At 38.1% G+C, this 72,089-nt stretch overlaps 2 protein-coding genes across 5 annotated transcripts in view; one reads left to right on the top strand and one right to left on the bottom strand.

Annotated features, from left to right (window-relative positions):
* Nucleotides 1-42,090: 42,090 nt before the first annotated feature.
* LOC121304196 (dual specificity protein phosphatase 4-like) lies at nucleotides 42,091-47,344 on the top strand. Its single transcript, XM_041235168.1, is given in 5 exon segments — nucleotides 42,091-42,589; nucleotides 44,208-44,322; nucleotides 44,324-44,342; nucleotides 45,478-45,697; nucleotides 46,235-47,344. Coding segments are annotated over 5 exon segments (1,101 nt in total). The 5' UTR covers nucleotides 42,091-42,213; the 3' UTR covers nucleotides 46,606-47,344.
* An 8,762-nt stretch (nucleotides 47,345-56,106) lies between these two features.
* Nucleotides 56,107-72,089, bottom strand: part of LOC121304164 (poly [ADP-ribose] polymerase tankyrase-1) — a 111,350-nt gene continuing 95,367 nt past the window's right edge. For all 4 annotated transcript variants that reach the window (XM_041235136.1, XM_041235151.1, XM_041235143.1 and 1 more), the window contains 11 exons: nucleotides 70,440-70,549; nucleotides 68,646-68,834; nucleotides 68,113-68,350; nucleotides 67,249-67,331; nucleotides 65,196-65,316; nucleotides 64,339-64,436; nucleotides 61,762-61,836; nucleotides 59,366-59,471; nucleotides 57,484-57,670; nucleotides 56,682-56,838; nucleotides 56,107-56,562 (listed from right to left, as the gene is read on the bottom strand). In XM_041235136.1, the coding sequence (XP_041091070.1) occupies nucleotides 56,476-56,562; nucleotides 56,682-56,838; nucleotides 57,484-57,670; nucleotides 59,366-59,471; nucleotides 61,762-61,836; nucleotides 64,339-64,436; nucleotides 65,196-65,316; nucleotides 67,249-67,331; nucleotides 68,113-68,350; nucleotides 68,646-68,834; nucleotides 70,440-70,549 (1,451 nt within the window). In that variant the 3' untranslated portion in view covers nucleotides 56,107-56,475. The remainder of the gene's footprint in view (nucleotides 56,563-56,681; nucleotides 56,839-57,483; nucleotides 57,671-59,365; nucleotides 59,472-61,761; nucleotides 61,837-64,338; nucleotides 64,437-65,195; nucleotides 65,317-67,248; nucleotides 67,332-68,112; nucleotides 68,351-68,645; nucleotides 68,835-70,439; nucleotides 70,550-72,089) is intronic.

Genomic DNA, 72,089 nt, shown 5'->3' with positions numbered 1-72,089 from the left:
AGCAACAATACCCACAAAGCGCTAGACCTCTTTAACTGGCAAATAGATATGTTCTCCAAATCGTCCTTAGCCACATTTTCTAGTGAAACTATTGGGTTGATTCAATAAAAAAATAGTATGGCACTGTTCATTTCTAAACAATGATTAGCATGTGTATACCAGGCCTCTGGAATGGTTGATTGAATGTCACTATAGAACCAGAAATAGCATAGTCTGTGTACTTTATGATGGATTCCACCCCTTACTTCAATTAATGCTATCCAGTGGCTTGTGACATGAAAAATAAAAAATAAAAAATAGGGGGAATATATGTATACTGTTATTCCATTGAAATGATTTTCTGATAAAACAAGAGAAATCTTGTATCAAAATTCTATATCTGAAACTAGTTTACAAATACAGGTTAAATCATTATAAATTATGCTAATCCATTGTGACAAACTGCCCTAATTGTTAAGATAAATGTATATCTCCTACTAGCAATTAGTCTACTCTGTGACAAGCAATGCTGCTGCATGTAATAATCATATTAACATTTTTTTTTTTTTTTTTAAGTATATAGATTCTAGAATGGTACTGCTTTTTCTTCAGTTTTACAAAAACTCAAGGCACAAGGCACAAAACATTCGATTAGATGAATTTTGCATTCTATTAGATGGATTTTGCATTCGATTAGATGAATTTTGCATTCGATTAGATGGATTTTGCATTCGATTCGATGGATTTTGCATTCGATTAGATGGATTTTGCAGTCATTAGCTGCAGCATGAAAGATGCTTAAAAAACACTCGAAGCCATGGGATATACAGAGAGGTCCACACAGTTTTGAAAATTGTGAACACATGGAATATGATAACTGCCAATGCCAATATAGAACACAATAAATTAAATTAAACATATGGAAGAGAGGTATTTATAGATACCCCGTCTGCGTAAGAAGTTATGACAGAAAACAACTCCAATTAAACAACAAAGACCTGTGTCAATTCATTTTTTAAACGTAATAGGAGCTTTTTTTTTCCATCAAGGCTATGTGAATTGAATATATCAGCAGATTATGTCTGTTTAAATGAAGAGTATTAAAATCAATAGATCAAGAATAACCCATCTGCTATATTTCTATCTTCAAAGTTAAATGCATTTTTTCTTAATGCATTTTACCAAATGTATGCACCCTAATTTAATTAGTAAATAATAATGTAATGCAATGCAATGCAGAAAAAAAGATTTGATTAACACGTCATTGATTGTGTTTTAATTGGTTCCATTTGTTATTTCCTCAGCTTATTGCATTAACTTATCATTAGCCAATAAAATGTTTATCAGGAACTTAACTGAATTGGGTTAGCTTTCAATAAAAGTAACAATAATGTTATTTAATAAATTGTTCTGTATTTATGTTTTTATATTAAAACAATACAAATGGAAAGCATCTTGCCAATTCTTGTTTTCATGCTATATATTGATGAATTATTACAAACGGGTGGTAGAAGAGTCCCTTGTTGGTCATTTTATTTTTAGAAGTATATAAAGTTTTGAGAGTTTTGGGGCTATGCAGTATGGTTATAAGTATGTGTTATAAGTTTTTCGTTGATTGTAGCAGGTTATTAACTGTGTATGAGAAATATTACAATTCCTCTTAAAAGAAAAGTTAAAATCCATATTGTCTCCATAGCCCTGTGTGCATCAGTTATTCTACATATATTTTAACCCATTTATATAATTGTTAGACTAAGGGTATGTGACCATCGTATGTGACAAGCTCCACTCATCCATGATAAAACATTCAATCTGAGTAACTTTATCCCTGTCTGATTTATTGCCAGAACCTAATACAAAAATGCCCCCAAAGGAATATGAAAGCATTAGGAAGCAGCAGCCCCCACATAATGCCCATGTCAATATTTGCTAGCACAGTGAGAGCCAGATGCAATGACCCAGGGTGACCTTGCCCCATTCCCACTCATGTTATAATGAAGAAGGAAGCATGTTTAATTTTTGTACCTCCCTTCTCTGTGATACAGGATGTAGACATGATACCAGATGTTACTACAAAGGTGCTCTTCTGCCTTGACAGTTCCTGGTAATTGGTGCATCCTACCACTAAGGGTCCTATTGCAATTACACCTCACTCAGCTCAGATATTAGTCTCAAAAGGCACTGCATTTGATTCTATTGTACTCTGTAAAGATAATCACAGGATAAATAATGCAGATATCTTTTACTGTATATATCAACACAAGCCCCAGGTGAGGGCCTACCTGACAGAAAAGTTTGTGTGCAGCTTTGAGCAGACAAAATCAGCAGTTCACAGGGAAGAACAAAAGTAAGTGGTAAGTGAATTTCAGAGCCTGCCTCCCAAACACAGACATACACACAACAGTCTGCATGCTACTGAGGAGTCATTGCTCTTGTAGTGTATGACATGATACACATAGTACTTAAGTAACAGGTAAGCAAGGTTTGCACAATGTATTTACTTATTTGGTCTTGTTATATGAATAGGGCTGTTGGGACAGTTGTGATTTCTGCAATAAATCTTTTGCACTGGTTTTGTATTGCCTCTGGTGTTGAGGCATCTCTTGTGTCATCCCCTGCAAGGAGATACTGTATGAAATTGTGCTGCAGTCCTCCAGTGCATTTTAGAAAGGGGTCACTGAATGTCCAGTTTTAAGAGGAGTACAATTTGTGTGAGAAAGAGGGTGATGACAAATAGGACTTTCAGGTTCTGTACTAAAATATTTTAAAAGGTTCTGATGTGTGCCATGAGCAGCTGTTACAGTTCAACTTACTTCCCTTATTAAAGGTGTAGTGCCATATTCAGTTTTTAACAAGTTTGTTGTTACTTTATGGGTCCACAGTGAAAATATTGAAGCTCTTAACAACAAAGTGGTGATTTATCAATCCATGGTCAAGTAACCGCTAAGCAGTTTAAATAATTTTCAGACATGTTATTTCTCACTATCTATAAAGCATTCACATAGTTAATTCCATTTTGGCTGCATGTCTCTAATTAATATTCACGTGGTTGCATGTCTTGTTTGAAAATAAAACAACGTCTTATTGTGTTCAAAATGTGTAAAGCTTTAAAATGTGTAATTCTTCTGACAACAATACAGAAATGTACAACAATAAAACAGGTCTCACAAGTTTTAAAATAATTATATGTCTCTCAGAAAAAAAACATGCATTGAATAGCCATTGAAAAACTAACATTGTCTTCATAGCAATTATTTTTGTTTGTTTTTTCACTTTCTCTGTGTAAAGAATTTGCAGAACAACAAAAGCCACCGTAAACTGATATTTCCACCCCCTATTTTTAACCAGGAGGTCTCGAGAATACGTTCTGCAATCCTCTCTGCCATGCGTTTGTAAACATTTAACGCCGTGCACCTGCACTATACAAACACCAGAGAACACTCAGTATGCTTTAGTACACATACAAAACCATAATCCACAGAAGGAAACAAACAAACAAATAAATATGTTAACAGTTTAGGGTGCTAATGAACATAAGAATGTACATATATATTTAATAAAGTGTTCTGTTTCTGACTCATAATCAAATGTGCTTTCGCTGGAAATCCCATATTAATATTAGTATTAATATTAGTACAGAACACACAGGTTTAAAATGAGCATATTTTTCTTAATGGTGTAGTTTTAACAACATCTATCCTATTACTAACGGCTATTATTAACAGGAATTTCAAATAGCTATTTTATGTTAAGGAAGCAAAACAAAAATTGAAACAAAGGTGAAAGAAGGATAGCATTTTTTACATTTGTATTCTGTGCTGATAACATTTGACAAGAAACAAAGCTAATACTTTTGACTCAGGCTAGTGAGGTAACAACCTACTTAAATAATACGTTCTTAAAACCATGTGTGGCACTGCAGCCGCAAATAAAATATGAACTACTGTATGGGAACCATTAGCTAGGAGGAATTGTCATTCAGATTCGGATTTGTCTTACTAGAATTCTGATCCCCTGATAAATGATGCACTATCTTGTTATGCCCCTTGTGTTTTTAGTTTGTGTAAACATGTGTACAGCCTCTAATGATTAATGGTGTGTTGCCATGAGTAAGAACTGTTTGTTTTTTTCTTCCCAGAAGAACCTCACACACCCAACATTTAGTAACAATATGGTGCTGTTTAGGTTAACTGAATGGACTCCTTTAACTACTTGTACCATACATCAGAACAATCATTGTATATCTAATTTCTTTGGTATACCACAATATATTTGATTTAAGGTCACCATAAGACTATACCTAAACCTCTTTATCAAAACAATTTTGGGATAACATGCAAGGTAAATAGCCAGTAGCCACCAATTATAAATAATTTAGACAGCTTAATTAACCTGGCTTAAGATGGCTTTTGTTGCTATGCTCCTGTTTGTGAGGGACTAAGGGACCTTTTGTTATAGACATGTCTCTGAGGGGAAAGGATTTACCAAAAGAAATGTCCAGACTGTGTTTTTCTGTGTAGTTTTTAGCAAGGACCTTATATTTGTTTTACTTAATGAATGAAGTGCTCACAAAGTGTACTAGATTTGCAGCACTTAGCATGTCATCTATGTCCCCACCTTACACCATTTTTACTGTAAAAAATAAAGCTTAGTAAAAAAAATGCGCATTAACAGAACCTGAAATACAAGTGGTAAATTAAATATTTTGCATCCACTAAATTAATCATAATTTGTTTAATTACTTGTACAGCAAAAAAAATATATATATATCACAAAAATTAAACCAATAACCGAAATCTGTAAATATAGTTTTAAAGATCTGTAGTGTAAAAGGGTCAATTCAATTTATTGCACACTTGTCATCATCATCTGTGCAAACACTAGTGGCGCAATAATGTTAGTGTTACATCAATAAAGAAACCAATATATAACAATCTGAATACATAATGAACCGTGCTTTGTAACCCTTATACAAGTTTACTATAGTAAAAGCATAACAAAGTGTAATAAAGCATAAACTTTGTAAAGCCCAGACAGGTATGGTAAAATAAGGCAACACATGGTAAATTATAGTAAATATGTAGTATGTATGTAAAAGGCATGGGGAAAGTGCAGAATTACCTTGCAAAGATATTGTAGTATTTTTATAAGGGAAATGGTGACCAATGTGTTGATGTCTGATAGTATTTTATGCAGTGCTACCATTACATAATTTTGTTATTTGGTACTTTTTACAAACCACTGCAAGGATAGCAGTGCCATAATTAAAATGTAATCCGAGGGTAGACATCAAAAACTGTGATCAGTGTGTGTGATTATTTAACACAAACACTGCAGTGCCAAAATAAAACTTAATCACGGTAGTTGTGTGATTTGGTATGGGTACTTGCTAATATTTTTATAGTGTAAAGGCAACAATTTGAATTTAATGTAGTACCTATAGTGTGAAATGTATTGGGACCAAATAAACCAAGACATTTAAATAAATAGAATCAGACCTAATTAGAAATTGTAGATTTACATGTTACATTGGAAAAAAATAGTGGTAGGGTCAGGTGGAACAAAGTATGGGGAATGGAACTGACTCAATCAAAGTGAAAGGCTGAAGAGACTCTTTGGTTGCATCAGTTCCTAAGGGAGAATCAGTTAGTATGCAGTTGTTACCTCACTAGCCTCATTTCCAGTGTGGATTAGAAATATCACTTGTAATATGCCCTTGCTTTTTGACCTCCTTTTAGACATGTTTTATGTAACCAGATTTCACATTTCCATATAAAACAAAACAGCACACCACACTGTACTTAAGAGGAAATGTTAACCACACACACACACAAAAAGAAACCAGATTAACCTTAACAATGCTTTCAGTACCAATCTGTCAACTAATATTACTACATTAATAGACTTAAGGCCAATTTAAAAAAGCCTGGCACCTCCCTGAAAGGATGTGGGCTGAGGTAAATCAGCCTGGGGCAGTGCTTGGGTTAAGATCATTTCACAGATATTGCCCTGTAATGTGATCCCTGCACAGCAAACGAGTCCCATTCTTTTTTTTTTTTTTTTTAAATATAAATTTTACTCGTATTTTTTGCTTTCCAAATTGAAAGAGCCTTTTCAAATGTCACATCACCACTGTAATGCTTTTTTGTTCAGGAGTCCACTCCCTCTGTATAACTGATTGTCTCTCTTCACCTGGGAAGATTTTGCACAACCAAAAGTGGTCACCAGAGCATGATTCAATTTTTCTCCCTTAAGCCCACAACTGCTTTAAAAAAGAAAGCCAGAGCAATCACATCTTCTTTTTTTGAGGGTTTGACAGGTTGTGTATCTCTCAGCTATATGAGTCACTACCAGTAGATTTGTACTCTCTGTGCATACCTTTTTTTTCTCTCTCAAATCACACTACACTGTCTAAATGGTGCTTTGCACAAAAGAGACGAGAATGCTATGTATCATATAGTTTACAAAGGGATGGGGGGAAATAAGTAAAAACAGACAGCCAGATGCAACACATCAGGTCTAATAAAGCACACCGTGACAGTAAATAGGATTAAAAGTCAGTTATCCAGAATAATTCAATCATAGAGAAACAAATCAACTAACGAATGCTACATTGCCAACTGGATCAAATTAAAATGAACTAAAGACTGTAAACAGAGCTGTGAACAGGGGAGAAGCTTTGGATACCCACTATCTGAATGAGTTGGCAGGCTAAGTCCCTAGAGGCAAACATGTCAGGTAAACCTTATGTTTGGGGTTTAGAAATAAGATGTAGGGCAAACCAGGTGAATGGAGAGATTGAATTATATCTGTATTGACTTATAAAAATGAACACATTACTGTACAGTACCTTCAAATGAGTATGGATATTACTGATATTTATAGAAAACATTGTGGTATCAACACTTGTCTCTTATTTATCAGTCATACATTTTTATTAAGACAGATTTTAAGACAGATTCAATATCTGCTTCCAGTGGATAGAGCAAACACCACCATTGCTCTATTTGGTATTTCTTACACATGTATTTCTTATATACACTGTGGGCAGTATTGGAGGCTAATGGTTATATTCTAGTGTACCAGATGTACTTAGAGATAAGATGTTTGAGAGCTCTGATACCTTATCAGAAGAGCTAGTTTTAGAAGTCACCAGGATGTGACGACTGAAACAGAAGATTCAATAGGCTGAAGCAAGGAGCACAGAGAATGACACTGTTGCCGTGGTGGTGAAGGATAGGATGAAGGAAGCATGAAACACAGACAACATGTGAATTCTTAGACTAGTTATATATAGGTGCCTTCATTAATTTAATAAGCGGGAGTGCTTGCCACTGTAAGGCTAAAATGATTTACAAATTTAATCTAAGTCATTTTAATATTTGTTCTAAAAGTCAACCTACTCTCTGTGACTAGTCAACATAGCACTGAAGGATAACAAGAAGGGGGGGGGGGGGGGGGGGGGGGGGCAATACAATTTTCATCCCCTTCCAAGAAAGTGAATCATTAGGTTGCTTAGAAAGAAAAACAGTTTGCCCGTGCTGTGTTTATAGAATGAAACAGGAGTTAGCATGCTGCTGCTCTCAACAGAACAAAAGCAGTCTGAGACAGCAGGATGATATTTACCATGGAAATACCTCAAGCTGCTTATTCAGTATAATATTTTCTACGCCTGTGTTTTTGTCTATGCAGCAGAAAGAACTGCAAGCCCAGGGATGTGACTAAAGGAGCAGGTGCGCATGCACACACTCACATGCATTTTGTTCAGTTGCAGGAAAAGACTAGAAAACATCAAGAAAAGGAAGAGTTAATAAAGAGACAGCTCCTGCTGTATGTGTGGGACATGATGACTAATGCATAGTCACCATGGCAACGCTGACAAAAAATTCTGTTGCCTCTTACCCTGCACCTCAGAGGCAGTGCAGTGAATGCTAAATTACCTTTGTGGGTGAACAGTGCTATCTAGTACCAGGAGGACCATGGCAATCAGGTACTGTGACATTGAATGTGGCATTTGTGATCGTACAGTACATGGTGAGCAATAGGTGAGTGTGTGCCTTTCAACGTGAATCCACAGCACAATCAATATGACTCCCACAGGTATCCTGCAGATTTCTGGTGTACAAAGCCATGCCAAGCAGCTGTTGCCAAGACTGTAATTTATATAGGGATGACTGTTGAAGAGGTATTGTTGTACACATTTCAGTTAATCTTTTCCTCTGAATGTGGAACCCTAAGGAAATGCAACTACGAGTCTATTAAAATCAATATACTGTCAGTTCTCTATAAACATCAGTTTCTGTATTAATTCTGTAATTTATTGATTTTATATCAGATGATTTCCATCCAAAGTAAACTTGAACGTGTACAGTAGCAGCATACGCCAGTTGCAAAAATAATTCACATATACAGGGTCCTGGTAAACAAATAAAATAAAATCTACTGACATGTCAAAGCTATATGAGAGATTTATACAATTGTTAATCCTTTGTGGTCCATTTTTTCAGCGGCTGTCAGGCGCGATGCGTTTAATTTATTTTCACCCATGCTGTTTATTTTACACACGCTGTTTAAAAGTAATTTTATTCACAGTAAAACAGGTTTAAAAGGCACTCCATATCAACATGACACTCAGTACTGCATCTCCAGCCCTGCCCCACCCCTTGTTCGCTGTATTTATCACTTACCTCTTCATAGTTGTACATACTTATAATTCATCTCCTGATCACTCGATTTATCACTAAACTCCTCAATAATGCTATCCAAGTCATTATTTTATTACTATACCATCTCAAAAAGCTTTGCAAATGTCTGAGATTTTCTTTGAGTGCTGGATGCATTTATTTATGTCTGTGTTATGTCTGTGGTGAAGGGAACACCTCCAACTCGGCTTCTCTCAGCCATTGAAAGCTTTTTTCAGTTTTTTTCTGGAGAAAAACTGACTAGGGACCTGTGATTGACACCTTTTTGATGAGGTCGGACAGGGTCCAACATCGCACCAGAAAGGAAAAATTTGAATGTCGGACCTGGACCGCAAAGGGTCTATGTGGTCTGCTATTAATTTTCAGTACCCAGAATTCTTACTGTTAGCAAACACCAGCATATGACAAACTCTCACTATGCTGGTTGAACTCAGGTTGTGTCTGTAGGTTTTTTTATTTGCTGTGGAAAACGTGGGCATGTTGTAGTCAACGATGATATTGTATTTATGATGTTTCATAAGATAGCACAATCCGTCTTGTTGAGAGGGCGTGCCTCAACTCTCGTTCTTGTTTCTGAGCTCTTGGGGAGGACTAGGCCCCAATCCCCAAATCGATTTGTGTAGTTTTTGGAATGCAGGCTTCAGGTTCATGCACACGCCTTGCTATTAAAATGATAAATGTACATCTGCACCCTGTGGCAAAGTGGCTTGCAGTGCGCAGGTGCAGAGGTGATGCAGTGCTCAAACAACAACAAGCAACAGAGTTCACCATCCAAACAGTTCTTTATTTTGTTGCACGGTTTGGCAACATTAAATATTAACGCTGGCAACTACACAGCAATGTGTAATTGCACAGATAAACAATACAGGGGTTTCAGTCCTGAAAACAACAAAAAAATAATAATACAGGCATGGCTCCATGTCCTTTTTTGCTGTGCTCCCGTGCTGGTAGTAAACACAGTGATTGTGACTTGTGCAGTATGTATAATCCGGATGGATACTGGCTTGACAGTGACAGCTCCTGGTTGTTAGCCTTCTACTAATTACAAAGCAAACACTATTAGTACAAAACAGTCACAAAAACACTCACGGTTAGTTTACTATTTTTGGAATCCACCTGTAACCATAACAAAGGAACAGATCACTTGACCACATCCCCTGATATACCCTCAGTCACACCCTCTTTGGTAGCGAGTGCAATCACATCTCCTCTAATCCAGGACTGACACATTGTCTACTGCAGTAAGGCGCTGACTTCTAGTATGATGGCTTTGTCCCCTTTTTGGATAGCTGACTTCTGACTGACCCTGGAATGAACTGTCAAACCATCCAGTCCAGGGCACGCTGTTCCTTTATACTGTGCACTCACAGGTCCGAAGGGAGATTGTTGACTCGGATTCATTCGCTCTTTGTCGCATATCCCACCGCTCAGAGTGGAGCCGAAGGAACACTCGGTTGAATCTACTTTCCCCAATACAACCCCCTCTCGGGAAAAGTAATCTGCATTTTGGTGATATTTCCCTGCAGTGTGTCATGAAAATACATGAAGGGTTGCAACGCCAGATACAACCAAGTTATCCAGGCGTTGCTGTCCTTCATCATGCTTAACCATTTGAGTGGGGCGTGGCCAGTGACGAGATTGAATTAATGTCCCAATAGTTAGTAGCGCAAGGTCTGAGTTGCCCATTTAATGGTCAGGCATTCCTTCTCAATGACGGAGTAGTTATACTCTCAGGGGAGCATTTTTTTTACATATATAGAGGACGGGGTGTTCTATTCAAATCAGATCTGGTATTTATTGTTGCTAATATAATAAGGATTACAGTCCATCCTCAGCAGCAATGATCACATCACTCTCACTACTAATCACAGTAAGGGTGTTTCCTTCTGAGGAAGTCATGAAGGCATCCAGTGATTAGTAGAGTACAATTACAACTACCCACACAGCTATTACTATTAGAACTATCCTTGCTTTATTTCTCTTCTCAATCATTGATCAAGCATTCCAGTTTTGTTAAGACCTGTTTAAACCAACATCTGACTCTTCTAGATCAGCCAACAGGTTTTTTCCTTAGTAGCGCCCATACTCATTTGGAAAGTATCTGCCACAATTTCCCCATGTAACCTGGGCCTGTCAAATCTAAAAATCTGTATATGATGTACCAACTGACATCTCAGAGGACTCCAAAATATCAGAAGACATTTACATATATTGTCAAACACATGCTCAGTCATGTTTAAACTCTTGGACCACATTGTTTCAAGCGATGAACAGAGTTGCTATTTTCTGAACAGTGAATTGTATTTTCAATAATGGTAAATGGTACTGTAATACCATTTAATTTTCAAATTATCACTCATGATATACACCATTATGTTTTATTGATAAACACATTTCGTTCAAAAGAAAACTGATAGACTTAAGAAATGTTTTAAACATGTAAAATACACTGAAAAAATGAACCATTGATGCACCATTGCTTATACTCTCCTGTATACTGTGTGAAGAAAATGTGTGCTAACAGGATCCTTTATCTCATAAACTCTGACAAAAGTGACATCTCTGGTGGCTGTAGTATTATTGCAGGAAGGGATGTGAATACTGAGCACTTTCAGAAAATTATGATACTTCTAGATTAACTCTTAATATACTTTCAATTTTTGTCGCCCGTTAAGCCAATTTTAAGATTCAAAAGTCCAATTAGCTTATGAGAAAATGAACAATCTACTCAGATGTATAAGTGCTCTTTTAAAAAAGAGCTGTAATGTATTTGGTTTTTGTTTGTAAATAAAATGTGTTTCTACTAGGGGAAATAAGTTTGTACTAGATAAGGCAGGGCTGGGAGGTTAGAATGCCCTCCCTGCCTAATTGAAATCCATGTGCAGAAGGTGGGCAGGTGTGAAAAGCCAGTCATATGTTCTGTGCTTTGTTTACCAGTTGAAAGCCTCATGACTGCATGTAGATCCAGGGTGAGTGAACCAAATACGCAACCACTGTGTGTTTAAGCGAGGCCGTGAGCGCAACCAAGGACCACCGTGTGTTTAACCGGGATGCTTGGCCTTTAGCAGATGGATTTAATTTGGGTGATTTTAATTTCACTGTATTCAGCCTGTGTCAGGGAGAAGGTTCCTGGAGGAGGACCTCCCTTATTCTGGTAGCAGTGCTTGGCCGGTGTTTGGCCAGCTATGTACCTTATGTACCCTAGTGGTGGCCCCACCTACTGCAACGGTTTGTAAAGTCTGTAAATAAAACCTGGATGCCTGAGCGGCATTTTAACATCAACCTCTGTGTCTCTCGTCTCTCAGCAGATACCCACACAGTAACAGAACACCCTGTTTGTTATAGACACATTGGAACTATTTCCATTGATTAAGAGAAGGTCTATAGAAGAATGTGCTTCTATTTACTACTTAACCCCATTAGTTTGATGGATTTTATTGATATGATAATCAGTTCTTATTCTCTGTAATAATTATTCCATTTTGAAGATATGGTAAACTGTAATTTAACATTCATCAAATTTTATTCTACCACCATTATAACATTATTATGAGACATTTAAAATTAAACAATAACATATCAAACAAAGCAATATACATTACTCAGTGGTCAAGGTTCATGCTACTTTATTCCAACAATTAATATTGATCATATTAAATTGTAGACTGATATATAAAATTGCAAAAAATTATAAACATGAATTTGCAGATGATAGCCTAACAAAGTACGAAATAAATATTTACCATGTCTAGACGCATCACTCTGTCAATGTAGAATATTACTTTCCGTTCTAAGGAAGCATAATTAACAAATCTTCACTTCTGACTAATATAGGCTCTGTCTCAGCTTGCTGCGATGCTGCTGGGAGTGGATTCTGTTTGGGTGCAATTACCTTCAGGGACTGACATTCCTGTTTCTTTTGCCATATATGGTCATGCATTCCAGAGTCAAAATTCTGCTAGTTTCCACAGACTCGACTCTCTTCTCCCAAATGTAAACATATTGTTTAGTGCACTGGGCCACACTCAAACTGGTTATACAAAGCTAAGGTTTTATAAATTAATACTTGTAATCATTTGTTTTCAAACACATCCACGCATATTATACAAAGTAAATGGTGTATAGAAATGTATAATAATCTTTATTTTAAAGTGCCTATATAGCACCTTTCATAGTGGACCACCATCACAAAGCACTTTACAAGGTACAAGACTAGGGTGTGGGTACTATGCATCAGTTGTAGAGTCACAACAACATCTTACCCAAAAGACAGCACAAGGAGGTTAAATGACTTTTAGGGTCATACAACTCAATTAAGCTTATTGCAACAAGCTGACAGCCTGACACACGAGAAATTCTACTGATATGACTGGGTTTCATTGTAGGTAAATAATCAGGAGCTGTTGAGGCGATGTCTGCTAGACTGCTGTAACTAATGCCTGGGAAGAGGCTGCCTGATAGAACCAGTGCTTGCCTCCGTTTGAATGGCATACTCAGGGCTCCACTGCTCACTCTCAGTGACAGGAAATGATGCTAAGTCTAGATGAAAGGAGCCTAGCAATCATTGACAGACTCTGAAGCTATTGTAGTGAGCCCAGGAAACTCAATTATTGGACACGTGCAAGGAAGCTATCAGATTTTCTTTGTATAAGGCTTTCTGAAGGGCAGGAAATCATTATGGTCACACACAGAGTAGGGACTCGCACAACGCACACCAGGGGAAGCATGAGAAATATCAACTTGTGTGACAATAGCACACATAAAACCAGACTGTCACGCACAAAAATGTGCTTATTAATATTCATCAGCTGGTGCCAATTAAAAAGCGAGCTTTTTCTATACTGCCGAATTTAATGATGACACATAATACGTTTTCATGCAAATTGAATAACAAAGAAATGATAAAAGCAAAATGGGAAGCTTTTTTTGTACTGGCAATAACCCAAGCTTTGGTATGTACTTGTGAATAAACTCAACAAATCAAAATGAATAGAAACCTTGAGTAGTGGGATAATTGCCTAGAGCCTACATTGTGGGCTGTAGAACCCCCTAAAGGTTTGATCCCATACATAGCAATAGCTGAAACACCCATAGGTCTTATTAGTATTCAGACTAAAAATCTTGAAAGGAATTATATTCCCCATACAAATACCCAAACAGGATCAATATTTGTATCTGTACAACAAGAAAGAAAACTATACCGTATCATGAATAGCATCCTGTTGAGATGATCCTAGCAAATTACACAAGAATCAGTCAGATCCTGTTCTTTTAGTTATGTCCCTTCAATATCCAAACAGATGAAATAACAGACCTTGAAACTGAAACAGTAGGTTGAGTGAAGTAGTTTAACAGACCAACATCCCAGGCAACTGTAGGATCCAATTATATCCCATTTCACTGGTAGGAAAGCCACATTTGTTTATCTACGAAATGTTTGAAATCGGAAAAAGAAAACAATGATGTATCTTGGAGCAAGCTCACTCGTGCAGGCAGAGTCTCTCATGTGGCTCAGAGAGCAGGGCGTGGTCTATTAGAATTCTCTATGATCTTTTGACTTGAGAAGTTCTATAAATTTCTATAAAGTCCTATAGATGACGAATGGACATTAGCGCTGGAAAGAAATAATGATTTTTCAAATTTTATGTTTAATTTAACATGTTACATCTTAAGTGGTGTGAAAGGTAGGTTTAGTCGAGTGGTTGATCAGGCAGTTCAACGTTTAAATTAATTTTCTGGTTGACTGACAAAAAAAAAAAAAACTGAAGAAAACATGCCTATTAACAGGTTTTAAAAAGCAAAGGGAAAGGCTTTGCTGGCTTATACTTATATCAGAACAGTGAATAGTGATAGCTGTACTATAACTGCTGGCCTCACTATAGAAACACATGTCAAAATTGGTGACTTATCCCCTGGATCAGCTGAATGGCATCTGAAGCTGCTCTTACAACCGTTCCACCCTGAATAAGTGTCCCAGTCACTTTTATATGTTGAAGCAGTCCATTTCTTTTGGGGGGATCAATTAATAAATAACCCCCATTTGACAAATGCACAAGGATTTCTTAGCAATATGCTTATGCACACAGGCTGCTCCTGACATATTTGACATATATGACATATAACAATATCACAATAAAAAAACTGGCTCCCTATTTACAAGGAGGAGGAGTGGGCAGCTTGGCCCATATCGTCGTCTTTATGTGCTGGGGAATCATCAGTCTGCTATACCTAACAAGGACTGTTGTCTACAACAAGGACATCCCTCTGCATGCAAGCCTGTGCAGCTACAATACATAATGGAGAAAAAAGAAACAGCGTTTTGTATCTGATATAAACTGAGCATCCGTTCTGACAGAAACACAAATGAAAACGCAATCCTTCATATCTGTTAATTAAATGTCACTGGATTTTACTTGTATAAAGCCACTTTGGCAGATCTAGGCTGTATTACAATATGTCTCTGGCAAGCAAGTAGAACAGGGGAGCAACTTTTGAACACAGCTCAAAGCTAAAAAAATAAAATAAAAAAAGAGCAATTACAATTAAAAAAGAAACACATCATAAAAGTGTAGGCGTCAGTAAAATCACTTTTAAAATGTATCTTGAAGCTACTTAATCTTTAACAAATCCACAGGTATGACACAAGCATGATCAAACAAAGAGTACATTAACATACAGATGTTATGGCATTTTTATAAAATATCCTAGGCAAATGTGTAATACAGATCACTGTTCCAACATAAAGAAGCAGCCTACATCTTTTGACACCAGCATTCCATGTTTCATTCCAGAGAGATGTGAAGCAAGACCTTAATCAACCTCATGTTTACAACCCCGCAGAAAGATGTCTAATGAGTGTGTTGACTAATTAAGCCCTGCATATTAAGAGGACAGAACCTTGTAATGTAATCAGCAATTTATATTATTTAAAATAATATATTCTAAAAGATATATATATATATTAATCTTATTATATTATACATATATATATATATATATATATATATATATATATATATATATATATATAGATCATTATTATATTAACCTTCCAGAGCTCATTTTGCAACATGCATATTTAGATATGGACGGAGACATATGTTAAAAACATATTACAAAAAAAAAGTCATATGAATGGCTCACAACATAGGATCTCAGAACTTGGTTTAATGCTATCTTGTTGCGTTGTTACCTTGTATTCAGGACTTACACTAAGCAAACGACCACCATCCATTAGTGTAATGTGTCCAAACCATTTCTTCTGTTGTAGGCGAATGGTATGATGGTACCATAAAATAACATGTGATGTCAACATTGTGAATGGAATTCGAACTGTCTCATTAGCTATAAGTCCTTTAACCCAAATCTTCGCCAAATTCAAAAAGGACACCGCATCCAAGAACATCATGTCATAACCAGTTAGCTCTTAATCATCTCAGACTGTCAAGAAAAAAATAGCTCCCCCTGCAACGTGAACCCTTATGGAGTTTTGACCATGTGTAGTGTGCTGAATAATAAGCCTTGTGTTTTGGGGCTTAGATTAGCAAAGGTTTTGTGCTGAGATAGAGAGTCCTGGAAAATAAGCATCTTTGGGAGGGTTAGGAAATGTATGTTTTGCAAGCAGAAAACTCTCGCTAGGAACAAAACAAAAGGTTGCTTGTCTATAAATTATTGGAATGAAAGGCCTTACAGTCCAGAGCAAAGTTCACAAGAGGTGAAGATATTTTATGAGAAGTTGGCTGACTGCACAGGAAGTACATTTCTCTTTCCTGGTTAAGCTGTTTATCTCAGTTCTTCAATGTCTTAATCTCTGCATGCTGGAGTGAAATTCTAAAGCTTCTTTACCCACAATTCCACAAAGGTGGGAACAGTGTAAACATATGTTGATAGAGAGTTGGACAGATAATGAAGATCCTTGCATGTGAGAGGTATACGATGTCATGCAAAACAACAATTCAAGGGGGTTATTTTGTGCTGTGGTTTCAAGGGGGTTGATTATTTTTACAGTGCTTTCAAGGGGGTTGATTATTTTGTACAGTGCTTTCAAGGGGGTTGATTATTTTGTACAGTGGTTAAGAAGGTTGCTTGGAAGCCAAAAGGTTGCCAGCTTGCCCTCTAACCTGCTGCATTGGTACACAGTACTATTATAGATACAGCTGGCCCCTGCATGTGAAATGAGCTTCATAAAAACAAGGTTCCCCTTTTGTACAGTGATTAGGACACGTGAGGCTGCCAGTGCTCAACCTCCATCTGTAAAAGTCAGTTCTAATCTGTATCATTTAGTATGAACATCTGTAACACATTCTTATAACAGATGTCTGCTGTGACGTCAGCACATCAGCAGTGATTCAAATCAATCCGCAATTTGTTTTTTTTCATTTTCACAATCCAGCTTTGTAAACTTGCCCACCATCAGCCAATATCTTGCAGAAGCGCACGACAGCAATGGTTAGCACCTGGTTTGGTGCTGCTGGTCTAAAATCTGCAGTACTGAGGGCTCAGAATATGCTCTTGAACTTTTCTTTCATGGTTCGACAACAAGCAGTTCAGATTCCATACACTACTCACTGTACTACCGTATCGAATGACTCATTTCAATTTACTGAACAACATAGAACTTTTATTGATGGGCACTGTTGCTCAGATGTAATATGGCGGGCTGGATGGGTTGGCAATTCATTCCAGGGAAAGTTGGAAGTCGGCCAACCAGAAAAGGGGCAGAGTCACAATACCAGAAGTGATTGCCTTAATGTAGTCGGGGATGTGCAATCGTGAATTGGAGGAAAAGCAATTGCACTTGCTACTGAAGGGGACGTGACTGAGGGTATATCAGGGGGTGTGGCGAAGCCATCTGTCTGCTGTTAAGGTTATGAAAGGAGCGCTGGAGGAGTAAAAAGTAACCGTGAGTGTTTTGTGTTTGTTTTGTCAGTCTAGTAATTGTTGTATTTATCATTATAGACAGCTAAAGATCCAGAAGCTGTGGCTATGAGCCAGCCCCATTCCAGGACTGCACTGCACTATTGTTCACTGTTCACGTGTATTTCATCACTTGCACTAAGAGCACTCACTGTGGATTGGAGACCATGTTGTGTATAGTGTTTCATTGGATTATTTATCAGCATTACACCTGCACACTGCAAACCACTTTGCCACAGTCCCCTGTCCCCAATGAGAAAAACAGCTACTGAGCAAATTGTCCTCAAAACTTCCATGCATTCTAAGTTCGCTATTGTGTGTGAGTGTGTGTGTGTGTTTCATGTGTGTATGTAGTGTGTGGGTGAGATGGAGGGTTGCAGAGGAATTTTGTTTGATCATTTCCTAAATGTTCTATGTGACCTGAATGCTCAAGTTTCTTCACCCATCAGGATGGTCACATAGACCTACATAAAGATATATGTATCAGTACTCTTTCTGTTTTATTACATTCTGTTGTCAAACTCTCATTGATATATTTGAATATGAATTTATCCATAACATTACACACTAACAGTTGTTTTTTGACAGACCCCGGTCAGCATTAATCTTAGACCGTTCTTCATGTGTTATGGAGTATGGAGATAAATAGATTTAGCCTGTTTTGTAGATTTCCAATTCTAGGGTTTGAAAGCAACCCATATCAATCAAACAGGTATTTAGATAGTAAAACATAAAGTAAAATACTTTTTAAAGGAATGTTTAATGAAGGACTATTTTTAAAGCCTAGTTAGATTAATTATACAACCTTTTTTTAAAAAAAAATTTAAAAAGACGGTTAGAAGATGTTTTTTCAATGCACAATTTAAGTTAATAAAGACTCCTTAAGGCACCAATATTTGGAAGTACTGTAATAAGAAAACACTATTTTAAGCTATTTTCAGTTACTCAGAAACCTTTTCACAACTCTTTTTTTTTTCCCCCTCTATATGATTCAGTCTATGCCACTGAATGGCCTACATTGAGTTTTAGTGAGGATATGATCATATTTAAAAAAAAAAAAAAAAAAAAGTTTAAAGGTTTAACTTCAATTAGCCTGTGGTCCAACTGCTTGATTGTTTGTTAGTATGTAACTTAATACAGACATAACAGTTTCTAAAAATAAAATACAAACGCATTGTAGGTCTGAGCACCAAAAAGACTACAATGTGGGATTTTAGGTGAATATCTAAATTAATATGGAGATTGAAGGGGTAATAATATTATTAATATTTAATAATATTTCCTTGAAGAAATCCTAGCAGAACTATCAGCAGACCACTGTATTACCAGCAGTGTCCACAATTGTCCCTTAGCACAGAACTAATGCAGTACCACTGGTGGCGTCCAAACAGAATCAGGCGCTGGTATTCATTATTATTATTATTTAGTGGGAAATGTGGACACGTTGGTAGCCTATTGTAATAGTTTGAAAATGTACTCTACTAGCCCGAGATAGGGTCGATAGTGTTTCACAGCCTCCACTACCGCCAGTAGCTCCCTCCGTGTCACGCAGTAGTTTGCGCTCCGCTTTACTGAGAGCACGGCGGTAATACGCCACCACTCACTCTCCTTCTTCAGGGGTCCCTTGGGACAGCATTGTGCCGATGCCTTCGTTGCTTGCATCAGTGTCCAGGGTGAAGGGGCTGTCACAGAGTGCGACGACACTGGCTGTTGTTGACGTTGGCAAGAGCACTTAAAACGGCTGCCGGTTGCTAGGACTTTGGAGGGGTAGGGGAGACTGGCTTCGATGGTGGCGGTCGCTGCTCTGGCTTTCCGCCAGTGTTTCAACCCTGGCTGACGATGTTTGCAGGAGCTGGCAGGTAACAGGTGGTTCTAGTGTTAATGAAATGTAACTTTTAGATGTGCCACAAACACACCCCCACCCACACACACATACACAAATATAAATTCTAAGTAGTAAAACATGCACTTAGTAATTATTAAAATGTATAATATTGTGCCTGCGTGCGTGTTGGAAAGGTAACCAGACAAACAAGTAGCTAATATGCGGCATAATTCAGAATGTGCGCAACAACCCGTGAATTCATTTTTCTTGTTAAATGTTTTATCTTCATGGCAATGCATGAAGCTCTCCTCACGACATTCAGAGTCGTTCTTTTCTTAATTAGTAAGCAGACACGGATATTTAAATATCCCCTCCCCCTAAATGACTATGCATTGAGTAATCTGCATTGGCACGGCTGGTTTATTTTCCTAAATCAGGACTGCATAGCAACGCTTTTCCTGAAAAGTAGGGCAAAGACGTTGTGAGGAAAACTGTCATGACTTGTGCAGGTAAACGCCGCCAATGAAACGAAGGTCCTTAAAAAATACCATGTGATCAATTTTTACAGATTTAGTTTATATAAATAGATCCATTTTACATCACCTTTGTTATAATGTGTTCATGAAACATTTAGAAAATAGTATAAATTGAACAGCGATAAGCCCTTTAACCCAGCTCTCTGTAAACATTTGTATAACACACATTTTAGAAAACCAGTAACAAAATGATTGAGAAGTTAAGAAATACTAGTCTCTACTCACAATTTCAATGGGGCTGTTTAAGGTAACATTTTTTTTTTTTACTAGTTATGAACAAAAAGCATTTCATTATAGTAACCTGTCATTTCCTGTTTGGATGTTTGTTCCGAGAATTTGTAAAGTATATTTCAGGGTTTTTTTCTTCTTTCTTTTTTTGCCTTTAAGTATAATTTCCCGTTATGTTCCTTATGTTTTGTTAGGAGTGGGTGGGAGGGGTTATTGTATTTACAGTACAGCAGAGCACTGTCATTTCCTTTTGGAGTTGCAGCACATCAGAATTCCTGAGAATTTCATTCTTAAACTGTGTGGGTTGGAGGGAGGGTCACTATCTGCTAGCTTGGCAGTTATCCATCTTCCTTTAAAAGTCAAACACAGATGACTCCCTTACTTCTTGTTTCACAATAATCGAGGCCACAGCCTGTACCTGGTTTCCTGCGGAAGAGTCATTGCTTATCAGGACTGTGAAGCAATCAATGTTCTGTAAAGTGAACAACACATATTTATTTATCAATGTATTGATGCATTCATCCAAGCTCTACTAATGCTGGAAGTTATTAAATTATGTTTCTAAAAGTGAGATTAAATGGATAATACTAAATGTAGATATCCATGAAATTGTTCAAGACTATTGCTGGCTTCTGGTTAGGAACGGGGCATGAGATGACAACAAAACACTGGCTCTGACCTCAATCATAACCAGAATTGTTTTCATATTTAATTTACTGTATACAATTACCATTGCGGTAGACATTTGAGGAAAGAAAACAAAACCCACAAAACATATTTAAACCCGATAGGCCATTGAATTCATTTATTTTGGATGACACTGCTGCATGTGACACCAGACAGACCGTATCCTAGCAACCTGAGCAGTTACTGTTTGTAAAAGAGCTCAGGGAAGTCTACTGACTTCTATTGTGGTGCACATTGCTACTACCTGACCTGAAATAATGAGGATGCTAATTCCCGCACTGCAGCCAAAAAAAGTAAACATACCACCAAGCTTTTGGATAGGTCAGAGTTGACCAAACCAGTTCATAATGCTGAAAAAGTACAGAGTGGTCCATTGTTCCATATTGGCTCTTTATAAATTACAAATGACACATTGCTGTTAAGGCAAAAGATTCACCTGACCCAAGGTTAATTACTTCCATATTTTATTTATCTATGTACAATATGAATACAATCAAAACTGTATTATTAGTCCTGCCTTTACCCATTTGCACATAGATCTGACAGAGGAATCCTAGCAGTACAACTGAAGGTTAGTCCGGTTTGTAAAATCTTTATTTTTGGGTGGTTCTGACTCTTTATTTCAGATGCCACGAGTGTTTTATAAACAACTTCACTGAAAACCAGAGAGATTTGTTGCAGTTTAGTAGGTATTTGGTTGTTTTCTGTTTTCTTTTCTTGCTGTTAACAATCAGGAGAATTTAGGGGTTTCATAAGCCGCACAATTACTATACTTATCTTTAAGCTGTGTTTTCAATTTGTGTGATTAGAGTAAGATTATAAGTCTTTTAGTGAGCCAGAGATGGTGTGGTTGAGTAAACCCATTTTTCAATTTGGGCTTCTGGGGCATTCTTTCCTGGTGCATCAAGGCCTGCATTTATGATATCAATAAATTTGGGGTCCTATTTTGAAGCCATTACAGACAGAAATGGATATTTGCTAAGGGGAATGCAACAACTGTAACTTTAGACAACTTATGTAGAGGAAGGAAAAGTAAGATTGTGCTTTAAAGTTTCTTATTAGTATACAAAAGAATGTGATGTTTTCTGTTAAATACACAGATCCATTACCTTGTGAGGGAAAAAAACTCAATTACCAGCCAATTATGTGTTATCACCCAACTATACATGTATCTGTTACTGTAACAGTTTGAAACTAATGTGGCAACAGTCTAGAGTACATTTTTTGTGGAAAACACATCATTTCCAAAGTATGCATGGGGGTATGTCACAGAAATGGTTGAGTGGTGACGTCAGGCCAGAGGCAGGAACAAACACAGAGGCAAGTGATGCAGAGCAAAAGGCGCTGTTTATTTTCATACAAAATAATAGGTTTGAACAAAAATAAAACACACAGTAAAAAATAATAGTCAAAACAACATCACAAACACTCAGCAATATAAGTCAGGCTGGGCAGAAGCCTTCACTGATCCTTGATTTCTTTTGTTTCCGATGTCTTCTCTCGCTCTCTCCACCCAGAGCAGAGAAAACTGCAGACTTTTTATACAGGTGACCATCTCCCAATTAGCAATTAAATCAATGAATTAACTTGGAGGATGGCCATCTTCTGCATAACAAAACAATAACAAAAAACAGACAAGACTATTCACCTTCATTTACAAACAATAAATCATAATACAATAAATAACAACACACAAATACCATATACATAGGGGGCGGACACTTTGCCACATACGCCCCAACAGTTCTGGACCTCTGTGATAGAGAGAGAAAGGATCGATGCTGTAAATCTCCCTCCCGATTAGAAAGGGCGCTGTGTAAGGGGGAAGGTAAGCTGCCTCCTAGAGCTGCCACCTCGGTGGTAGGTGGAAACCGGAAGGTGACCATATTAGGAGGGGTGCGTAGCTGCAAGTACTCAGGACGATTCCATTGCAGTCAGCTGTGGGGCAGCCCTCTATTAGGGAAACCATGGCAACGCGGTGACTGCAGGGAGGAGTTTGCAGGGTACAAAGGGGAGCAGCTATGGCAAAACCGCCGCTTACGCCGGAGACTGTATTGATTTGTTTGTTTTTTTGGATTACGTGTGTTTTATGTTGCAGAGGAGGAGTGAGCCACGGACCGGCAAAACACAGAGCACTTCCCTGCACAGCACAGCACAGCACAGCACTGCACCGCACCACTCACGGCACCACGCTTCTCAGCACCAAAAGGACTGCGTGCACTGAGAACATGGGGACGGACAAAGTCCCGTTTTTGGTTACTTTTCATTTTAATTAAGAAAAGCTGCCATGTACCCCCCAATACCATTGCTGATAAAGGGGCAGACTTATTTGTGTTGGTGTTATTTTTGTTATTATTTTTGTTATTATTAAAACACGCAGACTGTTTTGGGAGAAAGATTGTGTGGACCTCCTTCATTCACTGCACCTGACCACAACTTCCTAGCAGCATTGGTTCTGGACCCCCAGGCAGAGATAGCACCAGGCCCTCCTGAAATGGAAAAAGGAGAGACAGTGGCAGCTTCAGACCCTCCAACCGCGACAGTCCTGGACCCTCGGGTGGTGAACTCGGAAGTGTAGCCGCTGGCCATGAAGGCGGCAGCGGGAGCTCCACTTCTTCCTTGTACTCTGTAGCTGGTGGCTCCCAGGATGATACGGAGCAGCATGCAATCCCAGGCAATGCGGAGCAAGGCAGATAACCCTGGGCGATGTGGAGCGGCAGGCAACCCCGGGCAATGTGGAGCAAGGCAGGCATCCCAAAGGCAGCGCGAAGGCATCCCCGGATGGTGGTGTGAAGGCAAACTCAGCTGCAGCTTCTCTCCCTCCAGTGGTCGAAGTAGCTCCAGCTCCTCTGGTGGTGGAGGTGGGAGTGGCAAGCAGTCCTTCCATGGCAAAAGAGGCGGAACCAACGAATATTCACCCTCTGCTGGTGAAGGTGGGCACAGCTATTCTTGGGCTGTGGATGCACCGGCTCCCCTCTTCTGGGCGCTGGACGCATGGGCTACCCCCTTCTGGTCTGTCTCCCTCGGGCGGTGGAGACAAGAAAAGGCAGCCCTTCCATGGTGGTGAAGACAGGAGCAGTAAGCAGTCCTCCTCCAGCCATAGGAAGGTGCAGAACGTCACTCCTTCCACCCGGACGCGGTACTCCCGCTCCTCCAAGAGGGCGTGTAGCTGACCACCCAATGGCCCTGTTTCCCGCAGGCAGGACACAGGTTCTCGTCCTCGAGAATGCTGAGGCAGGCCTCCCAGCTGTCCTCCGGTCGTCCCTCTTCCAGTTAAGGATGGAATGACCCCTCTCCTCACAGAGAGGGCACCAGCTCGATGCCTCCACCAAGCGGAAGTATTCGTCCCAGTGGCCCCTCCTGGGCACAGGATGTTTGTGCTTCTCCCTTCTGGGTGCTGGACACTGGGGAGGTTCTTGCTGGTGTTGGCTTCTGTGTTTTCCTTTTTTTTTCAGAAAAAAATTCACATGCAGTACCTGCTCTGGCCTGATTCCAGGAGGCGCTGGTAATCCCATGCTGGACACCACGTGTCACAAGAATGGCTGTGTGGTGATGTCAGGCCAGCTGCAGGAACAAACACAGAGGCAAGTGCTGCAGGGCAAAAGGCGCTGTGGTGCCGTTTATTTTCAAACAACAAAATAAAAGGTTTAAACAAAAATAAACACACATAGTAAAAATAAATAGTCAAACAAAACAAAATCACGAACACTAAGCAATGTAAGTCAGGCTGTGCGGTAGCCTTCACTAATCCTTGAGTTCTTAGTTTCTTTCGATTCAGACTCCTGCTCCTGGTCCTAGTCCTGCTCCTGCTCCTGCTCTTGCCCCTGCTCTTGCTCTCATTCTCACTCTCCAGCCAGAGCTCAGAAAACTGCAGGCTTTTTATATAGGTGACCATCTCCTGATTAGCAACAATTAATCAATGCATTAACTCGAGAGATGGTCACCTTTTGCACAAGGTTTGTATGATGGGGCTTTTAACCCCATCCATGCTACCCAACAATAACAAAACACACAAGGCCATTCGCCGTCATTTATAAACAATAAATAATAATACAATAAATAAAAACAGCACACATATACTACAGTGCCAAGAAAAAGTTTGTGAACCCCAATGATAGTTATGGAAATTCCATAGTTTTACCATGATAGCCTTCGTGAATCAAAACCAGTTTTTTTCTTAAATATCCAATAAGGTTTATATTAACCAATTCCGTGTCTTTTGAAACAAAATGATGTATGAATTAGACAATGAATAAGTAATTAAGATTCAGGGTATGTGAAAAAGTAAGTGAACCCCTGGTTTTATCAGCTCAATTAAAGGGATAATTAGAGTCAGTTGTTTAAATACAGATGTGTGGAAACACGTCATGCCACGATCAAAAGAAATCTCTGAGGACCTCAGAAAAAACAGTTATTGATGCTCATCAGTCTAGAAAGGGTTACAAAACAATTTCTAAGGATTTGGGGCTCCACCAATCCACTGTCAGACAGATAGTCTACAAATGGAGAAAGTTCAAGACCACAGTCACTACCGAGGAGTAGTCGTCCTACCAAAATCTCTCCAAGAACAAACTGTAAAATCATCAAGGAAGTCACAAAGAACCCCAGGGTAACCCCTCTGGCTTGGCAAATGTTAGTCTTCATGACTCAACTATCAGAAAAAGACTGAACAAGAATGTTGTTCATGTAAGGATAGCCAGGAGGAAACCACTGCTCTCTAAAAAGAACAATGCTGCCCATCTAAAGTTTGCCAAAGAGCACATAAATGATCCACAGGACCTGAACGGCTTGCCGTCATTGACACAACCATGAATTCTGCATTGTATCAGAAGATTCTAGAGAAGAATGTCAGGCCATCCGTCTGTGAGCTGAACTGAAAGTGGGTCATGCAGTAAGACAATGATTCTAAGCATATAAGCAGATCTACAAAAGAATGGTTGCAGAAGAAGAAATTCCACGTTTTAGAATGGCCTAGTCAAAGCCCTGTCCTAAACCCCATCGAAATGTTGTGGGAGGACCTGAAGCGAGCTATCTGTGCAAGGAAGCCCTCAAATGTCACCAAGTTGAAGTAGTTCTGTAAGGAGAAATGGGCCAAAATTCCTCAAAACCGATGAGAGAGACTGACCAAAAGTTACAGGAAATGCTTAGTTGAAATCATTGCTGCTCAAAGGGGTGCCACCAGTTACTGAATCTATCATGTGTTTTTGTGTCTTTTGTTTAATCAGGTTATCTTGATCTATTATTAGGACTTAGATTAAGATCTAATAACGTTTTAGGTTTGAAATATGTGAAAATCCTAAGGGATTCACAAACTTTTTCTCGGCACTGTATATACATAGGGGATGGGCACTTTGCCACACAATACCACAGAAAAGCTAAGTTAGAGATCCGTCCAAACGTTAATGTTTGTTTGAGATTGCTTTAAGGGGTGTGCCGATATATTGTCATATTTTCCGTGTAATTGCCTTTAGTAATTGGTATTTAATTTGTTGCTCTGCCCTGCTCTGCTTTGAACTGATCGTTATACATTATCATAAAAAACAATTAAACAACAGGCACTACACTTAATCACTTTTGTATTTGATAGTACAAATATCAATAGAAAGTAGTAGGACATTAATTACATTGGCTTGTTATTTTCCTTTGTGTTTTGCATCTAAAAACAACAAACAGGAGCTTCAACGAGAAGGGCTGCAAAAAAAAAAATAACAGGATGTTTTGAAAGTGCTCCCGCACAGTGTTTATGTTTCAATGGGAAGTAACATCACAAGGCTGTTGACGTGCTCACTTCTGTGCAAATCATGTGGACTGTACATCTGTTTCCATGATACTGTACCTGCTAGCAGGTGGTAGAAATGAAAAATAAAATTTGTCACACAACATAATATTACTGGGTGATACCAGAGTTTGTGTATCTGTTTCCCAGTGGTTTTATTCAAGTGGGGCATGCTGTTCCTCAAAAATGTTATATTGGAAACCACACGCTCAGTGAAAGTGGAATCAGTGCATTTGTTCTGTGCTTCAAGTAAATACTAGTAGCTTGTGACCACTTGTTGAAAAAAACCTGACAAAGCAGAGAGATCTGTCATACTGAAGCATGGTACATTGTGTGCATGTGTTTAAGCATCACAGTATTTTAAGACTGCTGCTTTATACTTTAAGTATATAGATCACTGTTGGGAGCTTACAGTAAATGTGCTAGCGAAAATACTATCAGTTTGATAAGCTTGCTTGGGAGTGTGACCTTAGTTCTCTGCTCGATAGAAAAGCTGAACAATGAACATAGCAAAGCGTAGTAAAGCATAGCGAAGGCATGGTAGTGTATAGGTAAGCGTTGTAAAGCACAGAGAAGTATGGTAAAGCATATTAAAATACATAGCAAATCATGGAAAATACTCAATCTGACAACATCAACCCTTTTGATTTTTGCACGGTGGGGGGTATGCATGTTTGCATAACATCCCTCATACTGTCAGAATTTGGGTTTTGCGACTGTTTGTAGTATTTTTTTTTTCACGATGTCCCTTTAGGGGTTGCATACTTTACTGTACTAAACCAGTGAATGAAAAGAAAGTTATTAAAATACACACACTTCACAAAATACACAATCTTTATTCCCATCAAAGTCAGAATCTCAGTGTGAGTGAAATATTTACACATATGTCCATACAGTACATATTTACACACCCAGCACCCACATATTTAGTTGTGGCAATCTATTTGTTTTGTGCAACTGCAATAAGGATAATTGAGTGGGTGAGGTAATGACCTAGTGAAAAGTAAAATTATATTTCCACCCCTGCTGTTTGTATATTTCAGTCTTGTATGATGTTGGCTTGTGAAAAATGAGGTGGATTTTATTTTTTCAGTATCTAATGTGAACTTAAAGAATACCATTGAGATGTGATTATGAGTTTATAACAGCCTTTTACCCTGAAGAAGCCTTAACAAAACCGTTCAGATGCCACAGCATTACCAGTAATCAATAGACACAGAATACATTTTGAATACAGGTCATGATACAGGAGGGTTGCACACTGGTAGTGACACGTTATCATAGTTCTACAATATACTACCAGTTATTGATACCATTGTGTTACCAATGCTATATGCAAGATATGTAGTTCTATTGAACCAATGGCTCACTGTAGCTCTCTGTGTGCTACAATTAACACCTGCTTAATTTACTACATTGACCATGTGATGTTGAATATCTATTAAGCTCAAACTGGTTTTAACAAGGATTAAAAATTTAAAAACTAGCTTCTATGCCCCTTTTTTATAGCATAGTCCCAACATAGACGTGAACTCTTTTATAAACAGTGGAAGCCCAGGAATCTAGCCCCTCTGCCATTCAAAAGCTTCAAGCTATGAGAATGCATCCCTTACTGATGTATTTGGGAGGCAGAGTAACTTTCGATATTCTCTACACAGACATTAATTGTCCTATAACTGTACAGTGTGGAATTCATAGCTAATTGTTTTTTTTTGTTGTTTTTTTATTGAAATCAAAAGGAAATAACATAATAACAATATAGTTCCATTTCACCTCTTATTGTAAAGTATCACTGCTTCCTGTTACATATCAGTACGGGTATGATAATTTGTACTTGTAGTCCATATACTGTAATTGATGCTTCGTTGCTGTCCTTGCTATATCTAAAAGACTGCCTGCTCTGGTCTGAATTTGTGACAATCATGATGGCATTTTGTGTCAGGTGGCCACTGGTCTGCTGGTCTAGAAGAGAACCAGTGCTCATTTCAATTTTATAAAAACCTAGAGATTACAGGCACTAAATACCTTGTCTGCATTCAGACCTGTAACCTATAGTTCAAAGGCTTCAGTCCTAGTCCCCAGATAATGTTTACAATGACTTTCCTGTGAGAGGTCCTCACAAAGGATGGGCATGAAGTGTGCATGTATATGTGCTTCACCAAATCATTCCTGACTGAGCTAAGTGAATGAGACTGTTCAGGTCTCAAGCAGATCTGTGATAGACCAACCAGTAAATCAGGTTCACTGCAAACAATGGGGCAGCAGCAGTACAGCGTGCACTGCAGGCTGTCTCTAATGACATTGCTTCAAAGATATCTGGTGCACTCTATAACGCCAGCTCTTTCTACTGTGGCTGTTATACCAACAAAACCAGATGTGTTTGTTTTAACAGCTTGTTATTATCACAGTGTAACTGACAGTCATGGTCATCAGATGTCCAGCAGGCTTGCTGTCAACCACAGCCTCTGATATTGAGAGAGCAGAGTATGATTTAGAAACACAAACCATTTCTAGATTAAATATTCGTCAGAAGAAAAACATGAAGAGTTGACTTTTTTATGTCACCTTCAGTGGGAAGAATGTGAACTGAGAAATTACCTTTATATTTCAAGATGTTAAAAATCATTGGCATGTTTTCCCCCAGCAATTTTCTGATATCGGTTTCTTTTCTTTGTTAATTTGCAGTCAAGTACAGTATACATACAGTTTGTTAGTCATTTTTAATGGAAAAACAAATCAATTGAAAATAAAAACCTGAAAACTCTTTATTAGATGAGTATTCACCCCCTTTGCTATGGCAATCCTAAATCAGCTCAGGTGTAAGCAATTGCCTTCAGAAATCACACAATAACATCTGTGTGCAATAGAAGTGGTTCATATGATTTCAGATTAAATACACCTGTCTCTGTAAGGTCCCACAGTTGGGTAGTGCATTCAAAGCAAAGATACTACCATGAAGACTAAGGCGCTTTCAAAACAACTCCGGGATAAAGTTGTGGAAAGGCACAGATCAGAGGAGGGGTATAAAAAGATTTCAAAGGCACTGAATATCCCTTGGAGCACAGTCAAGTCATTCATTAAGAAGTGGAAGGTATACGGCACCTCCCAAACTGAGCAGCCAGGTAAGAAGGGCATTGGTCAGAGAAACCGCCAAGAGGCCAATAACAATTGTGAAAGACCTACAGCGTTCCATGGCTGAGATGGGAGAAACTGTCCATGTGTCAACAATAGCTGAGGTACTCCATAAATCTGGTCTGTATGGAAGAGTGGCAAGAAGGAAGCCATTTCTGAAAAAGCCCATGTCAAATCCCGCTTGGAATTTGCAAAAAGGCATGTGGGAGACTCTGAACAGATGTTACAAAAGATTCTGTGGTCCGAATAAACAAAAATTGAACTATTTGGCCTAAATGCAAAGCATTATGTCTGGCGCAAACCCAACACAGCACATCACCCAGGTAACACCATCCCTACTGTTAAGCATGGTAGTGCAGTATCATACTATGGGGTTGCTTTTCATCGGCAGGGACTGGGAAGCTTGTCAGGGGAGAGGGCAAAATGGAATGAGCTAAATATAGGCAAATACTTGAGGAAAACCTGCTACAGTCTGCAAAAGACCTAAGACTGGGATGGAGATTTACCTTTCAGCAGGACAATGACCCCAAGCACACAGCCAAAGCGACACTAGAGTGGCTTAAAAACAAAAAAGTGAATTTCCTAGAGTGTCCCAGTCAAAGCCCAGACTTGAATCCAATTGAGAATCTGTGGCAAGGCTTGAAGATTGCTGTCCACCAGCGATCCCCATCCAACTTGACAGAGCTTGAACAATTTTGCCAAGAAGAATGGGAGAATATTGCACGATCAAGATGTGCAAACCTGGTGGAGACTTGCCCCAAAAGACTCACAGCTGTAATTGCTGCCAAAGGTGGTTCTGCCAAGTATTGACTCGGGGAGTATTTATCTAACCAAGACATTTCAGTTTTTTTATTGTTCATTAACTGTTGTTTCACAGTAAAAATTCTCTTGCCTCTTCAAAGTGTTGAGTAGGTTGTGTAAATCAAAGGAAAAAAATCCCATTTAAATGCATCAAGATTTCAGGTTGTAGCACAACAAACTGTGAAAACATCCAAGGTGGGTGAATACTTCCTATAGGCACTGTATGAGTCAAAACAAAGGGGAGCTGTATTAGAGGACTGATCGCCATAGTCATCATTTTCAATTTGCCCGATATATGTTTTTCTCCACAGATCAGCACAAAGTAGAAAGTTGTTTTCATGCATTTTTTTTATTAGAAATCTTCCTCTATTTATTTCAGGACAGACAAACGCAGTGCTAATATTCTGTGGTGGCCTGAGATTAATAACAATCCCCTTACTGTTTTGAAGATGAAAAGAAGACACGCAGTCTTTCTTTTCTTGTGAAATACTGGAATGGAATGCAAAAGAAATGCGAGGGCAGTAGAGTACCAACCCACTCACTGCCCTCAGCGCAGGGTACAGATTTGAAGCACATTCCTGCTGTTCTTTGAAAGCTATCGAATCAAGTACTGTGCTGTTTGCAAGGTCATGTTGTTCAGGCAAACAAGCAAGCTAATACTACAGGGAGTCTGTTGGGGGAAAATATAAAACTAATGATTTGGACAGGAGTACAAAGGCTTCGAGTGTTAGTTATTATCTGGTCTCTGCCTTGGCCTCGGGTGTTTGGCCTTGAATGTCATTGGTACAGATCTCATGTAATGTAGTACCACAATATGGTCATCTCCAAGCGTATCTATATAACTATCAGAATAGGTTTATCTTAAGAACCTCAAATTTCAACATTTCACCATGGGTAATCCAAGGGCAATATCAACATTTCATCCATCAGGGGATTGCTGCTTAAGTCAGAGATGCCTAATTGTGTGTTATATGTTGTGACAGGATCTTGCTTGTGTCAAGTGTGTGGGTAGCCGCTGATTAAGCATACAGAGAGACACACAATGGAGGTGGAGTTGAAAACACCAGCACATGCGCACAGGGTTTTTGTACGCCGTCGAGTAGGTGAAAGGATGGTTCCTCGGTGTGTGACACCAACTGTCAAACATGGAGGAGGAAGCGTGATGGTCTGGGGCTCTTTTGCTGGATCCAGAGTCGGCGACTTGCACAGAGTGAGTGGCGCCCTGAACCAAAACGGCTACCACAGAATTTGCAGCTCCATGCAATACCCTCTGGTATACACCTGGTTGGTCAGGGGTTCATCCTACAGCAAGATAATGACCCAAAACATACCTCCAGGCTATGTCAAAACTACCTTAGAAGAAAAGAACAAGACGGTAGGCTTCAAATCATGGAAAAGCTGGCACAGTCTCCAGACTTAAACCCCTTCAAGCTGGTTTGGGATGAACTAGACAGAAGAATGAAAGCAAAGCAACCTACAAGTGCAACACATTTGTGGGAACTTCTGCAACAGTGTTGGGAAGAACTTTCAGAACAATATTTGATTTCCATTGTAGAAAGATGCCACGAGTGTGTTCGGCTGTTATGTCTGCAAAAGGTGGCTACTTTGAGGAGTCAAACATTTAGGTTAAATTTTGTTAAACAAAATGATTCCATGATTTCTTTTTTTATCTCCAATTGTTTATTTGTTCTATACTTAAATTTCAGAGTACATTGAGACATTAAACTGCATAAATTTTAATAAAAACTGGAAAAGGTTGAGGTGTTCTAAAACTTTTGACCAGTAGTGTGTGTATTATAAATATCACCTAATTTATAATGGATTTTGAATGAATACAATAATAAACCCAATATTGGGTTACCATAAATATGTGGTCCAATTTGACACAATTAACGACAGAATAAACAAAACCAGAAAAGGGCTGGGCTGTCATTTAGTTTCTCCTTTCCTTTTCTATGTGTTGAGTCTGCCATTTTATAACAACTGACTGAGGAATCCACACTCTTCAAAAGCGCCATTTCCTGACCGTGTCAAAAAGGTTGTAACACAAAATAAATAAACTAACATTGTCTGCTAATCTTCCGGTTACTATAGCCCACCCTCACAGCGTCGCATTGTTAGCCCTAACACTTTAGTGTTAGAGCTCTGTGTTACATTTGAAAGATATGTCTTTCATTTACACTATATAATGACATAACTCATTCCTCTGGCTTGTTTATTCGAATGTTGTTATAGGGAATCCATCAATGTTATTATAGACAAAATATTTGTCAACTTGACTATTTTCTTTATTCTTCTGGTTTGCACTTTGCTTTCCTGTGGTTTGTGCCTCACATCTCTGTGCTTTACTATGCTTTAACCAGGTCCATAATGCTGAAAAGAGCTGGCATGATAAACCTTGCCAGACAGTGCATATGACCTTGTCCTTGATAAAACACAGTTCCATGTGGATATAACACAAGGTTACATAGTGCATTTGTCATGCTCTTGTGAAAGCTTTACGAGGAGTTATCTTAAAACGACCCCTCATCCAACAATTTAGCTGATTTGAAAACGTATAATGCTATCACCGTTAATGAACTAGACCTTGATAAACGCTCCCTGCTTCTGTCATTAATTATGACATTTACACATAATTGAAGCACTTCAGAGATCAAGTGTCACATTAGCGAGACTGCCATTCATCCCCCCCTCCCCTCTGTGGAAGCGGTGAGATTTTGGAAATACAGAGTGCCAGAGTCTGCACATGACAGGTTCCTCTTCTCTCAGGAAAACAAGCAGCCAACATCACCAGCACCTTGATTTTTTTTTACCTTCTCTAAGGGGGATTGGAATGGTGCGTGCAGCAAGTGGAGATAAAGATTAAGGATTTATTTCTGTAACAAACCTGTAGGAATCAGTAATAGGGTTATTTACTACACATCTTAGATATTCATTCCTTATTCAGTTTTGTGCAAGTGGCTGGGTGTGTGGGCAGGTGTTACTATCAATGTGAGGACAAAATATGAGAAAATGTCCCCACAAAGATATGTGGCAACATTAACTTTCACTATACTTTTTGTTGTCCTCCTTTTTTTATACTAGCCGCCCTGTGAAACACCTCCTGCTTTTCTTTTGTTTTACTTTTCTGTCTCCAGCGCTGCCGAATACACAGTTGTCCGAGGTGGCACCACCAGCTTTGACAGGAACCATGCGAACCCGATATCTTGCAGCATTAGCCCTCATGTTATCACTCCTTTTAGGAACACACTCTTGGCTTTAACACTTCTGTTTCCTGCTTCCAGATTTTCAACCGATCAAAACACCCAACGGTGACCATTCAGGCTACATAGTGAGTACCACTATAATACTGCTGTATTTCGTTCAGTTTAAAAAGACTGTTGACCAGTTTAGCATACCCATGTTCCACTTTCAAATACGCCCCCCCTCCCCATCCTTTGGCACATAAGATTTTAAAAAGAATGACATAAAAAGAAGACGGTACAAATCACATAGTATATTTGCATGGTTTATTGCAGTTAACAATAATTTTATGCTTTACATCCACTACAGTTTTACTAAATTTGCCTTTACTATGAGCATAAAATGACTTGAAGGTACTTCGGGCAGAGTCCAAGGCTAGTGTCTTTAGATAATTTTTTTGCATAAGAAAGAGAACCAAATTAGGGATAAAAAGTAACAAATTCTATAGCTTAATATTTCTGTTTCTATTTCAGTTGTACACATAGAGTACATACAACCATCTACAACCATGCATAATTTAAAAAATGTTAAACAAGGTACTGTATTATTCATTTGTCCTTTATGTAATATTTTTCATATGCTTGTGGGTGTTCCACAGCGTATTTCTTCCCCATATTTTAATGGCCGTTCCCCGACATCGCCAACACTACGCCCAAATGAACAATTGATAGTTACTTATTTTTGTACTTTTCTGTGGGTTTTCAAAAAACTACTTCCAGGTGAAGCAGATCAGTGATGGCATGGGTTCCACTTAAAAAAAAAAAAGTCTGCACTTGCTTCAAAAATGGGTCCCCTTGAATCTGAAGGTTCTAGCCTATATATTAACAGCAAACTAAAAAAATTGAAACACATACCATTGTCTGTTTGGCCGCTGCTCCCATTCCTAAGGTTTCAGCAGCAACAAGGTCAGACCAATGATGAGGAGGTGTACAGCAAAATCAAAGACACTCCAATCAGAAGAACCACATGGCTTCTTGAGTCACTTAAAACACACATATGCAGTGCAAGCTCGTGACACAAGGTAGCGTTAGTATGAAATGTTTTGTCTGACATCCTCCCTCTTGTTTATGGAGGTGGCAATGAATTTGGCTTTCATGTACTCTTTGACTTCCAGCTGGGGACTAATAGGTGGGAGGGGAAATGTCTGGCCCACCAGCACTGGCACCATTGCTGTCTGCTGCTGGTTGCATGTCACGGATGGATACTGGTGCTGTTGTTGCTGCTGCAGATTACCCTGATTCCTGCAGAGCTAATTAACTGCTTCCCAGGGAAGCACAGAGGTGTGAACCGGTTTTGTGAAAGTTGTTTTAACAACAGGACTGTGCTTGCTTAGAATGACAGACTTCAAATTAAAGATGCATTAGGCCAATTTACAGACATGCAAGACAATGTTATATAGATGCAACTGAAGGCAATGGGATAAAGGATATCCTATACTGAAGCCCAGAAGAGCCACAAAGGGAGGTGGGTGGATGGATTAAAATACATTTTCTTACCTCTTATGTGCATGTGCAGCATTATCACTGGTCCCTCCCTCTTCATGTTTTGAAGATATTTTGGTTTAGGATACATGTGTTGCAATAAGAGACAAGAAAAGGGTTATTAATGTATTGGTTAGAACTAATAAAGGGTATGACAAAATCCAATAGAGGTATTTTTTTGCTACTTGGAAAGCAAGCTGTTTTTTTCCAGAGGATGTGATGATTCTGATGGTGTCGTAAAACAACAAACAACTATAAAAAACATGGTGACTTGGCTAGTTCCAACAAGAGGGGTGGGAAATACAAAGACTTGCGTTATCCAACTTTATCTCACTCTACTAATCATAAATTGCTGCTCAAAGAAAAAGCCCTCGTATTAATGCAGTTCCCTCTTGAAGACTACGTTGCTCAGACCTGTTTGAACTCTTGACACATTTCAAGCAGCATGGAGTTGACAAAACCTGGTGCCTGTTTCCATGGAACCGAGCTGCCACAAGACTCTAATCTATGAAGACAATAGGCAGTGCAGTTTCTTTGTAAACCTTTCTCTGTTCTGGGAAGCTTCTGAGACAGAATGAGTTAGCATTGATAAATACCATGCTGGCCCCCTCCTGAGGTATGGGGGTGAGCAGAAACAGGATTTCCCTGGGGACTGGTGATGATCCTTCTGTCTGCAGCAGCTCATGTGATGTGCTACTGAAGGTGCAACAACAAGGGGTAGGAAGGAATGTAGCTCTGCAATGAGAATCAACTGGGCTACTAGCCAGACAAGGTCTAGGAGCAAGGCTTTTAAATAAATGCTGTTCATCTATCAATCCTTTGGACTAGAGGTATGCATGCCTCTGGATATATCTCAATTTATGTAGGTTGGACAAAAAAATGTCAAACACTTGCAATATGTAACACACACTTTTAAACGATCTGTCGCTCAGATGTTATGCAAAAGGCAACCAAGCTATGTATGCTCAAAAATGTCTGGATACATCTATTACTTGCCAGTGAGTTTCAGTCACAATTGGTAAGACAACAGATTTGATCAGTGTGGCTAATAGTAGGTGCATGTTTGAAAGGTGCTTCAATATCTGACCACACAATAGAAACAGGATGCACAGACTGCTTTTAAGCTCCTTTTTTTATCTCTGAATGGATAATGACAATGAATGGTGTCAAAATAAAACTTAAGCTTCTTAGTTTTTAATTGAAATAAAAGCTGTTTGGAATCCACATGTTTGAAGCAATGTGTGTGGTTAAAGCTAACGGCCGATTTCTTCTCACTAGGTTTTCCTGTTGACAGCTGCCTGATGCTTCCCCCACTTTCCTGTTCCCAGAATCAATCAGCATCCCACATATCTGCATCTGGCTACATATAATCCTAATGTCTTTGTGATGGAAAATCAGACAGAAAATATGCTTTCAGTCCATGTAAATAGCCTGATAGAGAGACAGTTCAACACAGACAGAGCAGAGGAAGAAGTGTGCAAATTGATATATTTCACTGTATTATTTGTGTATTTATTCCCAGTGTGAATTGGGATGACTCATGCTGAGACAATGTCTCCTTTTCTGTGAGATGTGGCCAGCAGTGTTTTGGGAAGAAGCAGAAGAGGAGATGCGCCATGCAGAACTTGCCTGTCAGGGAATATGTGGTTTTAAACTAAGCAATCTCTTTTGACCACACGGGATTTCCACACCTCTGCATTTCACAGGGCATTATACTCATTTTCTTAACTAACATCTGTGATGGAGCATCATCACTGTGTCTTTATTTTCATCACAGTCACAGCCAATGTTATTAGTGGTTAGCAGGGTCAACCTGAGAATCTACTCCATCATTGTTATGGTAATATCTGTCATTGGTTCATATAAATGCCAGCATTTTCCAATACAAATTTTCCCATGAAAATACAGGTTTTTTTTTGTTTGTTTTTTTACTAGACAGCAACAGTCGTTATGACTCTGACTTCAGACTGTGATGGCCACAAACTTATAACTGGTTTAATTAACCGTGCCTTAGCTTTTAAAATAATGGTTTGTGAAAGTACATGCTGGTCCTCATTGGTCTGCTCCGTTTCTATAAAAATAATCACTCCAGTAATTTTAAATATCACTGTTCAAAACTAGCTGGTATTCAGAACTCCCCGAACTCACTTTATTTAGCAACTTTCCACTTTCCTTTATTAGGCTGAACATGACCATTCATTTAAGACAATCCCACTTTAAGGGATGTGCATTTTGGAAACGGGTAATTACAGAAATTGTGATTATAGCATCATTGTTTGTATTCTCTCACATAAAATGTAATAGTAAGGCTTTGTAGCTGGTGTTCCCACTCCAAATGAATCATTAAGCATGAACCCTTTAATAGTACAGGAACAGAGTGTGGCACACCAGAGGCAGAGAACCTACACTTTGGTGAAGCGATGGGCGGATGCTGTCATAAAGGGTGGAGGACTTTCAAAGAGACACCATTGAGGGAAGGGACAATGCCTTAAAGTGAACAAACAAAAAGGAAAGAAAATGTAACTACTGGCTTACAGGAATTTCTTCCTCAGCTAGTGAAAAACAGGATCTGAAAGAAATCTTTGTTAGTTGTCATGATTATGACAAATCATCTGCCCTTCCTCGTGGTTTGTCCCAGGAAGCACATTAGCCTTGTTTCACACCCTAATATAATAACAGTGCCTTATCCTGAAGAAATGAGAACAGCATTACCAGCTTTAGTAAAACAATGGATTCGAAACTACTGTTTCACACTGGTACTGATATGTTACCATGGTGCTGCAATGGGTTCATGCATGAGAACATTGGTATGTGAAAATTTGGAAATGTTACCAGTGGGGTTCCATTCTACTAATGGGCCTCCCTTTTGTGTCTAGCCTTTTGCTACTTTTGGTCCTAAGTCCAGAACCATTGCTCTTCTTACGATGTTTGTTTATATAGGGTATGATTGCTTCTTCACAAAGCATCATTTCCTGTTCCATTTTTTTATCCCTCTCTTATCTGTTAACAGCCATGTATTTATCTATGAGCTGCATTACCGTGTAAACGAAGTTGACAGTATTGCAGTACTGTAGTTGTGTAAGGCTTTGTGCTACAGTTACGTTTTTAAATTATTTCTAGTATTTGACTTAGCACAACCCCCCTCCCCCTCCCTACCAAAAGCATATATTTTATTTAAAAAAAAAACACCTTAGCAAGAAAAGGATTTTGTTTGATGTTGAGAGAGTGGGATTAAGGTTTAACCATTTACAATATTCCTGAAGAGATCTACAGTAAATCTGCATCAGTACGCGATTACCAAGCCCTAACTATCAACCTTTAATAAACCAAAACTAAAAGATTAGTCCTCAGGGCTATTGTGTGGGTTTGCTTCCCATTGCTCCAAGTAGTGAGTCATAATTTTTCAGAATGCGCACCATAGATAATTTATCACAAAAAAATCTCATCTAATTTCAGCAGGTCTTTGGCATTTTTAGCATCAGTGTTTTGAAATTCACTTTCTCTGAGGAGAAAAAAAAAAAAAAACACTTTATTTAAAATATGTATTGTTTAAACCTAATGATTTTAAAATGTTTGGTATTCTTGTATATAAAAATACTGACAGTATTTGCAAAGCTCTGAAAAATAAATAAATAATTTTGTTGTAAGGTACAATAAGGCTTGTGCTCCTTATTTGGCTAAATCTTGCTATCTGGTTGGATACATTTAATTTGCTCTTTAAAAAAAAAAAAAGATACTTACAGCAATCTTTACAGGCCGTTTTGTAGAGCTGTAGATTGTCATCAGTTTGCACCAAGCAAAAGAACAAGTGAAAATCACACATTCTGATTCTTTATTTAGTGGAGTACTGGTCTGATTACTATATAGCAAGTCTCAGCGAGGACCCACTCAAGTAACTGCACAGCAGCCTCACGTCATGAGATAAATGTGCACCACCGCCAGCTTCACACCACGTATTTTAAACTTCCCTCCACCAGCCTGAAATCAGAACACAGCATCTTAACTTAATGCAGCGCTAAAGGCTATGACATTACTTATATTATCTAGAACTACAATATGGTGAAACATGGCAATAGATGTTCACTGAAAAGGATGTCAAAAACCAGCATATCAGTCTTTTTTTTATTTATTTTTTTTTAGTTCGCTTTACTCTTTGTTGGTGTCAAATTTAAGCAGCCCAATAAAAGACTAAATTGAGTATTTAAAATGTCACCCTCTTCTGTTTGTTCACATCTTTTGAAGTGTGACTTTCATCACACTTCAGATTTCTCCTTGTGATACAAAATGTGCAAAATGTCACTTTTTTTTTACCACTCAGTCGTGCTTATTTATTTTTTAAACCCATTTCGATTTCTCTGGTTGTATAATTTATTTATCTTGTCATTTAACCTAGTTTAGCTTAATGCTGTTTTGTCTTGCTCTGTTATTAGTATACAGTCGTTTTATATAGTTTAAAAAAATATGAAAATGTAATGGTTCTTTAAAAATATTATTATTATTATTATTATTATTATTATTATTATTATTATTATTATTAGTAGTAGTAGTAGTAGTAGTAGTAAACAATACCTTAGCAACAATGTATTGTAAATTGATTAACAAATATATAAGTTCAGGAAAATACATTTTATACATGGAAATAATATCAAATCAGTTATTGGAAATTATATCAGTTGCTAAACTACATTTTTTAATTAAAGGAAAAAATAAGCTAGGTGGCTAAATAGATGGGTGTCAGCTGCATGTCCTTGTCAATATCTGGAAATGACAGTGACAAAAGTCAGGCTGGATTATTATCCTAGACTAAACTACAGTACGCAGTAAAAAAAACTCAAGCATAGTTTAAAAAAAAAAGAAAAAACATTCGCAAGTACTTGTGTCACGGTACTGGCCGACGTTAAAACTGTTCTTTGGTCAAAATACAATTTTAAAAAATCGCATTTTACACTTTAAATAAATAAATAAATAAATAAATAAATAAAAACATTTTCTCTGCTCCACGGTAGTATTGACATATTTTTTGATTAGCCCGGGGACAATTGAATAATTTGAGTAGCAACATGAAAGTACCGGAAGCGGGACAAGTAGTTATAATGAATCTCTTATTTGCCAATTAGAGTGACCAGACCAGCGTGGGGTAAAAGGAGTGAATGAATCCATACTTTTATTTAGGCTGTTGACCAACTTAACAAGCAATACATTACAGTGTGCTTAAACATTGTGTTTCCTTTTATTTTCTTTCTTTCTTTCTTTCTTTCTTTCTTTTTTCTTTCTTTCTTTCTTTCTTTCTTTCTTTCTTTTCAATGTTCACTGTCATGGTAAAAACTGTTTTGTATCCTGAAATACATACATTGTCGCAATGGAAAAAAGCGCCCTCTTATCTTTTATTCAAACTGTTGTTTCTGAAACGTGGTCCACAAGTGTGCCTACTGGCGATTTTATTACATTCGCCTCTCGGTTTACTCTGCGTGTTTCATAATTACAAATGCAGCCCTCGCTACTAGCCAGATTCATTTCTGTCACAATCATTCATCGTTTAAGAGCATTCATGCATTTAACATTGATTTTACAACAGGATTAAAAAAAAAAACGTGTAACCTTGTTGTAAATTAATGAACGACTTGAGAAAAAAAAAAACAGCTTATTCTGTTATACATTCGCTTAATATTACCTTATATTGCGTAGAACATCAAAGGCCAATATGACTGTGTAGCTTCATATTACAGTGAAGGGATCCTTCTTAGTTTTGGTTGATTGCTAATCTAATTCAGACATAATTTACACAAAATCTCAACTGGTCTAACAATCATGTCTTTATTTTCTTATCTTTCAAAGCTGGTTTTTAACGATTTTGATAGCAGACGTGCCAAACCTTATTTATCAGACAGTCAATGAATGTATACCGTACCGCTTAGCCGACTGCTGGCAGTATTTGGATGGCAGAACACACTGTGCTATACTACTGCCTAACAGTACAGGCTACACGGTACAGGTATACCAGTTGTAGCAATTGATCATTAGGATGTGTGTCATATTCAACCTGCGAAACATCCAGTTAAAGTACTACAGCAACCACCTTCCCAAAGCATTAAAAAAAAGCCTGGCGAGCAGACACTACTATAGATTGTCAATCTAACAGCGCCATATGGTCGCTTGTTGTGGAACATAATTGTAGCCACAAAGAATACTCAAGTGTTCAGTGCAGCTACACAAGGGTCAAATAAAACAAATAACATCTGAACGTATCATGCCGTGTGCAACAGATACAGATAATGCCCAAACAGCTTATTACAGCTGATTAATATTTAGACAAAGATGGTTAATGTCTGTGTTGTGGACGTCCTTTAACATACATATCATTTAAATATAGTCTAATATGTTTGCTTTTGTTGGGATGTATTTCTTAAATCATAGGTTTCAAAACAAATAGAAAATACATAAAGGCTACCATTGACAAAGAGCATACAATGGCAATGAAAAACATACACTTACAGCGACTGGGAAAATAATGTTATATTTTTCATTATTCTATAATATATTTGATCATTTTAGCAGTAATGTAAAACAACGTTGTGCTCATATAGGGTTAGTAATTTGCAACTTTTGATAACTCTCGTAACACCTTAGATTGATCTTCCATTTCACTGTTTTTTATGAATGAAAAAAATGGCAAGAGGTTATAATGAATGGTGCTATAGTATGTGACGTCTTCGTCCTTGTGACGTATTCTCCCATATATGGAGCTGGCGGCTGGCTCTTCATTCATAAAAAGGAAGGGGAGGTTAGTGCAGTGATCGTAATCTTCTCAGGAGAATAGCACACTGCACGGCAAGAGTACAAGGAGGCTACTTGTATTGAACCTGGTACGCAGCTGATATTTTTGTTTTGTTTTTTTAAAGGAAAAACCATGGTAACCATGGATGAGCTTTGCGAGATGGATGGTAACGTTTTGAAAAGGTTGGTGAGGGATGACAGCGGTAAATGCTTGGTGCTGGACTGCAGATCGTTTCTGGCTCACAGCGCGGGTCACATAAAAGGGTCGGTGAATATTCGCTGCAACACTATTGTGAGGAGAAGGGCTAAGGGCTCCGTAAGCATGGAGCAGATCCTTTCGGGGGACGAGGAGGTCCGGTCCAGGCTAAAATCAGGACTTTACTCCGCCGTTATTCTGTATGATGAAAGGACTTCGCATATTGACTCCATAAAAGAAGACAGCACAATTACACTAGTGCTCAACGCACTGTATAGGGATTCCTATGGGACTGAAATCTATCTCCTGAAAGGTAAATGTCTGCGTATTTCTAGCTCGTGCTATGCTGTCACGTATAGCCAGGCTTACAATGTCGTTATTAAATCTGTAAAAAATAAAAAAATAAATAAAGTTCTACAAATCACATCAGATGTGCTAATTAATAATCTAAATATATTATTTGTTACAAAACAGCATGTGTAATAGGCAGAGGCATATTTACGCCATTCATAAAACGGGGGATATTTAATACACACTGTAATCCGTGGTGCTGTATCAAATATGTGTTTAAATATTGATGTGAACACATTGTTTTAATTCTCTTCAATCTCATTTAGATGGAAGAAGTCAGTGAAACAATCATATTTGTTGATGCATTGTTGACGTTCCTGGTATATGACTATATCAATTCTAGAATTAACAGACTAGCACACGAAACCGTTTAAACCGAGCTGTGCATTTAGACACGAATTATTTTAGTTTGTATTTGAGTCTTAATAGGCATACAGTTATACTGGACTAAAAGTTGAAAATGCTGCTCTTGGCTAAACAAATGCGTTTACTGATTTAAACAATGGTAATAATTTCTCTGGTCCCAATTTTTGATATTTGTTATTCTTGTATTTGCAGACGGTAAATACTGTATACTGTTCATACAGTAATATGATATATAGCCTACTGCAATGCCCCATTGTTGGTTAAGAAAAAAAAATGCAGCGGCGTGATTAAGGATGAGGGAGGCCAGCTGAAAAACAACAATAATAAAGAAAAAAAAAAAGATTCTTAGGCTAATCTACAGTAACCTATACCAGTGCAATGTTTTGGGAATCCCCCATAACCTTATGCAAGGCATAATTATCTCAGTTTTGGATCTAATAAATAAATAAATAAACAAACAGTTTCCCTTAAGGTGTGATCGTTTGTATGTAAGCCTGTTCATTTATTATTATTATTATTATTATTTATTATTATTATTATTATTATTATTACCTGAACAAGCTCACATTTCAATCATCCTCACAGATTCCCTTGCTCATTCACAGTCCATCCCAGGCTTACAAAATGGGAGCACAAAGCCTAATCTATATGAGTAGTTTAACCTTGCCTCAGAGAAGAAAAAAAAATGCTACCGGTACCAAAGAAATGCAGTCGTTAGATGAATATTTCCCCATTTGAACCAGCTGCATAAATCTATTTTTATATTTTTTAAGAATTATTATTTCTTTTTTAAATTGTATTTTGCTAAATAACATTTATTTAACCAAACAGATGTATCTGAACGGCATTTGTGACAAGCTGTGCATTAGCTGCACAACTGAAATGACTGAATGTATAGCATATTATTTTTGCTTAAATGCCTGAAAAAAATGTGGTTTTAATACAAATATCGCAGCAACAGCAAACGCAGTATGCCAATGGCATAAACTGGTTTTCATAGTATAATATTTAAAATGTAGGCCTATACCATTCTCAGCTGGCTTCACAATGCTTTTCAGAGTTGACGGAAATGCTCAATTAACACAACTTGTAAATACAGTAGCTATTATGTTTTCTGACAAGTGGGGTGGGTGGGGGCTTGCCTTTCGGTCTGCTTTTTTTTATAAAACACGTTTTTGTGTTTTTTTTTTTTTTTTTTTTTGCTTCATTTTTAGGTGGCTATGACAAGTTTTCATCCGATTATCCAGAATTATGCTTGAAAACGAAAATACCATCCGGAATCTCTTCTCTGTCAAGCACAGATGTAACAGAAACCGGTTGTACTTCCTGTGACCCCGCATCATGACCAGGTATTATTATTATTATTATTATTATTATTATTATTATTATTATTATTATTATTATTATTATTATTATTACTGAACACTGTAGTGGTTTAACCAGAAATTACCCGGCATAACCTGGCGCCTTTATTTGTCTTTGGTCCTCCGTTGACCTTTCCCTGGCGAATAACAGCCCTAAAAGTTATTAATTGATCTGCAGTGCGTTTTTGGCCATTGCTGTCTACACATACCCTTAGGGTAATGTACTCATCGCCACGAACCATCGCTGATTGCCATGCCATTTCCTCATCCGAACCACTAAATCGATCCCTTCCTCAATTGCAAGTGCTCGGGAATGCTGACAAGTTTGCTTGGCTGTAATGGGGTTTTTTTACATTCTGTAGCAAATGGTGTAACGACAACTTTAGGGCAAAAGTGTAGCTAGACACAACTGTATTGTTAATGTTATCTTTTAACTCCTTCTGTAATTAAATCAATCACAAATACAATGTGGCATTCTATAAGGAAGACTTTCAGAAACATACAAAAAAAATAATACCATTCTGTGATGGTAAAGTTAAACACGTTTTTGCTAAATTTGCTGATTCAAAAAATAAATACACCGGTTTTAACCTGTCTCCGTATTGCAAAAGCAACGACCTCCATATAATTAAGAAATCGATGTTATTACCTGTCCCAGTGTGGACATCGTTGAAGGCAATACTGAAAAATCAAATGTGTCCCGCTGTCAAATACTATGCGGTTTGCCTGTGAATAAATGGCTTTGCTCGCTAAACGGAATCTGAACAAGGGTATGCATTTTTATAGGCACTGTAACGTTACCATGTTAATACTCTTGCATTTGATTGATATAGAGAGTTGAACTTTGAAATAAAATGTAAGGCCTTAGTATTTGGTTAGGTCTGTGTCAGTTTTCCTACAGCTGTAAAGTAGTCTGTTCCCCTCGAAATCCTGCCTAGGAGTATCAGCATTCCAAACGTTCACCGCTGCAAGTTGATTGAAGTGGTTCCAGTGACACCTGGTGGACAATGTTGAAAAATAAACAAGCACATTAAAAAAAGTGGAAGTTTGTAATTCTCTAAAGGTTTCATATTGTGCTTGCTGCTGTTAACACATTTCTATAATTTGTTCCCCCCTGTAGGGTGGTCCGGTAGAAATCTTGCCCTTCCTCTATTTGGGCAGTGCCTATCATGCTTCCAGAAAAGACATGCTGGATTCCTTGGGGATAACTGCCTTATTAAACGTGTCTTCGAACTGTCCAAATCACTTTGAAGGGTATTACCAGTATAAGTGCATACCAGTGGAGGACAACCACAAGGCCGACATTAGCTCCTGGTTTATAGAGGCAATTGAATATATAGGTATGGATATCTGTTTGTTTTTGTTTTTGTTTTTTTTGTTGTCAGTTCTCTAATTTGGTATTATAGTGTTAAGCCAACATATTGTATAGCCATATGTATCAAGATTAAATACATAAGTAGATTTCAGATGCCATTTGGCAAGCAAATTATATGGATGCTTAAAAGTGGCTATAATAACATGTTCATTTGAATACAAAATATGAATGCAGTAACATTATCAGTTTTTTTTTCATATTATACATAGAAAAACTGCACCCAGGTTGCACTGGCTATGTTTAGAGTTCTACATGCATGAGCTGACTTTATTTTCATTCAGGGCTCAAAGTTGAGCTACATTTCCTAGGGTCGGTATTATTCACGATAATTGTGTAGTGTAGCATGTTGTATGATTAAAATCTATATTGTAGACAGCTATGAAAGGACTAGGTACCCAATTCCATCATGGAAACAATGTTTTATTATTCCAAAATGTGAATTTGACCTCTTGGAACGTGAAGCAGGCAATGCTGAATTTTTCTGTGTCCCTTCTACCTGCAGATTCGATAAAAAGCTTTAATGGGAGGGTGCTAGTCCACTGCCAGGCTGGCATCTCGCGTTCTGCCACCATCTGCCTCGCGTACCTGATGAAGAAGAAGCTGCTGAAGCTGGAGGAGGCCTTCGAGTTTGTCAAGCAGCGGAGGAGCATCATCTCCCCCAACTTCAGCTTCATGGGGCAGCTCCTGCAGTTTGAGTCTCAGGTCCTGGCCACATCTTGTGCAGTGGAGGCTGCAAGCCCATCTGCAGCGTGCAGCAAGTCCACTCCCACCTCGCAGTTCGTTTTCAGCTTCCCTGTCTCCGTGGCGGTCCACACGCAGCCCAGCAGCCTCACTTACCTACAGAGTCCCATCACCACATCCCCCAGCTGCTGAGGGGCTCGGATCGAAGAACGGGACACGCAAATAATAAACTAAGCCTCCAAAGATTTTGAACGCTGGGCCTTAGGACTGCAGCACGTTCAAAGTGTGAGACTTACTTACAGACTGTGATGGAGTTTTTAAACACAAGTCTTCAGTGAAGAGTCCTTCTGCAAGAAGGCAGGCACATGTTTGAAAGGGTATCCTTGTCAGCCTGAGAACATGCAGAACCAGAGTAAGGCCATTATCAATAGGGATATAAAGTATGTATATGTGTGTATGTATATCAATCTGTAAATCAGTATAGATAGATAACACATTGCATGGCCCATTCTGCGGTTACAAATCCCACTACAAATTGACGTTTTTTTCTCTATTTAACTATGAATATGAGACATGAGGGTTTATTTTTTTTATATAAAGAATTTCATATTCTATATATAATTTGTAGTTATACATATTTTGTTGAACCCTTGTTTTCTCTAATGGAGGCAAGATGCAACCTCTCTAACACTATCAAAAGCAACCATCACATGATCTCTTATTAACGTGTCACCATGGCTCCAGACACATGCTTGCATTCTTCCTACTATCGACAGTGCTGTAATCCTACCAAAGAGCTACAGATTCACATTTGTAGTTGCGTATATTTACTGATGAGTTTATGTCTGTGTGTCTCCTGAAGCCACTGTGATGATACAATGTATATATATATATATATATATATATATATATATATATATATATATATATATATATATATATATATATATAAAAAATTAAAATCCTGGAATAATCTGGTGAACTGCAGCTTGCCTTAGAAGTGATCGGAATAAAGCTCAAGCTGACAAGCATACTGCTTCTACCACTTAAACAGTTTTCCAGCTTATCACATAAGCCTGATATTTGTCTTTTGCAAATGGTTCTTCAGTTGTTTGTCATGAAATTACTCAGTTCTATCAGTATTTCACATAGGAAAAACAAACAGGTGCTGGTGTCAAACAGACACAGCCAAATGGGGCCAAATATTGAACAGAACTGTTTCACAAAACCAAAATATGGTATCATAAAGCTGAACAATATTTTATGAACCAGGTTGTTCATAGTAAAGTCACTTTGACACCAGTTCCCAAAAGCCTGCTGACTGCAATAGAGTGGTGCCGCTTGCCTGGAATGCCTGTCCTGTGTGAAATGCTGTGTAGATGTGTAGCAGTGTTTTCGTTTTCCAGTGCCTTGTTCTTGGAGAAGGTACACCCTGTTTCTGGAAGTTAGGTGGTTTTATTCCACCTTCAGTGCTTTTGTTTTTGCATGCAGCAATAATAGCGGTTTCTACTAGCAAGGCGCTCCTCTGCGCAAGAAGGCGTTTGAAACCTTCAGCACTGCAATATGGACTCTTATGAAGTGCTGTAAATCTAATTTTCTTTCAGTAAGTTGCTTTAGACTCAAAACCTCCCCATCCCACCTGAGAGAGAAGGAACATTTTTGTGTTTTCAGTCACATCAACAATACTGGACTCTTTTTATTTTGTTGTTTTCAGTTTTTTTTTTTTTTTTTTTTTTACCTCAGTTTGAGACTTGAAGACTTTTGTATTTAGCCTGGTCATGGTTTCAATAGAAGCTGATCAAGATCTTTTCCTGGCATGCTTACAACTGGAAAGCCAACACCAGAACATTAATTCCATATTCACTGTTTACTCAACAAGGAGAGGCTTCTGTCTTGTTTGTAAGGAGCACAACCCCAAAACCTGAAGGCACAATATCCACAAATCAGATGCCTCTTTAAAAAGCTACACAATGATACACATAGTATAATAAGCATGCTATTTTAATAGGAGTGGCTGTACGTAACCCTCTTAAAATGAAAAAAAGGCTGTTTGGAGCCAGTTCTGAAGGTACAATGAGTTCCCTTCATTACTTCCATGGGTAAGTACAGTCATTTAACCAGATATGTGTAGGTTTATGGAGTTACACCATGTGGCTGTTAATCTTGTTAGATTTGCAATACAAATCTGACAAAGGTATTTGTGGAAATAGTAAATGTAAATGGGGCTTTGGGATATTTAAATGACAGAAGTATGAAACTGCTAAAAAAGCAATGTTAGCTAGAGCCACTCATCCAGATCATTTACTACTGTATGTTGACTTGAAGTGATAGGATTCAGAAGGCTCTTTTAAGTTATGTTTTTTTTTTTTTTAGCCAAAACTTGCCTGCTGTGCCAGGAAAGGTTTCCCAATCCCACTTGTTAAACATGTAGAAGGGTATTTGTTAAGAACGGTGGACCCTTTTGTAGAGCACTTTTTAAGTGATGCAATACTGTAGTATAACTTATATTCTTATGTTTAATTTGCACAGTTATTTGTGATGTTTTTATTTATGAACAGATGGTAACTGATACCTTTTTTCAGTTCTTGTGTGTAAAAATGAAAAGGTACTGATATATGATGTTAACAATGCAATACTTTTTACCTGTGTGTGTAGTCCATGTTATTCTCCAACTTCCTAAGGCAATACCATTTGTAATGATAGAATTTCGGATATTCTTTTGCCCTTGTTTTTTGTCACAAGGTCTACTGTTTTTATTTATTTCTTGAAATGCCATTTCAATATAAATTCATTTTCAGAAATGATGTCTCAGGGTGTTTTTCGGATGGTGACACTGTACAAAGTGTGCTGTTATTGAACAATCACACAAGTTGGGGAATCCTTGGATTTGGGGGTAAACTACTATATTAGGAAGTCAGTACAACATTTCAGCCTACTCCTCATTAGTATTTGTAGTCTTGTTTAAAATTCAGTAGCAGCCAGTGTTGCATGTTCCTGGATTTTGCATCGATTACTCAAACAGATAGCTTGAATCCAATTAGATAGGCATATACATGGGACAAATGAACAACACTGTAAAATTCAATGCAACAAACTTAAGTGTTGTTACCCTTGGGGAATAATAATAAATGAAGATAACACACAGTAAAGAAGTAGGCTGCCATTTACCATTGAACCCATAACGACCTGAATACCTTAACAAATTGTGTGATTTTGTTAAACTTTAGTTTTTGGTATCTAGGAGACCCCCGAAAGTAACTTAAAAAAACTTCAAGAGATCCAAGCATCCATTTAGAAAAAAGAAGAGAGGCATTAAAAGTGACAGCATAAATGAACTTGCATTTTTTTAGAACTACATTGAATACATTTAACATTTTAATACAGCACTCAGGAAAATACATTTATCAAGAATCCACTATTGGCCTGTTGGTCATGTTTAACTTTTTTTTTTTTTTTAAACCTGCACTACTGTAGTATTCCTATTCCCTTTAAGCAAAGAATAACAGATATTGAAAACAAAAAGGAAGCGGTAATCTTATTGTACCTATGATGAATATAAACTAGAGTTGAGTGTAAGCTAACAGTACAGTTAATTTCAGGTTAATACCGTCAAAAACACCATTTCAGTAAGTGTTCCTAAAAAATAAGGTAGTGTTTGCGGGAAATAAAGGCAGACTCACACCGGTATTTCAGGTTCTCAAATGCAGTGGTTTATTAAGCTGGTACTCTGCACTTTACCAGCCAGTGGTACAGCTCCAGATGAGCAGCAAAGGGCTACTTAGACTGAAAAATAATACAATAGAAGAAAGTACTCAGTCCAACACACTGTTTTGGCTGTGTGCTATGCCCAGCTAAGTGCAGTCTCTTGCTGGTTTCTTTCTTCATTCTTTAGCCCTGCTTCCCTCTGGCTCGTTACAGTACCAAAGGCCTCCAAGGTTTAAGGAACGTTTTTGAAAAGGACATTTAATTTTTTTTCCCTGGTAGTTGATATATGCCACCACTGTTGTGCTGTCCGTCTGGATCAGCACATGTGTACAGCTCAGCACTGGGAGGAAGTGGTGGAGAGCAAGGAATACCGCTTGCAACTCTAGCATGTTTTGTGCAGGGACGTTCAGGGGTCCGACCAGGATCCGCATACTCCTCTGCCTTCCCAGACCACTCCCCAACCCAGATTGGAGGCGTCTGTCCTCACCACTTAGCAGTTCAGTGCTACTCCCATTTGCACACCTTTGCGCAGGTGAAAGGGAACCCTCCACCAGCGTAAGGTTGCTGAGCACGCGTAAGACACAGTCAGATGACGGTGTCTGTCACGTTTGACATTGAGATGAAACGCATTGAGCCACGCTTGCAGAGGACTCATGCGACGCAGACCCAGCTGAATAGCGGCGGCCATCAGACCCAGTAGTTTTTTGCACAATCTGACCTGCAAACCCTGTCGAAACAGGGAGAGGCAACCCTGTATAGCTGCAACCCTGTTGTACAACAGGTATGTGCGCATCGTTCTGGAGTCAAGCTGGAGCCCCAGGTACGTTGTGCACTATATTGGTATAACCTGACTCTTTGCATCGTTCATGGTGAGGCCCAGCCTGACCAGATGCTCCATCACAACCACCGTGTGGGCCAGTGCTCCCTCTCATGACTGGGAACAGATCAACCAGTCGTCAAGATAGTTTATTACTCGGATCCCCTGCAGTCGCAGGGGAGCCAGAATAGAGATCACTCACTTTAAACGTACGCGGAGCCAGGGAGAGGCCAAATGGCAACACAGCAAACTCGTACGTGCTTCCCTGAAGAGAAAAGCGCAGATACTTTCTGTGCTCTGGACGAATCGGAACATGAAAGTATGTGTCCCTTAAGTCCACGGTGGTGAACCAGTCATTTGGCCAGACGAACTGGAGGATGTGACGGTGTGTCAGCATTTGGAACCTCTTTTCTTTTAAGAACCTGTTTAGGAGCCTCAGGTCTAAGATTGGGCAAAAGCTGCCATCTTTCTTGGGTACCGCAACATGGAATCAAAATGGATTTAATTAGGAGATGTTGCCACTGATCAACACAAAAAAGTCCATAATGTCAAAGTGAAAAATAAAAGCTACAAATTGTTCTAAATTAATTACAAATATAACACAGAAAATAATTGATTGCATAAGTATTCACCCCCTTTGCTATAACACACCTAAATAAGCTCTAGTGGAACCAATTGTCTTTAGAAGTCACATAATTAGTTGGAATCCACCTGTGTGCAATTAAGGTGTTTCATATGATTTCAGGTTAAATACACCTGTCTCTTGGAGGTCCCACAGTTGGTTAGTACATTTCCTAACAAAAACTACATCATGAAGACGAAGGAACATTCAAAGCAAATCCAGAATAAGGTTCTTTAAAAGCAACAATCAGTGGTAGGATATAAGAACATTTGCAAGGCATTGAATATCCCCGGGAGCACAGTAAAGTCAATTATTAAGAAATGGAGAGAATATGGCACAACTGTGAATCTGTCAAAAACTGAGTATCCGGGCGAGAAGGGCACTAGTCAGAGAGGCCACCAACAGGCCTATGGCGACTGTAAAGGAGTTAGTCTTCCACGGCTGAGTTGGGAGACACTGTGCATATGGCAGCAATAGCCCGAGTGCTTCATAAAACTGGCCTTTATGCGAGAGTGGCAAAAAGAAAGCCATTGTTGAAAAAAAACTCACATCAAATCTCGGCTAGAGTTTGCCAGAAGGCATGTGGGAGATTGAGACCAAGTGGAAGAAGATTCCATGGTCTGACGAGACCAAAATAAAGCTTTTTGGCCTCAACACCAAGTGCTATGTTTGGCGCAAGCCTAACACCGCACATCATCCTGAGAACACCATCCCTACCGTGAAGCATGGTGGTGGCAGCATCATGCTATGGGGATGCTTCTCTGCATCAGGGGCTGGAAATCTCATGATGGATGGATGCAGCAAAGTACAGAGAAATCCTGGAGGAAAACCTGCTGAAGTCTGCAAGAGACCTGACACTTGAGAGAAGATTCATCTTCCAGCAGGACAATGACCCCAAACATACAGCCAAAGCTCACACTGGTGGCTTAAAAACAAAAAGGTCAAAGTCCTGGAGTAGCCCAGTCAAAGCCCAGACCTCAATCCAATTGAGAAAATGTGGAAAGAGTTGAAAATTGCTTTTCACCAAAGGTCTCCCATCCAACTTGACGGAGCTTGAGCAATTCTGCAAAGAGTGGGCAAAAATTGCAGTGTCCAGATGTGCAAAGCTGGTAGATACTTATCCAAATAGTCATGACTGTAATTGCTGCCAAAGGTGCCTCTACCAAACATTGGCTCAAGGGGGTGAATACTTATGCAACCAATTATTTTCTGTTTTGTATTTGTAATTTAGAACAATTTGTAGATTTTATTTTTCACATTGACATTATGGACTTTTTGTGTTGATCAATGGCAAAAACTCCTAATTAAATCCCTTTTGATTCCATGTTGTAACACAATAAAATGTGGAAAAGTCCAAGGGGGGTGAATACTTTTGAGAGCCACTGTATCCTTATTATTTTTCTTTCCGCCAGTTGCTCGAAAACTCACCAGATTTGGTAGGTTGGTAGATGCTTATGGGAAGATGGAAAATGCTAAAGAACTTATGTCAGGTCACTGTATTGGATTGAAAAAAAAACATTTGGTCTAAATGTAAAAATTCATCCTTTGAAAACAACTTATTACAGAGTGCTGACAGTTGGTATAGTTGTTGACGGATAGTGCAAGATTAACTGGTAAGAAGTTGATAGGTTGCGTGGTATGGTGGCCATGCTGCATGATGTCATAATCACAAACTACAAAGATCTTCTCCTAAACCGCTACTTCGATTGAGACAAACCCAATGGCACATATGATCATAGTGTGGTTGTCTTTAAAGGGTGTTAAATGGAAAGTTTCTACAATTAAAAACATGGTAGCCACATTGGATGACATCATCAACATACAAAACTGGCTAATAACTCATAATGAGTTTACATAGGGTCATGGTTACTATGTAAAAATGCCATTCTGCACTATATTCTAAAGTGTTTAGTACTGTTATTGGCATTCTGCACTATTTGCTAAAGTGTTTGGTACTGTTACTGGAAGCCATAAAGTTGCTGGCAACTCTAGTTTTATTAATTGTGTGCTCAGAAGAGCCAACATCTTATGCGTCTTTCATTGTGAAGGACTTTTGGTGCGCAAATGGACTACCCCTAGAAAGAAATAGCAAAGAAGTCTCCCAGTCCAATTGTAAAAACCAGTAAGCCGCCTTTCCTTTTTGTTAGGTATGAAACACCAATCTAACAGATTAAGAGCCTACGAGATGGGAATTTTGCCGACAACTATATGCAGTTGATTTGCGGATCTCCAACTGTAAGGGTATTACTGTAGCTGGATATACCCTTTCAGTTCATGTAAATCATCGTATAATGCCAATCTACATGTTACATATAGAATGCATGATTTCCAACAAGTGATAAATAAATAACAGTATGTACTTCTCTAGTATGAACGTCACAGAGCAAGCTTTGTTTAACTTACATTTTACAATGTAAGCAGAACAAATACCAAAACTTGCACATAAACATTACTGCAAATATAAGCAAAATTCAAGTCAAAATGTAGATATTCAAAAATTAATTGACAGCCAGAATTTATTTTTGCAAGCTTCAATTAAACATTGATTAATTACCCTAGTGCCCTATTTAAAGCTTCACATGTATAATATTACTAGCATATCAGCACTATCGATAATATAATGCACACACGTTCTTGTTGTATTGGAAGGCTTTTGTGATTCTTGCTTTTGAACAATAAAGTGTACCCAATGCATCAATGATTGTTGATTATCTGTCCAGTATTCAAAAATGGGGCACTGTTTAAAAAAAAAAAAAAAAAACTGACACAACATAATTGTGAAATCAGTCTGCAACCAAACCCTTCTCCACAATAGGCTGCTTCCTAAAGCACTTTGCCAAGGAATTTAAATTTGTGGTAGCAAATAAAAGTATTCCCCAATATCAAGCAGGCATGAGAGAGAATAAAAAAGACCAAAATGAGGGACACCAGTTTTGCTATGTGTTTTATTAAGACTTGTTTCAATACTGGTTACAATGTTGAGGAGTGTTAAAGTTGTCTTCAGATCCCTATTTGAGTGTTACTGGTCAATGTATGACTATTTCAGGTTACATATAACATTGGAAATACAACCAGGTTAATGAAACAAGAGTGAGATCCCATTCAAATGTCCAGCGACAGGGTCCAACGAAAACCAGGAGAAGCTTACAGTTAAGAAATGCTACAAACTGTGGGGAGGGGGGGAGGTAGGGAGGTAGGAGGGGGGGGAGGAGGTAGGATAAAGCCAGAGCTTTTAGTTTTTATTTAGCTTTGCTGCCTTGGAGGGTCTGCAAGTTCTCTTCAGTACAAACTAAACATACCACAATTAGCAGGTCAGAAAAACTGAGATTGCACTGATTGAGGAAAAATGAACCAGGAATAAGTTGTGTCACTGAATCCTTTACACCTGATATAAACCAACCAGGTCTGACATGCACGTCCAATCTTCTTTACCACAGTAGAGACCATTACCTCCATGTGCTATTTCTTAGCATGCATCGTTTTATTCAAAACGACAATAGAATTCAAAATGCAACAGCTCCACCTACTGGCCCATCTGAGAAGAGTTCGAAGGGAAGGTGCAAATCAAAACTGATTTCAGTTACAATAATAAAACCCAAACTGCATCAGTAAACATCATCAAAAGCTTTACAGGGTATTGTTATTTAAACAACCTGTACATGAATTATTTATTTTTTTAGTAACATGAAATTATTTGTAATTCTTACAATAACTTAAATATTTCCTCTTTAAAAGTGCAAATCCTTTAAAACTTAGAAACTGAACTCCGTGGTTGAGAAAAAGGTATTACAGATCTTTGTTTTAGGCATCTGTCCATGCGCAAAATGTCCTCAAGAATACCCTGGCTCATTTTCAGAGTTTTCCATTGAACTAATCTCACTTGATTTCAAGTTCTCCACCCATACCTTATTTTGCTCTCCAAGTAAAAAAACAAAAACAAACAGAAAAAAAGGAAAAAATGACTTGCTTGCTCAAAGTAAATTATAAATCACCAAAAATATAGGTTTTGAATTAAAAATATAGATCATACATTAGGGTCCCTTACTGGGCAAATTATCTATATGGTCCATCTGAGGACAGCACAATTATTATAGAAACAAAAAAGAACATTAAAAATAACATGAAAATAAATTAATGTAAATGTGGTAATTTATGGGATGTCGGTACAAAAACAAAACAAAGTGTTTAAAATACCAATTCTTGATGATGCCGTAATGTGTGGAGACAGTGAGGCCTTGTATCCACTGGACAAGCAAGGAGAAGAGGCTAAACTGGCTACAGAATGCTTTTCCAAAACACCTCAATCCTGCCCTGGAGAAAGCAATTCTAGTGAGAGAGCAGAGTGTAATCGAGTCACTGTTTTGGTCCATGGCCTTATTTGCAGACAAAGGTAAAAGATGAAGCGGTTTTGAATTTAAAGCCACCACAGACTGAAGCCCCAAACTAATTTCACTGAGGAGTAAGGTTCCAGTTTTTTTTTTCATTTTCCTTTAAAATAAAATAGAGAGAGAAATGTTATTGTGTCTCTCTTCACACACACACGATATATATATATATATATATATATATATATATATATATATATATATATATATATCTATAATTGTATTTCACTGGAAAACCCAGTTGGTGTCAAACTTCTGTTGGTTAACTGTCTGTGAGGAGAGAACCTGGCTGAAAATGAGCCAGAGTTTATTTGTATAAAGGCAACCCTTGTAAACATTTTCTCTAAGGAAACTGTGGCAGTTTACAACTAAAATAGTAGTTTTTGTTAATGCTTTTACAAAAGACAATTACTAGCTAATCTGCAGGCTCCGAGAATGTTTATGAAGTTCCGTAACAGTCACAAGTTATGCAGTACTGGATTACAGGCCCATGGTGGTTCCAAAGGTTTGCTGCTTTTCACTTCCTCCTAAAACTAGGACTTTTGTTCTGCACCTTCTGTTGTCTGGGGGGTACTCTCTGGCTTTAGAATCTGATATGCGATGAGGTATTCTGGATAAGCCTATAGGAGATATACAGAAGAATACAGTTATACTAATAACACAACATACTCTAAATGCACAGCAATAGCTAAATGAACAAATGATTTAAAAAAAAAAAAGTAATTCTGACTTTGCTTACCTGTTCACCTCTGTAGATAACATATTCTGCATATGCTAGCCCATTTACACTTGGTCTTCCAATGACAGAGTGGTGACCAGGTGGTGCATGAGCCATCTTCATTGCACTGAATTGTAGGAAGGATTTTCCCAATGTTACTCTACAGAACACCATTTGTCTGAAACACAGTAATTGTCACCATCAAAAGAAACAAACAAACTTACATGAACAAGTAAAACCATTATATGAGTTACCCCCTACGTGAATGACTGATAAATGTCCACGCACGGTTTGATCCAATTCAGGCAAACTGTTTGCAAAATATAGCCATCATTAGTGTAACCAGTCACACAGGAAATACACAAGTAGTAACCAGTAGTTGCCAGTTAGTTACCTTTAAGTAGGTGCAATGATTCTCAGTGGTTCTTATTGTCCTGTACCTCCTCCCTCCCCCCAATATGTCTGTGTTAAAGCGCTTTATGCACCATGTTTTGGATGAAACTGAGTAGAGCCCCAATATAACAGGCTGTGTATCTACATTGTTTTATTGCAAATTCTTTTTAATGCCATATTGATTCTGCTCAATACAGAGCTAGCTCGCTACGAATAGTATTGAAGTGGCATGAAGCACAGTTCAGGAAAATCCTTCTGTAGTTTTAAACCCATATACAGCATGTATAGACAAATTGTAACTAAACGGAGCTGTTCCATCAATTCAGATATAGAAGATGTTAACTAGGCTCTGGGTTATTAGAAAACAGCAAGTGACATGGAACCCAGTAAGAAAAGACAGCTTGACTTGAAGAGAAGGATAAAGTCTCACCTGTGGCAGATGTAACAGGACCTGTCCTTGTGTGTGGGGCACCCAGTCCCACCCCCGATCCCATACACATACTGATTGCTTTTTGAGGAATTCTCAGCAAAATATATTCCTGCACCAAACATCCCCCCAATGTAGGCATGCCTTTCATCAAATCCTTTGTGAATGATTGCATTTATAAATGGAGAACCTAGGAAAAAATTAAATAAAAACACAACATGATTAATCTCTTGTTTATATTCTGTTGTAAGTTACTGTACATTTATTTTTCATTAAATTCTGTTAGGGCGACACATCCATTTGTTTTGTGGAAACTTTTGCTTTTTAGTAACAAACCTACATTGGACTTGAGTGTAGGGATTTCAGACTGAACAAACACACTAACAAAATGGGTGTACTTCATTCTGGATCCGTATACCTGTAAGCAAGACTTTTTCAAATAGGGAGCAAGGAAACTGTGTCCCAGCAGCTAATTGTGGGCGCTACAATACTGCCCCTTGGGAGCCCTCTTTTAAATACTGTACACCCTTTGAACGAAGATCGGTTCATCTCTCTCTGGTATACAATCAGTAGTTGAAATGAGTTTCAGGTCCTTTTGATAACTTAATTAACCTGTCAAATGAGCTCACAATCCACAGAAAATTAGTGGCTGTTTGAGAATAATCTAATGCTTGAAATTTGCATTGCAATTTCTCTTGTAATTAAAATCCATTTTTACTCAAATAGTTCTCTGCTCACTTTAGATCCATCTCAAATGAATTATGTGCAAGGGCATTAATTCTATTTAAACTGTCAAACACGCACACACACCTGAACTTTTAGATCAGCAATATGCATGTTTCCATCTTTCACCTTTTCAAAACAGTACTCCCCTTTTCAATACTACAGTTCTACCTATTTTTCTGTTCTGCCATAAAAGGACAATGCAAATGCTACTAGAATTCCTTATGGGGCAAATAGGAGCTATGACCACACTGTCATTACCAGTTCTTCAGGATGCCTTGCAAATGAGGGAGAACTTTATTAACAGAAATCAACACTTTCTTTCATGTTAACAGCAATTTCTAACCAGTTTTGTAGTTAGCTGTTCTAGAACTAAACCTCCTATTTTAGTTATTATGCTTCATATTTAAATTATCAATTACTGACAAGTTTCCACATCCAAATCCATTTTAAAAGCCAGCAGAGGGACTTTTCAACCTATAATTTGAATTTAAAATGGTACAGCACTTTGATATAAATACAGATCTAATTGAACACAGTGACTTCAGCAAAGGAAATTAAAATATGTTAAATGAGTATGTCCTCCGCTGACAAATGAAAGATATCTCTGCACTGTTAAACAATCATTTATATTTACTGCCACACTTCCTTCCATTGAGAAAAGCTTCTGGCTCACTACACTATCTAATTACACAGTATTTTAGAAATGTCCAGCTAAATCCTACTCTGAACCTAATGAGACACTCCAGGTTACTGCCTCCTCATTACCATTCCTATTGCAGGTTATCAAGCAGTTGTTTCACTCCAGAGATGAAGTCCAACTGTTACCTACAGAAATTGATAAAGCTATGCAAGTTCTGTAGAAATGGATAAGATGCAGACTGTGGGCTTGGAGCTCATCTAAAAACACAATACTTGAGCCAGTGTGAAGTGCATATGCAGTGCACAAAGCCATATCAACTTCATTGAACAGAAGCAATGCATACTTTGAATGCATGAACAGCAGATGGCTGGAGTCCAACATATATAAAAAGTTGACTACTTTACTGAAATTGGTGTTTAGTATTGGGGATTCTGGCTGATGAATTTCATGTGACTAACTGTCTGAAATGTAATTGAAAAGTAATGCTGAGGTGCTTCTCAGCCAGGAACCTTTTCTTACCATGGAAGAGCATGCGCTCATTATGGTGATTGTGATTCTCATCTGCTATTTCCTTCTGCCGGTGTGAATACCTCTCCCTTAATTTCTTGTTCACCACCTTCTGAATCTGAAAAAAAGGTATTGAAGAATAATTAAAATCATGCACAGTGCATATATATACACACACACAGTGCTCACCCGTTATAACACGCCTTGTCAAAGTGCGGAATCGGTTATAACACGGTAGGGTCGTGGCTCCCATTTGCTCCATAATGCCATTCAGTAGCCTTTCTATACTCAAATATATGGCAGAACACAAATAGCACGGTCTTGTAACTATGGCTCCCCACTATTGCGTTACAAAGGGTGAGCACTGTATGTGTGTGTGTGTGTGTGTGTGTGTGTGTGTGTGTGTATACACACACACACACACACTAAAAACTTCAAATAATCACCGGGCTGTTGGGAAATAAGGTAAATAGACAAAGAGTCTCTTAAGCGCCGGGTTATGAATAACAATATAATGCTCATCATACTGAATGTTCCAATCAATGCACACACATGGTTGTACAGCAAGCTTACCAATATTTTTTTCAACAGCAATGAAGAGACCCTGAGGCTCAGGATGAATGATAGGAAAAATGAATTTAATTTATTTTAAAAGGTACACGTACCAGGTTTTTCTTTTAAAATTTTTTTGACGTTATTCATTTTAAAACCAGTTGTGAAGCATTTTTGAGCGTTATGAAAGTAAGTAAAATACAAACTTGTTTTCTGATATTAACAGGATTGCCATTTAGTATATTTGTACGTATTTTATTTATTTTTGTTGCTTTTTTTGTATTAACAGTATTTCATGCATTTGAGTCTTGCAATGAACATTCGTATCTTGCTCCTTTTCCAGCGGTCTTATTTATCAATGTACACGTTATAAAAACAAATTAGTCACTTTTGCTTAGATCTTGTGATAAAACAGGTACTTGTATTGATTTTATTGTTAATCTTTAAACAGTTTGAAGCAGTTGTTAGTGTGTTGTGGGCCAACAGTATAAACTTATTTTCATATTAACATGGTGTTTCATGTGGTTGTTTTGCAATGAAGAGTCGTTGCTGGTTAATTTTTCATCGATTGTTCATGCTTACCAATGTACATGTTTTGAGGGTGAACAATAAATATAATGTGTTAATAAAGCATGATACTTATTGCTTTTATTAATTTTAAAACCATGTTTGTTTCATAATACAAACTTATTACCCACTAACACAACATTTAATGATGTTGCTGGAATGTTATAATTTACTTATGTCATTTCTATAAGGTTGTGTGCAGGCAGATTCTTCATGATTGCATCTGATGTATTAGCAGGTGTTAGTGATCTTACATAATAAAACGCCGAGTCTGAAATAGTCGCAGAGGCTACTGGCAAATATTGTAAATAAACGGCTAAAGTTTTATGGTATATATTCAATAAAAAAAAAAAAAAAAAAAAACCACAAAAAAAACCACAAAAAAAAACTTTTAACCCTTAAGGACCAGGATTGTGTTAACAAGATCATACCGAAGTGGGCTTCTAGGATCACGATCGTGTAAACACGATAAAAAAAAACAGCACTTTGTTTTGACGACTTACAGCTGGATCACTGTACTTTGCAGCACAGGCTTGAAACACACACCAAATGGATAGGGGAGGGACTGAAGTTCACCTCCTGATAGTAAACAGTGGAGCAGGCAGGAAGAGACAAAAGCAGAAACAAAACATCACAGGAACGTGTAAAAAAAAAAAAAAAAAAAAAAAAAAAAAAAAAAAAGGTGGGGGGAAACACTGTAAACCTGATGTATTTGACAATTATGTTAGAACATTGATATTTATAAATATCAAGAAACAAGTGGATACAAATAGATACAATTTCATGAACTAAATGTATCAGGTATTTTTTTTTTCCTTATTACTGATAATAATGAAATAAGTAACTTATTTAAAAAAAAAAAAAAAAAAAAAAAAAAAAAGCGAAAGTTTATATAGTTTCTGAAGTACTTTAAAATGTTCCCAAGAGTGTTCTGAAAAAAACAGATTTTGTGAATTTTTATAGAAAGAGCCAAAAAACTGCAGCCAAAAAACACCTGGTCCTGGGGTAGCATCCCACTGAAAAATGCTTGGTCCTGAAAGTGTTAATAGTAAAGGTGTGGGAGTAAATCAACTTTAATCTAATTTGAACATTGCTCCTGTGAAATGCTGAAGTTGAAGTCATTTTTAAATGGGATCTGGATGAGTTGCATAAGAAACCATAAGCATTTATGCTATCAGAAGCTCTTCATTTAAAGATTGTTATGGTCAATTAGCATTAAAATATGCAGTGGAAAAATTAGGAAAATACACAACGCTGTAGAAAACCTGCCATCAGTAGGGCTTGCTCACCTTTAGGATGTTATACTTGCTGAAGACACCGCCTGCATTGCCACCATCCCGGTGTTCTCGGATAGTGCTCTGCATCTGAAACAAAGACAATACAGATCACCAGGCTATGAAAAGTAATACATTTTATTTTCTTTCTGTAAGTCTCAGAATAGACAGCATGGGCTGTATTCTGATCACAGTGCAAACGGCGCTTACCCCCGATTCTGTGGCTCAAAAATGGGGGAGACGTAAAACATCCGCTGTGCTGAAATGGTATTCTGAAGACATGTCCTGCGCCGTTATATAGCACCTGCCCCATCGCCACATGTCGGCATAAATTGTAGGGTGTGGTATCATTAACATATTCGCCGAAGCGATTCTGATGAGAGCACAATGGGGTCCCAAATAGACAATTGAGCACTGCGTTAAGACCCGCTGAAACCAGGTTTATTTTGTGGCGCAATCAGAAACTTTAATAACTGAATGCACTATAAAAAAACAAAGTAGTCCTAAGTAACAACTGCATGTGTTTGGACTGAAAAGTAAAAGAAAAGAAAAAAGAACCTAAGACAAACGACAAAACGTAAAAAACTAACAATATCATTTGTAAATTAATAATAAAAAAAAAATCCTATTTTGCAGATGAGTTTTCACGAGGACTGTAGCAATTTATTTTCATGGCAATTATTACAAGTGAAAATATTTACATACAGTATATGGAGCGCAGCATAACAGGAGCGCCACTTCTGTATCTGTATGTCTGTCCTTTCTTTCCCTGGTTGTTGCTAGTGCTGTGTGTGCTGTATTATGTGCAACTTTAAATTAGTTAATTGCTGTGCAAACTTAACCCAATGAATGTGCTTTGTTTCGTGATTCAAAAGTCACTACTATTAGCAGGCCTGAAGTTATCGGTTTCGCTGCCTGATATTGTATGAGCCTAACTAGTTTGAAACATAAAGAATTAGAAAATATTTTTCTTTAACCTTATTTGTCATTACGAGGGCTTAAATCTCTGATGAAGGACTTTGAATGTTATTTTTAAAACTACATTTAATCATTATTCCAAATCAATCTGCCCGAAAAATACGTAAATACAGCATTCACGTATTCTACCTTTTGTCTGCTCGTTGAAAAAAAGTCTCTGTTCTTGTAGTGCTGCACACGCCCTCTGAATGTTGTCTGTCAATGTAAAATACTCTGCTTCCTCGCTGTCCTATCTACTTATTTAAATTTAGAATAGCAAATAGATAATAAAATAAATTGAGAAAGTGTTTGCTGTCGGAGGCAATACAGTAACCGCAATACTACAGCAACTAGTCTCCGTTTTGAATGACGAGTTGAAATCAAACAAATACACACAGTCTGATTAGTTTCAGCAACTTTATTTAAGCATATCAGAGTAACAGCACAGGCACGTCACATCTCACCTAAAGCCAGGTGAAGGAGGCTTTGACTTTATGAACACACACTGTGAACAAGTGACTGAACAAACAGCATGATCAGGATTAACACATACTGAAGATAACTAGATTATTTTTAATTACAAAAACTAATAAATGTTAGGACCTAACAGTATCTTAAATACTGAAACATACACAAATGCACGAACATGCACTCAAATGCAAATAAAAATAAATATTAAGTTAGCTGTACTTTTATTCTTTACATGATCTATTCACAAACGGGGTGGGAGATGACGACAGTTAAACTCCGGGAAATATTTCATAAGAATTAAAGCCCTGGTTATATTGAAACTGTAGTACATTACAAGCTCAGAGGGAACGTGGTGCGGCACTTCATGAATCTGCTATTTCTACTGGTAGACAGATCAGGGAGGGTGGCAAGTACTTTACGTGTAGTAATGTCAGTGCCATGAAATAATGAAACTTGTATAATTATTATAAATAATAAATGACTGCCCTACTTGCCTCTACCTCTTCTACTAATATAGCAATCTCCTGTGTTGTGAAGCATGGTTTACGTATTCTCTTGGCGAGTGACCTATTACTTGCCATTCTGAATTGTGCTGTTTTTTCTTGCTCTCTGATACTGACGCTTGACATGATCACCACTTCCACATTCAAAACGGAGCCTTGAGATGATGCAAGCGCATTCTGTCTCAAAGGGATTGTTGCCTGGACCTGATTGGATAGAAGATTCTCCAGCCTACTCAGCATTGATTGGCTGGCTGCTGTCACTACGCCAGTAAACACGCTTACGCTGGGCTTTTATTTTGATCAGAATCACACTTTTGGAGAAGCCACGCCCTACGGGGCAGACGTGTTTGACTTTAACCACTGCGTCTGTATATTAAGGCAAAACTGAAAAATAAACAAAAATAAAAACCCTTTGCTTCCCTACAGACACAATCGTGTAAACAATCTTTCATTACACAAAGTAATTTCAAAAACTGACAGCCACTGAATAAAAAGAAATAATAATGCTTTAGGATACACTAATTCAAAGCACTGTGACCAATATGAAGGCAATATTGTTCTCCATTCAGTTCCTGCTCATTGTTTTGATGCTGGGATAATGCATCTCACAAATCACTGAAGGATAGTTACGGAGATAAGGTAAAGGGATTAGGTAGAGTACCTCTTCTTCCACAGACTGAAACTCTTTGTCATCAGGTGCCAGGTCAACAAGAACGGTTCCTTGGCCAGCGCAGTGGAAAGTCAGATACGGGTTTGTACCTGGGGTATTAGAAAACCAAAAACAGGCATTATTATAAAAAAGTGACCTACATGACAATTTTCAGAAAGATTATGCAACCCGGTGAAACTGATTAAAAACTTCGTCAAAATCTCAACCATCTGGTCCAAAAGCATCTCATTAAAATTAACTGCCAAAACAATAGACATTTAGACACACATCTCTAGATCTAAAAAGATAAGACCTGTTTGAAATATTAATACAACTAGAAATGTGAGTTTGTGAACAAAAACAACGCATCCCTGGTAACATCATACCAGATCAAATGGTTTGAAAAGATGTAGTAAAATGGACATGTGAAAAAGATTTATATGTCAAAGCACGTGGTCCCCATCATTGAACCAGTGGTTAAAACAATTTGTCATTTAAAGGCTACACTTTTACTTGGCAACACCAGTAGTGGAACTTAAATAAGAAAAATCAAAGACTACAAGCTATGTACAAAACATTAAGACAATAACTTAAAGCATACTGTCTCTTTACAGCAGTAACTTAAGTCACCTTACCTTAATATAGCAGCCATATTAGGACCATGTCAATGCCACCAACACATCCATCATGCAGGGATTATATAATTATTGTTATTATTATTTTTTTTTTTTAAATAATCCTACATGCAGCTTCACCACGTCATTGTTTGTGATGCATGAGACTTGACCAAGTGTATCAAAGTACTGGTAAAAACTGCAACATTGGAGAGACAACCTTTAGCCCTCTTGCCCACCTCCACACTGGCTTACCTTGCTGTCCTCCTAGAAGACGCTCTATTCCTTTAATTAGTTTGTGGCGATGCCCATAGGCGTTAATGCCAATTTCCTTCAGCTCCTCATGGCCCATGTCTGCCAACACATCCAATGTAATCTGAAACATTTATAAAAAATGAATAAACTCAAAATGTGGGAACATAGTATAAAGGGATTATATTTTTTTCAAATTTCAAACATGTACCTACCAGTCAATTTCAAGTTATTATTAACCCACACAGATATTACATATGACTATATGTTTATGAAATAAACACAAATTGTAGCGTTGACAGCATGGAACATGAATGCTTGAGGTATACCAACAGGCTTGTATAAAAAATTATGCATCTTAAAAGTTAATTCAGATCAATTGTGGTAAGGAAAAAAAAGGAATAAAGATTAAATGTGAGGGCTGCAGTGTGTGTGTATATATATATATATATATATATATATATATATATATATATATATATATATATATATATATATATATATATATATATACACATACACACACACACACAAATTCAGCATACTGTGTTTGCTATATTTTAATCGTGGAACAATAAAAATAGTATCACTGACTTGACAAAAAGCAAACAGAAGGTGCCAAACCCTTTTACTTAGCAACTAGTCTCCATTTTGAATGACAAGTTGAAGTCAACTTACTTTCTGCCTGCAAGCCCCTCAAAGCGAGGACATTTTTTATAAAACTGTTATTTAATGAAGTGTGCTTTTGTGGTAATGAAGAAATACCACAGGAGATTTAAAATGCATAATTTACACTCAAGCATAGCCACTGTCGATGAAAAAGAACTACATAATTGTGAAGCAATCAAATACCAGAACAATGCATCAAGGAACACAGCCAACAAATTGAATGCCAATGTCCAATAACAATATTTCCCAAGATGAATTACTAAAATAAGACAGCCTTATGCCTTGCTGTGGCAGAGCACAGCTCTGCTCTTTAGAAATTGGCAGGGATGGGGTTAAATTCCCCTACCTGCCTTGGTTCATTGTGTTCAGGTGGCTGGGGTTGATTAGATTATTAGTTTAATTAACGATCATCAGCACCCAGCCACCTGACATAAAAGGAGGCCTCTGCTTTTCATTTAGGGGGAGGGAGCTGAGGAAGCAGGTTGGTGTTTGTGATTTTTGAATGTTTTGAATCCAGTGAAGGCATTGCCCAGCCTGGAAACCTTTATTTTTGTGAGAGTATTTTTGCTTTATTTTGTGTTTAAATTGCTTTGTTTTGGCCCTTGTGGCCTTTCATTTTTGTGCTTATAATAAAATAGTTATTTTTTTGAACTCCACACTGTCTCTGGGCCTCTATCCACTCACCAGCCTGCCACACTTGCATGAAATGGAGTGAAATTGACAGTGCCAGGCAGGCTGCAGATTTGTTTTTTTCATACAGCTCATGTCACAGGCCTTAACGCTTGACCTTGTTTTATTTATTTACACTTTTTTATTGGCTTTTCCTACATACAAACCTGTGACTTCAAAATGATTACAGCCATTTATAGCCATGGCAAGCAATCTACATACATTCTTAGCGCCACCAAAGCTATAGCAGGGCAGGATGACAAATGGTAACTGGTAAAAGAAAGGTAAGAAACTGGTTTAACGGAGAAAGCATTGATCTTATAAGTGTTAATCTGTAATCATTTAAATTCACAGTAAAAAAAAAAAAAAAAAAAAAAGAGACAAAATAAAATTAATAGAATTAGATCATCACCACTATTCCTCCAAGTCTATATTGACCATGCTCAACACCTGGTGCCAACATAAACACTACAGGCAATGCTTTGGGCAGGAAATTATTCAAGGGTTCATTGGAGTATTTATTTATTGACAAATATATTTAAATTATATCAACAAAAAACTAAAAAAAATAATGAGGATTGTTCATAATTGCAAACATTCTTGGGTGAGCACCTGCGATAGTTTTCCTACAACACCTTTAAGTAAACTAAAAACAGCCATCTTCTAGGATGACTGAAGTGCAAATGCAAAGGGAGGTTTTTTTTTTTCTCCTTCTCACCTGTTCTCTCTCGAAAATATCACGAAGGTGCTCCAGGCCCAGGCTTTTCAGGAACTGACTTATATTCATATCAAGTACTGCCACTAAAAGAATAAACACACAAGCACTTTACCATAAAAAAAATGTAATCGTAATACTAAAACAATGAATTAATTAATCTACCCTGCTTGTTTTATACAAATTGAGATGACAATTCAATATCTGCTGGCTGTCTGCCTAATTAGTGTGGCTTGCATGGAGAAATGTAGAATACCTACTTAGGAAACAGCCTTGTGTTAGCATTGGTTCAGATTGACCCAGTGATGTGATCCTATTATTCATTTCCAGGTAATTGTATTTTTAAACTCCCTGCAGCGAACATTTCTGTTTGGAAACAATGGTCATGCATAATCCAAGTACCAGTAATGGGACTCAGTGTGCTGTTGTTTTTTGTATGTGGACATGTTTATATCAAATATTGTCTGCCTATTCAAATACAAATATAATAAAATTACTTACTGTTACATTTCTAAAAATTTAGCATAAAATATCTGTAGTCATACAGTATATACACACGAGTTGTCCTAGGGCTAGTATCCATTACTGTACTTTCCTATACTATAAACATCAAAATAATGTGCATGCCTAAGGATTGTTTTTTTATGTCATACTTGCTAGTTCTGCCAGCACTGATGTTAACCATATACTGTAGAGTAGTCTCAGTAACAGCCAGCACACTGCCTGGGGTGATAACAGTAGATTTATATTGTACAATAATTTTTAAAATAGCATTTCAAATCCTATTCCAGTCCTCCTGAAAAATATAACTTAAGCCCTTAAATATGGAGGATGTCAAGCATAATTAATGAAAGTAATTTGACTTGCTTTCTCCTTCTTTCCTCTCTGTACCAGTCGCCCCATCAGCGGCACTTGAGGCCCCGCTGCCTGCCAGCTCAGCCAGAGGTCCCGTCAGGTTGTCGATGCTGCTGGCAGCCGAAAGGCAGGATGGTGTTGAGGCAGGCGAAATGACAGAGGCACTGACCACGGTTGCTTGGGGTTTGAAACAGGTTGGGAGGGCTTCAGGTGGCATCGCGTCTATCAGCAGAGCTCTGATATCATCCGCCTGTAATAAAGCAATTTAAATAAAATTAAAACACAATTCAAATTTAAATTGTATCAAGTCTACAGAAAGGACCTTCATATGAAATTTCACTTATGGTAGCTGGAAAATGGCATGCTCTAAAAAGTGTTTTTCTAATGGGACTCCAGTGAAAAAAGGGGTATTTTTTTCATAGCAGCAATAGTGTATTTTGATTAAGTCTTGCACTAGAACAATTTAAATGCTTTTTGAAAGACAAAGAACATTCAGGACTTAATCTGGGCTACCCTGAGAAAAGACATGAAACCTAGATGCTCACTGTTGCCAGGTCCAGAGGCGTTTGTCCTTCCTGGTTCTTCATGGTGGGGTCTGCCCCGTGGGCTAAGAGCAGGGCACAGAGCTGGGTTCGACCTTTCTGTGCTGCCTCATGGAGCGGGGTGAAGGCCCATTTGTCAGTAGCGTTTACGCAGGTGTTGTATTTTATTAAAAGGGCAGCAATATCCACATGCTGCAACAAATACAGGATAGGATTACTGTCTTTCAAAACAAAAGCTATCGAAAAAGAAAAGCCACGGTACACGAAACTCAGCCAACAGTGACTAGAATAAGAAAATGGCATATTTTGTTATTTCTCACAACAGTGGGTTAATGGGAGCTCAAATTAAGAAATCTTATGTTGTCTATAGACAGACAGAGAGAGAAGTTTGTTGGATCAATGGACTAGTCTTCAGTGGGGGAAAAAAAACTGCAGCATAGCCAGTTCATGTCTGACTGACTTGCAATAAAAATGTCTACCAACATGAAATTTGCAAGATGCCTTAGGGTACTAACTGAAAACACTTGATAAAGTGTTATTACAAAGATAAGCAGATGCATAGGATAGCTGATGCCAGACAATTAACCTACAACATGATGGAACAAGTTAGATGATAAATATTTCAAAATTGCCAAGCTCGTCTATTTTGCACTATTCATGTTTCATCCTCAGTGTTTCAAGAACTTCTTATTCAGAAAAGAACCACTTGTTCAGAACTGACAAGTTCATCACGTCATTCACATCACAAAACCATGTAAACTGTGGGTCTCAGAGAGGCTGGATCTGAATGAATCACATGGTATTTTTCAGGCCAGTATTGAACTGTTCTTGCAGAGCTGTGAGGGACAATAGGACAGTGCTTTTCTCCTTTACCTTTTAGGAGCAGCAAATTCACCCTAAAATTTAAACACCTTGTTTTACAGCAATGGTTTCTTTGGTGTGTTTTGCTTTGAATATATTGGTTTCGAGGATGCTTAAGGTAAAGCTTCTTTCTTATTCATTTATAGCCAACAATTTCAAGTTACGAGAGCAGATGTCAAGGGTATCAAATTTAAAAATCTATACACTTTACAACTATGATTCATATAGCCATTTACTAAATGTTTAAAAATGAAAATAATTTCATTCAGCACACTACTTGTTGGCTTTGTTGTCGTTGAGCCATTTATTTTATAATATTCTCAGTACAAAATTTGACATTTCTGTATGTGAAAGATTTGATGCACTTTATTTAAAAGTTCTCCAATGTATAATCCAATTGTTTCTTGATCGTTTGCTGATGTTGGGTTTTGTTGTCCCTTAACGCAACACACACTTATTGTAAATCAGCTTTTAGCTGAACTGGGTTACAGTATTTAAGAAAAATGCACTCATCTAAACTGAAGCATACCTAGAAGCTGTGTCCTCTAAACTTTGTAACATAGTGACTGCACTCAGATTGCACATCCAAGTTCCACACAAGAATCAATACTAGACTATTAAAGAAACACTTCCATCCACATATTCTTTTTTTTTCAATTTAAGGGTAATCCAATAGAAAGACAGATCACAAACATAATAATAACGCTAGGGTAGATTAAAAAAAAGTGTAATACGGCAGAAGTATTTCACATAAAACTACGAGGTCAGCAATGTGATTAAATTTCCTTTTATACAAAAAGCCTCTAAACTGTTCACTGTGCTCTATATCAGTCATGTAAGAAACAGTTAGATCACTGGGCACCAAAAACAAATGAAACTTGCTTAAATCAGCATTTGAAGTATTTCCAAGGAAAACTAAAATTACATTCAACTTACCCCATATGAGGCTGCATTGTGCAGTGGAATGAGACCCCCTTTGTCCTGGGCATTGACATCTGCACCATGTTCAAGAAGGTACTCTGCCACTTCCAGATTATTGTACCCAGCTGTAGAAAACATCATGAACATATAAATAGTTAATATCAAAAAGACTACATTCAATTTAAAATACATGTTGTTTTCCTGAAAATATCTTCAATAACAACAAAAAAAAAAACAAGCAATTCAAAATGTTAAAATAAACAACTGTTGTAGACTAGTACAAAAACTTCAATCTATCTTAGTCTCAAGTTCCTTACAAACGCTCAAAACAATGATCAGTGTAGTAGATTTCGGAGTCTGAGCCATAGCCTTTCTGCCAGTTTCCAGCAACAAAAATATTTTCTAATGTGTCTCTCTATTTTTATTTACACTGAACAAAAATATAAATGCAACATGCAACAATTTCAAAGACTTTACTGAGTTACAGTTCATATAAGGAAATCAGTCAATTGAAATAAATTCATTAGGCCCTAATCTATGGATTTCACATGACTGGCCATACAAATATGCATCTGTTGGTCACAAAAAGGTAGGGGCGCGGATCAAGAAAACACTCAGTATCTGGTGTGACCACCATTTGCCTCAGTCAGCGCGACATATCTCCTTCGCATACAGTTGATCAGGCTGTTGATTGTAGCCTGTGGAATGTTGTCCATTCCTCTTCAATGGCTGTGCGAAGTTGCTGGATATTGGCGGGAACTGGAACACGCTGTCGTACACGTCGAGCATCCCAAACATGCTCAATGGGTGACACGTCTGGTGAGTATGCAGGCCATGGAAAAACTGGGATATTTTCAGCTTCCAGGAATCGTGTACAGATCCTTCCGATATGGGGTCGTGCACTATCATGCTGAAACATGAGGTGATGGCAGCGGATGAACGGCATGACAATGGGCCTCAGGATCTCGTCACGGTATCTCTGTGCATTCAAATTGCCATCGATAAAATGCAATTGTGTTCGTTGTTCATAGCTTATGCCTGCCCATTCCATAACCCCACCGCCACCACTGGGTACTCTGTTCACAATGTTGACATCAGCAAACCGCTCACCCACGTGACGCCGTACACGCCGTCTGCCATCTGCCCGGTACAGTTGAAACCAGGATTCATCCGTGAACAGCACACTTCTCCAGCATGCCAGTGGCCATTGAAGGTGACCATTTGCCCACTGAAGTCAGTTATGATGCCGAACTGCAGTCAGGTCAAGACCCTCGTGAGGACGACGAGCACGCAGATGAGCTTCCCTGAGACGGTTTCTGACAGTTTGAGCAGAAATTCTTCGGTTGTGCAAACCCACGGTTTCATCAGCTGTCCGAGTGGCTGGTCTCAGACGATCCCGCAGGTGAAGCAGCCGGATGTGGAGGTCCTGGGCTGGCATGGTTACATGTGGTCTGCGGTTGTGAGGCCTGTTGGACGTACTGCCAAATTCTCTAAAACGACGTTGGAGGCGGCTTATGGTTGAGAAATGAACACTCCTGCAGTCAGCATGCCAATTGCACACTCCCTCAAAACTTGAGACATCTGTGGCATTGTGTTGTGTGACAAAACTGCACATTTTAAAGTGGCCTTTTATTGTCCCCAGCACAAGGTGCACCTGTGTAATGA

Source organism: Polyodon spathula, chromosome 2 (assembly GCF_017654505.1).
Source record: "Polyodon spathula isolate WHYD16114869_AA chromosome 2, ASM1765450v1, whole genome shotgun sequence".
Classification (NCBI taxonomy): domain Eukaryota; kingdom Metazoa; phylum Chordata; class Actinopteri; order Acipenseriformes; family Polyodontidae; genus Polyodon; species Polyodon spathula.
Note: the sequence above shows the minus strand (reverse complement) of the source record. Positions and strands in the feature narration are given on the sequence as shown.